This window comes from Rattus norvegicus, chromosome 17 (genome assembly GCF_021556685.1).
Source record: "Rattus norvegicus strain SHRSP/BbbUtx chromosome 17, alternate assembly SHRSP_T2T, whole genome shotgun sequence".
Lineage (NCBI taxonomy): Eukaryota > Metazoa > Chordata > Mammalia > Rodentia > Muridae > Rattus > Rattus norvegicus.
The window spans coordinates 59,630,212-59,702,016 of record NC_141550.1 but is presented as its reverse complement, the minus strand read 5'-3'; the positions used below and the strand labels follow the sequence as shown (position 1 = coordinate 59,702,016).

General features: G+C 43.4%; 2 protein-coding genes and 1 long non-coding RNA gene across 13 annotated transcripts in view; 1 reads left to right on the top strand and 2 right to left on the bottom strand.

The window, feature by feature from the left end:
• The window catches only part of Map3k8 (mitogen-activated protein kinase kinase kinase 8), a 20,260-nt gene extending 12,222 nt beyond the window's left edge, over positions 1 to 8,038 (bottom strand). For 2 of the 5 annotated variants that reach the window (NM_001439739.1, XM_087589662.1), the window contains 2 exon segments: positions 3,686 to 4,044; positions 7,424 to 7,525. In NM_001439739.1, the coding sequence (NP_001426668.1) occupies positions 3,686 to 4,021 (336 nt within the window). In that variant the 5' untranslated portion in view covers positions 4,022 to 4,044; positions 7,424 to 7,525. 5 annotated transcript variants of the gene reach the window in all.
• A 42,126-nt stretch (positions 8,039 to 50,164) lies between these two features.
• LOC134482858 (uncharacterized) lies at positions 50,165 to 51,180 on the bottom strand. The gene is made up of 2 exons (XR_015641296.1): positions 51,033 to 51,180; positions 50,165 to 50,790 (listed from the first exon to the last, which is right to left on the bottom strand). It is a non-coding gene; the product is annotated as an uncharacterized LOC134482858 (long non-coding RNA).
• Mtpap (mitochondrial poly(A) polymerase) lies at positions 50,537 to 71,314 on the top strand. 7 transcript variants are annotated; one of them, XM_087590738.1, is made up of 10 exons: positions 50,537 to 50,719; positions 52,455 to 52,573; positions 54,451 to 54,623; positions 55,341 to 55,574; positions 56,845 to 57,069; positions 59,641 to 59,852; positions 60,382 to 60,608; positions 68,903 to 68,995; positions 69,268 to 69,341; positions 70,029 to 71,314. In XM_087590738.1, exons 5-10 carry the CDS (start codon positions 57,025 to 57,027, stop codon positions 70,386 to 70,388), a joined length of 1,011 nt encoding a protein of 336 aa, XP_087446864.1. In that variant the 5' UTR covers positions 50,537 to 50,719; positions 52,455 to 52,573; positions 54,451 to 54,623; positions 55,341 to 55,574; positions 56,845 to 57,024; the 3' UTR covers positions 70,389 to 71,314.
• Positions 71,315 to 71,805: the final 491 nt, after the last annotated feature.

Genomic DNA, 71,805 nt, shown 5'->3' with positions numbered 1-71,805 from the left:
CTACGGCCAGCCTGAGCTAGGTTCTAATTTTTCTTTCCATTGCATAGCTGAGGCTGGCTCCAAGGCGTGAAGCAACTTTCCGATTGGTGCCAGGATTAGGTTTTGCACTTGGTTCTGCCTTACCCCACAGCCAGAGTGCTCACATTTTGTGTAAGAGCCTTTAGAGTTCCAGATGGCTGTAATTAAAGCCACGCTAGAGTGCAGACTCAGTTCTTCAAAGCCGTCCAAACTCACCCATCGAGGCCAAGTCCCAGCCAGTGACCGAGTCACAGCATTCCTGCCTCTCTCCTTAGCTCCAGGCCTTTCCTGATTGGGTTTGCCATGGATTTTGACCTTTCCTAGGGCTCCAAACAACCTCGAGGGACCCTGTGCCTTTATTTCTGCCTGTTCTCCAATGTACCAAAGTCACTTTCCAGGACAGACACTTGACTTATGCCATCTAGTCTCTCATCCAGACACTCATTTCTATATTAAACCACACAGGGCGGTACCTGAGAACATGTCTTGGGTATTTTATTGAGTGAGCTGTGTGTCTCAGTCTCTTTGAAGTAGGAGTGGGCTTGGCTAAATCCATCGAGACACATTAGCTGAAACAAAGGCGAGGCTACATCTCTGCTACCCTCCTGGGGACATGGAGGAGGACATATATTCAGACCCTCGTTAGTAAGACAGGGAGTGAGAATTTCTGAGGTTTATCAAATATACTTAGAGAGGATGGGAACGGGGCACGGAGTAGAATCTAAGGTGTGTGTGGGGGGCGGGGGGAGGTCAGAGATGTATTTGGTTATACATTAAAACAGACTTTCTTATGGTCAGAACTTGACAAATGTGTCACTGAGTGTGGTAGGTGATGGTTCTTCCCAGTGGGTCTGGAAGAACAAACCAGAATATTCCACCAGAGCTGTGAACGACCTGGTTCAAGCACCAAGTGGAGGGTTGAACTCTTCAACTCCAAGAGGACCATCATTCCGAATGCCACACCAGTAACCCTGAGTGAATGAATCCAGGGGGAGGTGTGTTTTGTGGGGTGCGGAGGGGGTGTCCACATACAATCCCCAGGGTCGAATGCCTGGGGACTCATTTTTATTTGCCTCCAGATCACATGGGAACTGGTTGTAAATAACTTGGCACTCTGACACAGAGCAGTTCCTAGGCTTTTCCCCTGGCTTCGTCGTGCAATCGTTAACATATGTTATTTTAAGGGAAGTAGCACGCATGTAAACACACACCTGGGGAGAACCAGCCAACATACCCATGCTTTGGGTTATTGTTTTAATCTGTAGTTCTCCATCCTGTCTAATTAACTTTGCAGTACTCTGTGTGCTGGCAGCCGGAACACGCAGGTCTCTATGCCTGTGAGCCTTTGCACATGCTGTTCCTTCACAGAAAACTCTTTACTTCATTTAGCTGGCTCCAACGTGATGTTTACACCTTGGCATGGGTGCCAGTTCTTCTTGCAAGCCTGTGCCGACATCCTCTTTTTTCCTTCCCCTGTGAGAAATCTTGTCTAAGCATTCCCACGGCTGTCAGAAAACAGGTACGCTGTGGCCAAGTGTGCTGTTATATTACCTGTTCACTTGGCTATTGCAGCACAAGGCAGTGAGCTCCCCGGGGCACAGACTACCAGAACTCTGTCTAGCAGGTATGTCTACCAAATGAACAAGTAGGTAAAGAAAGGTTTCTATCCCTATGTAGGAAGTTTTTACAGACGCATTTCACTATGGACCCAACCTAGGTGGCAGCTGATTCTCTAATGCAGAGAGATAAGGAACAGCCAAGCTAGCCCAAAGCACACAGCTCTGCTAAGCCTGTAGATGAAGGATGAAAAAAGAAAGCTCTTGACTAGACGATAGACGGCTCCACAGAAGGTGCCAGGCCACGCCTATGGCTATTATGCCAGACCAGCTCTTACCAGAGACCACTTATGAGGCACACAGCTGTGACAGATTGCCACCACCTACAGGGAACAGTTTCGTTTTTAATGCCAGTATCAGGAAAGTCAAACACAGTCCCGAGAGGCCTGGAGACAGACAGCTCCACTTGCCCATGAGCGATACTGCTTCCTATCATCCCATTCTTTCTGGTCTTCTTGTCTTATATTTTATATTCTCCAGCATGAAAAGAAAATACAAGTGCTTTTTAACATTATCAAGCACTCTGCCTTCACGGTATCTTTGATTTGTAATTTTCTTTTTAGTTTGGATCTGCTCATATATTGAGCATGGGCTCCTTAGCAGGAAATGACAACTGTTCCTTCGCACCTTTGCTGGTCAAGTTTGTCTGTCCTCCTAATGACCGGTTTCTGGCCCATTCTGCATTCGCTCTTCTGATTCTACCCCAAAGAGACGCAAGAAACCATGTTCTGGGAATCTCTAAAGTATCCCAGTATTCCTTGTGTACACGGACCATGGTCCATCTCTCCTCAGTGAGGGTGAGCACACCCAAGTCTCTATGTATTTACAAGCAAGGACGATTAGTTAATTCCGCTTGTCCTCATTTATCAAATACTTAAGGAAATGGAAGAAGTGCGTGCACACTGCACTTGTCATGGACCGCTTGTGCTATCTTGACGCACACTCCTCTAGCTTTACCCTGGCTGGGAAAACCAGAGATGGCTACTGCTTCAAATAATGAATTCCCATTTGTAGAATGAAGTCATATCCTACAGACAAAGCATTTAGTCCACTGTTAAGCGGTAGACCCACACCAAAGGGAGTCACACCCCTATGCAGCACGCAAGCTTGCGTCTTACTGAGCCGAACACAGGTCACAAACAACTCCCTTCACAGCTGACCTAAATTACTGTGCTACTTTTCATTAAATAAACGAGACGGTTAAGATTATTATTACTGTTGCTATTGTTGCGATGTTCTTTGTCCCAACTCAGGCTCTTTGGGAAGACCCCCAGCATGGGCCATGCTACGCACCAAGCAACAGAGAGCCATCTCTACCAACAGGCACGTTTGTGACTCTCTACCTACTCCTTTGCAAACTGTCCTTTTTACAAAATTAGATCACCTTCTAACCATCGCCCACGTATTCACCTCTGACACAATAAGGACCTGACAGAATGCCAGACACACCTAAACACTCCACCTGACCGACAACTGTGGCAACAAAGACTTGTCACAATATTTTTGGAGTATCTGCATACTTGCGATGACTAAGCACCTCCATCACCGTGGGTCATGGCCACTTAAAGGGAGTGAATCTGCGGGTAGCTATTTGCCAGCTGTAAGCTGCAGTTCTACAAGAACCAAATTTAACCGAAGGTGAGAAGGGAATAATTCCACTTTCAAAACTATTAAGCCAGAAGTCATTTGTCTCCTGGCCGATGAACTCTAATTAAGACCCTCTCTTTCGTGTATATAGCAAATGAGCCTTTAAGTGAATTGTCAAAACAAATCTGGAAGGTTGAAGTACAGTTAGGATAAAATGCTTACCTTCCACGCCCACTAATAAACAAAGCATATTCCTAATTGCTTCTTTGTAAGATCACTACTAAATCACAGGCTCCTATAGTGGAACTTGCGTGGAGATTCCCTTCCCATTTTAAGAGGCGAGAGTCTTACCAGTAACTACATTCTTTAAGACTTGCATCTGGCAGCCATTCTAAGCCAAGTTCAGTGCCATCAATGGACACAAAGCTGAACACACAGCACTCAACTGATGAGAAGAAACATACCATATTTAATAAAATCCCAGATTCTTGGGGCCGACATCCGTAAAAATGCTTTGTCGTATTCGAGATATGGTTTGCAAATGCAAGCAGATCCTCCACAGTCCCATATCTGACAGACGACAACCAGGGCACCTCCTGGCCACTCCGAAGCAGCGACTCTGAATGTTCCTTGTTTTGATTGCTGTCTGGACACATGGTCATCAGACTGGGCTCATACACTGCAGGCTCTTCACTTGCATAAAGGTTCTCCATGATGTCCAGGACTTCCGACACGTTTAAATGGTTAATTAATAAATCAATCTCTTCTTTCTCGTCGCTTCCGGTGCTCATGTACTCCATCACTGTGGTGCCTGCTGGGGAGTCTACAGAAGGAAACACAAACACTTCTTTCACTCTAAGGTGTTTGTATTGGAGACCACAATGCCTGGGGATCGGCTCCTCTGTGCCTCTGTTCATAACGTGGGTTCTTCTTTGCTCACACATGGGAATTCGAGTGGACAGTGCCAAGTTCAAAGGGACCTTAGTTAGTCTTTAGCCCAGGTCGCTTTGTAGGGGAAACTTGAGATGCTGCGGCCTGGGAGCCACTCACTCTGGCATCCGCTTTAGCCACTGAAAACAAACTTTCACTTCACACAAACACAGCAGAGAGCAGTAAGGGTCTCTCTGCAGACTGAGGTTCCTGCCTTTTATAATCACTGACCTCGAACAACTTCATTGCCTGCCCCCAGCCCAAGCTCAGTGTGGCTTTAAAGAAAAAGCGACTTGAAAGAGAAAGAACCACTTGACTAAAATTCAGGAACTAACTTGGCAAACAAGCTCAGTCCCAAAGAGAAGGAAGCATGTGAAACAGAGTTTAAGCAGAGCACATGAAATGGTAAGAAGTTAAGTTTGTGGGAAAAACCTGGTGGGAAGAAATTAAACAGCTGTGTAGAAAGGGGCAGGAGCTGGGATCCTAGATGTGCCAAAGATAAACAACCTATCAGCAAGGTGACTCGTTGACCTGTGAGTCACAGCTCCCTCCAAATACCACAAAGCAAAGCACACATCTTCAGGGTCCCAGAAAGCTAATTTAATACCTAGATCAACTGACCTGGAGAGGCTTTCGTAGGAGAAAGAGCCCAGGAAAATCAAACCTGCTCTAAGCAAGCCACGGTGCAGTTCAACTGACTTCACCAGGCAAAGTGACACTTCAGTCCCACATGGTCAGGTGCTATACTTAGGAAATGTAAGTGACAAAAGTCAAGCAAGCTGATTTAAAAAAAAAAAAAAGTGACAATGAAAAGTGATGCTGTCCCTCTGGGTCCCAAGATAACTCCACTCCACAACAAATGAGAAAAAAATAAGAGCACCTACGAGAATTAAGCAAACTTAAACCTGTCTGACTTCAGCCTCTCTGGAAGATATGTCAGGTTTGTAAAAGCTCGGGTACTTGGCAAGTTCTGTAGTGTTGGGAGTGTGGAGGCAGGCGGCCCCTGAGCTAGCAACTCCAACTGGGCCCATGAGCTCTAGGCTTAATGAAGGATCTCCCTCAAAAAGTAAGCTGAGAAAGACAGCCAATGTTGACTTCGTACAGCTTCCGCATGTACCAGCACACACATGTACTATGCATGTATACCTGTATGATACACACACACACACACACACACACACACACACAAGGATGTACACGTGCATACAGTATACTAATACTCACATACAAAGTAACAAAGTATTACTCCACCAAAGCCAGGCACCTGTATCAACTTGGAGCTTCAGCTCAAAGTTCCTGGAAATTTCCACCAGGGGCATCTGCACACGTGATCAAGTCATGTGCTTCTGATGTACAAATGGTGACTGAAGAAGGCATCTAGCATCCATCCCACACTAAAATACTCCTGTCCTTATGCCTGAATCTCACCACCTCTCTGCCTATGAGATGGTTGGGCACGTCTCTCATTCTCTCTGTGCCGCGATTTCCCTCAGCTTCAAGGTGTGAGATGATAACAGCACCTACCATCCAATTAAAGAGGCTCCGTGCAAAAAGCTAATTGGTGTCTGGCGTGCAGTAAGTTACACTGTGCCAAGCACTAGGATACAGACCTAGGTCAGCGGACACCATGCTGGGCCCCCTTTCTCATCTGCCAGTCCCTTTTGACTCCCTATTCCTCCAGACTGGTAAGTTTTTAAAGATCATGTCTACGCTGAAACACAGAGGGAAAGCAAGCCCAGACCTCAAAGTCCACCAGTATTGGTTCTCACCACACTTAAATCGAGACTATGGTCCACACGATCCCTTCCCAGATGTCTTAGACATCGCTGAGGAAGATTGTGATTCAAGTCCCCTAAGTGTCAAGCTACACAGGAAGTCTTGTAAGCTGATAGGAGAGAGAACCTTTAACCTCAGTTTCATACAACCATTAGTTGCAGTTTCTTCAACTGTAGAATTTACTAAGAAAACAGAAGTTAAAAATCATTTGGCATTAAGGCCCCCTGGGTAAAGACTCTAAACTGAACTGGCAAATAAACGAACAGAGAAAGCAATAAAGTGTGTGACTTGAGAAAAATGGGGGAGGGGGTTCAAACAATTCCAAGTTATGGCACTGTTCTGGAAAGGAGACCAGTTTGGGTTTTTAAGCCTGCAGAAAGGCTTGAACAAAATGTGTGCTTTTATAGGCCTTCCTCAAAGCCCAAGACATCAGACACACACATATATACATAAACACCAAATGGACACACACACACAGGACTAAAATGGGGACAAGACTGGGGCGGAGGAGGACAGGGAGATGGAGGGGTATTTAACTCTGAAACTTTCTATAGAGCTTGCTCAGTTCCTGAGAGGCTCTTGTCACAAAGATCTGATGCCCCGATGCCCCAACATCGTGAAAAGGTGCCTCTGGAACATAAAAAGGCCCTGCACCCTCCTGGCTCAACTAAGCAGACCACAGACTAGCTAATGGTTTCTGAGTTACACAAGACCAGCACCTCTTTCCGTGCATGGTGAAGCCACCTCAGTTTAGTGACAAACAAGCTCAGCTTAAAGTGCCTGATCCCGGAGTCAGGTAAAAATCCTCACCAAAACCCAAATGGCCATCAGGACGGAGTTAGTGCAGTTTTAGAGATCGGTATTTCAAATGCAGAGACTTGCTTTTTGGTAATTAAATTTCAAAACATTAACTAGAAATTAACTTAGCATTATTTCAGAAAGCAACTGTAAAAACCCAAAGCAGGAATGTAAGGCTCTGGGCTGTTAGCATCTTGACATTCTGCCTTACAATAGGGGGTGATGCTTGTGTTAGTTCCCGTTTTAAAGAGGGGTTTTCCCCCACTGAAACAACCCATTGCTCCTTAGGACATAATCTCTTAATATATTTTTCTTTTGAAAAAGTCCCAGAAACATGCTTTCTGGCCTTGCAGAATCAAATTCACTCTGGTACAAAACTTCAAGATGCCTCAAGTCTCCTGACCCTATTCTCCTAGGATAAAGTCTTTAAGGACCAAAACACACAAGCCTCAATCCATCAAAGTCGGGTGCCTCAACAGAAGCCTTATAATGCTAAGCAAGTTTGGCTTTACTCGCCCCCCTCCCACCTCCATTTTATCAAAAAACTTATTTTGTTTTTCTTCTGGTCCCAAATATGTTTCCTACAACTCCTTCTCGACCCACTTGGCCCCTTCAGATAAGCAAATTTTGCTTATGGTAAAAGAAGCCCAGCGATGAACAACCATAGTGGGATCCTTCAGCCTCCAAATTGCACTCACCCAGGCTCAGCAACCAGAACGCAGCCGTCCAGGCAGCGTCCCCCGCAGGAGACGCGGTGAGTGCGTGTGCTCCCGTCCACCACCTCAGCCCAGACCGACACTGACTGGTCACCCGGAATCCGGGAAGAAGGAGGAAGGGGGAGGAGCCGCGAGTCCACACCTCCCGCGGCCCGGAGCAAGGTGCTTTCCAGCTGTACCTGCGTGCAGCGGGCCACCCCAGTGTCCCCTGGTGGGAGGCACGCTCCGTTTCAGAGTGGGAACCCCCAGGCATCCAGGTGGAACGCCCCCGAAACACACTCAGGGTACCCCAAGCCCTGTTACCTGAGTGTTCCGTGTGCCCGCCCGGAGCTCGGGCTTGGTGGGCAGCGGGTGGCTTGCCAGCGGGAGCCAGACGTACGGGCGTCCGGACGACCGGCGGCCGACCAAAGGCCGGGCGATCCGCAGCGGGAGGAGCGGTACGCTGCAGCCCCGGACTCTCGGCGTCTGAACTGGCCCCGGGGCGGCGTAGCCGACGCCAGCGTCCTCCCCGCCTTTTCCATTTCCCCTTTCTCTCCGTAAACAGAAAGGGCCTGCCGGCTGGCCCAGGACACCCGAGCCCCCGCGATGGGAAATTCCGTCCTCCCACCCTCGGGCCCCGGGGCGCGGGGTGGAGATGAAGGCGGAACTGGGCGGCGCGGCCGTGCGGATCCACCCCGCCCTGAGCTTGTGTTCCCAGTCTGTGTATGGAGCGCGACCTCGCACCCGGAGTTTGCGGTTCCAGATCCTCCCCAGGACCTGCCCGGAAGACCCGCTCTCCTAGTCTCTGCGGGAGTCTTTTGAGCAGCTAGGATTGGTCTCGCCCTGATTCAATTCAGGTGCACTGGCTGTGCTTAAAAGTTTCGGCCAAAGTCGCCTGCGGTAGTCTCTGCTAGCACTAGTTTTGATCTTTAGTCTCCTGGAACCAGTTGTTCAATGGCACAGTTCCACTATTAGAGCTGCCTACTAGGATCCCTCTGGCCCCTTAGCTCCAGGTAATAATTTAGGGGTTTGCTCCTTTGTTAGAAAATTTACTGAAGGAAAGCGCCTTCAAGAAACTCCAGTCACCGCTTTTCCTGCTCCTCCTTTCAAATACCCGCCCCCCACCCACCCATCAACGAAGACCTACTAGCAGCCAGGTACTTTGCAAGATCCCAGAGAACAAGAGAGTGATCTAATTGATCTAATATGCATCCCACTGATGATTCCTGTGAGACCATGGCTAAGGTGTGAAGCCAGCACTCCCTTGACTGAGGTATTCAGTCTGACCTTTACAGTCTCCAGGCTCATGGTCTTCACCAGGTTCAACCCCTTATGATGACCTTTCTATGATCCCTCTGCAAAATGAGTTGCCCTTAAAAAAACATCCTAAGAAAATTTCTGGCAGAAGTAGGACAGAAAGCTGGGGTGAGGAACTGCACCCACGTTATAGAACCTTAAGGTACATACAAGCAAGACTAGATTTACTTGGCGAGGAAAGTTGCCTGGCCCGTCTGCAATTACTTTGAATGTGAGAGCATTGTGTGACTTGACATACTTTGATGGTTACAGGAATCTCTGTAGCTCCCCTTCTGGACAACATGACCTTTCTCTTCTCACAGAGAGCTAGCTAGCATAGCCTGCACCAAACAAGCAGCCCAGGAATTTGCAAAAGCATCCTGCACCAGCCAGAGAGCTGATCGGTCCAGTCTCTGTGGAAACTAAAGTACCCTTTAGATTTTCTGCAGAACCCCAGATTAGAAATGAGTTTGCCGCTACTGCTGTGTGAGATTCGTCTCTCTCTTGTCTGCTGACTTAGGCAATAAAGGATGGGTTTATAAACACTTCAAAAATAGAATCTTGAAACCACGCCCCGCCCCGCCCCGCCCGCCCCGCCCCGTTGGATGAGCTCATTACACCCTGCATGTTTTGGGAAGTGAGTTTCTGAGTTCCCTGCAGAAGGCTCCCCAGTACAGCTGTACTTTAATGGCTGCTTAGGGCAAAAGTAGCCACGGACTTTATGTTGTGGGGTGAATTAGAAAACTTACTTTCAGACATTTTATATTTTGTCTTTTTGAGACAGGGTTTTTCTCTGCAACCCTGGCTGGGCTTGGAACTTACTCTGAAGCATAGGCCAGCCACGAACTAAGAAACCTGCTTCCGGAGTGCTAGGGTTAAAAGTACATATAAACTACTCCTGGCAACTTTCAGACTTTTAAATTTTATTTATTTACATTTCAAATGTTATCTCCTTTCCCAGTTACCCCTCCACAAACCCCTTATTCCATCCCTCCTTCCCCTGCTTCTGTGAGGGTGCTCCACACCCCCCCCCCCAAGTCCCACCTAAGGACACTGGCATTCCCCTACAATGGGGCATCTAACCTTCATAGGACCTAGGGCCTGTCTTCCCATTGATGCTAGATAAGGCCATCCTCTGCTACATATGCAGCTGAAACCGTGGGTCCCTCCATGTGTACTCTTTGGTTGGTGGTTTAGTCCCTGGGAGCTCTGGGAGGTCTGGTTGGTTGATATTGTTGTTCTTCCTATGGGGTTGCAAACCCCTTCAGCTCCTTCAGTCCTTTCCCTAACTCCTCCACTGGGGTCACTGAGCTCAGTCCAAAGGTTGGCTGCAAGCATTCACTTCTGTATTTGTCAGGCTCTGGCAGAGCCTCTCAGGAGACAGCTATATCAGACTCCTGTCAGCAAGCACTTCTTGGCATCCGAAATATTGTCTGGGTTTTGGTGTCTACATATGGGATGAATCCTTAAGTGGGGCAGTCTCTGGATGGCCTTTCCTTCAGTCTCTGCTCCACACTTTGTCTCCTTATTTCCTTTAAACGGGAGCAGTTCTGGGTTAAAAATTTGGAGATAAGTAGGTGGCCCCATCATCCAACTGGGGCCCTTGCCTAACCTCTGGATATGGTGTCTACAGGTTCTCCCTCTCAGCTGTTGGGCATTTCAGCTAGTCTCATTCCCACTGGGCCCTGGGAATCTCTTGCTTTTCTGGCATCTGGGACTTTCTGGAAATCAGGGTCTCCCCATCCCTGATTGCAACACATCTCTGTTCAATTTCCTAACTCTTTATACTTCTCACTGTCTCCTCCCATACCTGATCCTGTCCCCTTCTTCCCCCTCCCACTTCCTCTCACCCTCTACATCCTGTGAGTATTTTGTTCCCCCTTCTAAGACTAAAGCATCTGAACTTTGGTCATCCTTCTTGAGCTTCATATGGTTTGTGAGTTGGATCGTGGATATTGTGAAGTTTTTGCCTAATATCCACGTAACAATGACTACATACCGTGTTTATTCTTTTGTGACTGGGTTACCTCACTCAGGATGATAGTCTCTAGTTCCCTCCATTTGCCTAAGAATTTCATAAAGTCATTGTTTTCAATAGCTGGTAGTCCATTGTGTAAATGTACAACATTTTATATGTCTGTTCCTCTGTTGAAGGACATCTGGGTTCTTTCCAGCTTCTGGCTATTATAAATGAGGCTTGTGAATATAGTGGTACATGTGTCTTTGTTATATGTTTTGGGTATATGCCCAGGAGTGATACAGCTGGGTCCACAGGTAGTTCTATGCCCAATTGTCTGAGGAACTGCTAGACTGATTTCCACAGTGGTTTGACCAGCTTGCAATCCCACCAACAATGGAAGAGTGTTCCTCTTTCTCCACATCCTCACCAGCATCTGCTGTCACCTGAGTTTTTGATCTTAGCCATTCTCACTGGTGTGAAGTGGAATCTCAGGGTTGTTTTGATTTACATTTCCTTGATGACTAAGGATGTTGAACAACATGAATACTTCTTGGCCATTATATATTCCTCAGTTGAAAATTCTTCGTTTAGTGCTGAACCCCATTTTTATAGGGTTATTTGGTTCTCTGGACTCTAACTTCTTGAGCTCGTCATATATATTGGATATTGCCCTCTATCTGATATAGGACTGGTAAAGATCTTTTCCCAACCAGTTGGCTGTCGTTTTGTCCTATTGACAGTGTCCTTTGCCTTATAGAAAGAAGCTTTGCAATTTTATGAGGTCCCATTTGTCAATTGTAGATCTTAGAACATAAGTTATTGGTGTTCTGTTCAAGAAAACTTCCCCTGTATCTGTGTTTGAGGCTCTTCTCCACTTTCTCTTCTATTAATTTCAGTGTATCTGGTTCTATGTGGAGGTCCTTGATCCACTTGGACTTGAGCTGTTTACAAATCCATAATGAATGGATCAATTTGCATTCTTCTACATGCTGACCTCCAGTTGAATAAGCACCATTTGTTGAAAATGCTATCTTTTTTCCACTGGGTGGTTTTAGCTCCTTTGGTGGACATAGGTGTGTGGGTTCATTTCTGGGTCTTCAGTTCTATTCCATTGATCTACCTGCCTGTCTCTGTACTAATACCATGCAGTTTTTATCACTATTGCTCTGTAATACGGCTTGAGGTCAGGGATGGTGATTCCCCCCAGAAGTCCTTTTATTGCTGAGCATAGTTTTCCCGATCTTGGGTTTTTGGTTATTCTAAATGAATTAGCAATTTGCTCTTTCTAACTCTATGAAAAATTGAGTTAGAATTTTGATGGGATTGCATTGAATCTGTGGATTGCTTTCGGCAGATGGCCATTTTTATGATATTAATTCTGCCTGTCCATGAGCATGAAAGGTCTTTCCATCTTCTGAGATCTTTGATTTCTTTCTTCAGAGACTCAACTTTCTTGTCATAAAGGTCTTTAACTTGCTTGGTTAGAGTCACACCAAGATATTTTATATTATTTATTACTATTGTGAAGGGTGCCGTTTCCCGAATTTCTTTCTCAGCCTGTTTTTCTGTTGAGTAGAGGAAGGCTACTGATTTGTTTGAGTTAATTTTATATCCAGCCACTTTGCTGAAGTTATTTATCAGGTTTAGGAGTTCCCTGGAGAATTTTTGGGGTCACTTAAGTATATTATCATATCATCTGCAAAATGTGATATTTTGACTTCTTCCTTTCTAATTTGTATCCCTTTGACCTCCTTTCACTCTCTGATTGCTCTGGCTAGGACTTCGAGCACTATATTGAATAAGTAGGGAGAGAGAGGGCAGCCTTGTCTAGTCCCTGATTTTAGTGGGATTGCTTCAAGTTTCTCTCCATTTAGTTTAAAGTTAGCTACTGGTTTGCTGTATATGGCTTTTACTATGTTTAGGTATGGGGCTTGAATTCCTGATCTTTCCAAGACTTTTAACATGAAACGGTGCTAAATTTTGTCAAATGCTTTCTCGGCATCTAATGAGATGATCATGTGAGTTATGTTTTTTTAAAGTTTGTTTATATAGTGGATTGCATTGATGGATTTCTGTATATCGAACCATCCCTGCATCCCTGGCATGAAGCCTACATGATTGTGGTGGACGATGGTTTCGATGTGTTCTTGGATTCAGTTTGCAAGAATATTACTGAGTATTTTTGCACTGATATTCGTAAGAGAAATTGGTCTGAAGTTCGGTTTCTTTGTTGGGTCTTTGTGTGGTTTATGTATAAGTGTAATTATGGCTTCATAGAACGAATTGGGTAGTGTTCCTTCTGTGGAATAGTTTGAAGAATATTGGTATTAGGTCTTCTTTGAAGATCTGATAGAATTCTGCACTAAACACATCTGGTCCTGGACCTTTTTTGGTTGGAAGCTTTTTAGTGACTGCTTCTATTTCTTTAGAGATTATGGGAGTGTTTAGATGCCTTTTGTGATCCTGATTTAACTTTAGTACCTGGTATCTGTCTAGAAATTTTCCATGTCATCCAGATTTTCCACTTTTGTTGAGTATAGGTTTTTGTAATAGGATCTGATGTTTTTTGGACTTCCTTAGTTTCTGTTATGTCTCCCTTTTCATTTCTGATTTTGTTGATTTGGATACATTCTCTGTGCCCTCTAGCTATTCTGGCTAAGGTTTATCTATCTTGTTGATTTCCTCAAAGAACCAGCTCCTGGTTTTGTTGATTCTTTGTATAGTTCTTTTTGTTTCCACTTGGTTGTTTTCAGCCCTGAGTTTGATTATTTCCTGCCTTCTACTCCTCTTGGCTGTATTTGCTTCTTTTTGTTCTAGAGCTTTCAGGTGTGTTGTCAAGGTGCTAGTGTATGCTCTCTCCAGTTTCTTTTTGGAGCCACTCAGAGCTATTATGGGTTTTCCTCTTAACACTGCTTTCATTGTGTCCTATAAGTTTAGGTATGTATTCATGTTCATTAAATTCTAAAAAGTCTTTCATTTCTTTCTTTATTTCTTCCTTGACCAAGTTATCATTGAGTAGAGCATTGTTCAGCTTCCATGGCTATGTGGGCTTTCTGTTATTTTTGTTGTTATTGAAGACCATCCTTAGTCCATGGTGATCTAATGGGATGCATGAAATTATTTTGACCTTCTTGTATTTGTTGAGGCTGTTTTGTGACCGAGTATATGGTCAATTTTGGAGAAGGCACCATGAGGTGCTGAGAAGAAGATATATTCTTTTGTTTTAGGGTGAAATGTTCTGGAGATGTCTGTTAAATCCATTTGGTTCATAACTTCTGTTAGTTTCACTGTGTCTCTGTTTAGTTTCTTTTCCATGGTCTGTCCATTGATGAGAGTAGGGTGTTGAAGTCTCCCACTATTATCGTGTGTGATGCAATGTGTGCTTTGAGCTTTAGTAAGGTTTTTCTTTATGAATGTGGGTGCCTTTGCATTTGGACCACAGATGTTCAGAATTGAGAGTTCAACTTGGAAGATTTTTCCTTTTTGAGTATGAGGTGTCCTTCCTTATCTTTTTTGATAATTTTTGGGTGAAAGTTGATTTTATTCCATATTAGAATGGCTACAGCCGTTTGTTTCTTAGGCCATTTGCTTGGAAAACTGTTTTCCAGCCTTTTTCTCTGAGGTAGTGTCTGTCTTTGTCACTGAGGTGCATTTCCTTTATGCAGCAAAATGCTGGGTCCTGTTTAGGTACCCAGTCTGTTAGTCTAGGTCTTTTTACTGAGAATTGAGTCCATTGATGTTAAGAGATATTAAGGAATAGTGATTGATGCTTCCTGTTATATTTGTTGTTAGAGGTGTAATTATGTTTCTCTTCTTTTGGGTTTGTTGAAAGAAGATTACTTTCTTGCTTTTGCTAGGATGTAGTTTCCTTCCTTGTGTTGGAGTTTTCCATCTATTATCCTTTGTAGGTCTGGATTTGTGAAAGATATTGTGTAAATTTGCTTTTATTGTGGAATATTTTGCTTTCTCTATCTATACTAATTGAGAGTTTTGCTGGATATAGTAGCCTGGGCTGGCATTTGTGTTCTCTTAGGGTCTGTATGACATCTGTCCAGGATCTTCTGGCTTTCATAGTCTCTGGTGAGAAATCTGGTTTAATTCTGATAGGTCTGCCTTTATATGTTACTTGACCTTTTCCCCTTACTGCTTTTAATATTCTTTCTTTGTTTTGTGTATTTGGTGTTTTGATTATTATGTAACAAGAAGAATTTATTTTCTGGTTCAATCTATTTGGGGTCCTGTAAGCTTCTTGTTTGTTTATGGGCATCTCTTTCTTTAGGTTAGGGAAGTTTTCTTCTATAATTTTGTTGAAGAAATTTACTGACCCTTTGAGTTGGGAATGTTTGTTCTATTCTATACCTGTTTTCCTTAGGTTTGATCTCATTGTGTCCTGGATTTCCTGGATGTTTTGGGTTAGGAGCTTTTTGCATTTTGCATTTTCTTTGATGGTTGTGTCAATGTTTTCTATGGTATCTTCTGCCCCTGAGATCCTCTCTTCTATCTCTTGTATTCTGTTGGTGATGCTTGCATCTATGGCTCCTAATCCCTTTCCTCTAGAGTTGTCTCCTTCTGTGATTTCTTTATTGTTTCTATTTCCACTTTTATATCCTGGATGGTTTTGTTCAATTCCTTCACCTGTTTGGTTGTGTTTTCCTGTATTTCTTTAAGGGATTTAAGTGTTTCCTCTTTAAGGGCTTCTACCTGTTTACCTGTGTTCTCTTGTATTTCTTTAAGGGAGTTATTTATGTCCTTCTTAAAGTCCTGCATCATCATCATGAGATGTGATTTTAAATCAGAATCTTGCCTTTCAGTTGTGTTGGGATACCCAGGGCTTGCTGTGGTGGGAGAATTGGGTTCTGATGATGCCAAGTTACTTAGGTTTCTGTTACTTAGGTTCTACTGCTTGCCTCTTGTCATCTTGTTATCTTGCTGTCTCTCACTGTAGCCTGTCCCTCCTGTGACCTTGTGAGCCTGTGATCTTAGGTATGTCAGCATCCTGGGAGGCCACCTCTCTCCTGGCTGGATTTGGGTGTGGAGAGCTGTGTCACAGGGTTATCTCTGAGGCACTGATGGGAACTGGAAGGATCCTGTCCCCAGCTGCTCTGAGGTTCCTTTGCCTTGTAGGCTCTTCGTGGGTCCCTCTTGGGCCAACTATTGGAGCAATAGTGGTCTCATTCCTGGGAGACCAGCTCTCTCAGGGCAAGATTTGGGTACTCAGACATTTTTCTAAGTCTAAAAAAACAATGAAATTAGCTACCTCGAATGGACTGAAAAGAGAATATGACCTCAAATAAGGAAGCTTGCTTGTTCTTCCTCTTCAGATCCATGCTTGCAAAATTGTTCGTGTGTGTGTGTGTGTGTGTGTGTGTGTGTGTGTACCTGTCGTGGTAGTTGTGTAGCTGGGTCTATATGTGTGCACAACCACCCAAGGTTAAATGACTTTTAAATTTTCCAGATGTGTGGAGGATCACTGGCTGAGGCTCAGAGGAGTCTGTTTCATTTTATGCATGTATGTACATATGCATGTATGTGTTGAGACCATGGCTCATTCTGTAGCCAAGCTAGCCTGTAACTAGCTATTGCAGCTCAGGCTGGCATTGGATTCCTTCGGGATACTTCCATTTCCACTGCCCAAGCGCTGGGATTACAGCTCTTGTGAAGGTCTCTACAGTGAACAAACTTACAAACCAGGCCGCAGACAGTTGCTGCAGTTACCAGGAGGAGACTTTTCCTCGGGTTGGGACTTTGCAGTTAGAAAATCTGAATTTGTTTCCTTATTTACTCATTCAAGAGAGAAAACGATCAACAACTAACCTGCCAGTCCACTAATCTATGTAATAAAAAATGTATCTGATTTGTAGTATATTTATTTTGAGGCACTGCTTTCCAGTCTTCTCCATATGTACAAACTATAGCCAGGCATAAGACACCAAGTTAGGGTTTTATTGCTAAGAAGAGATACCATTACCTAGCAACTCTTATAAAAAAAAAACAATCATTTAAATGGGGCTGGCTTAAAATGCAGAGGTTCAGTCCATTATCACCATGTCAGGAAGCATGGCAGCCTGCAGGCAGACATTGTGCTGGAGAAGGAGCTGAGAGTTCTATACCTTGATTCAAAGGCAGCCAAAAGGAGACTGTCTTCTCAAGGCAGCCAGGAGGAGGCTTTCCTCTGCACTGGGCAAAGCTTGAGTGTAGGACCTCACAGCCTAGCCCAACAGTGACACACTTCCTCCACTAAGGCCACAGCTATTTTATTAAGGACACACCCACTAATAGTGTCATTCCCTGTGGGCCAAGCATTCGAACACATGAGTCTATGAGGGCCAACCCTATTTAAACCACTACAGGTGGTAAGGATCTGTAATCCTGGCATGGGGAGGATGAGGCAGGAAAAATCAAAAGTTCAATGTCAAGGGCAAGAGGCATAGATTACCAGTTAAGAACTGTTACTGCTCTTGCAGGGGACTTAGTTTGATTCCCAGCATCCACATTGGGTGGCTTACAATCATTTTCAGGATGAACCACGCCCTCTCCAGGCCTCTATAGGCATTTCACCTGTATACACAACAAACGTGTGTGTGCGTGGATGCACGTGCACGTGCACACACACACACACACAGAAAGAGAGAGAGAGAGAGAGACAGACAGACAGACACACAGAGAGAAAGACAGAGACAGAGGCCAACACATATACATAATTAAAATTAAAAAAATCATTTTTAAATGCTCAATACCATCCTCAGTTATATAGCCATATCCCGTCTCAAAAGGGCAAAACCAAAACAAAATATAGACATTTGTGAAAAAAATAAACTAGGACAAGTAGGAAGATGATTATATGCATTCTGGTAGGAAGCAATGATTCAAAATTCTGTTTAGGACTATAACAAAAACACAAGATATTGAAGGAAACGTAACAAATATAAAACCATTACCTTGTTAAAATTGTTTAAACAGTTTTACCTGCATTTTAAAAATCCTATAGTCTTTCTTTTTCTTCTGTTAACGCGTGTACATTTCTTGTGACGATGTGTGGATTTAAGCTATGATTAAACTCTATCTTTAGTGTTTCAACATAGTAAAGCTCTTGCATGCAGAACACATAAATTCTGTCAGAGCCTGGGACACCCTTAAAAGGCACAACAATCCCAAGGGTGGGATATCCTGTGGGCACCAGCTAAGAGTCAAGGCTTTCTGTTCTGTATCCCACCCCTGGTTTTTGCCCTATTCTTCTGGCACTAAATATATTAACTTTTCCCCTAGCACACACTGTGCACCTGTCCATCACGTAAGAAGTGTGTTCCTCAGCTTCTGGTTGGTAAAGCATCTATTCAGTCATGGTCTGCAATCGGGGTGCCCAGCAGACTCACAGGACCACAAGGTACATCATTAGGTTCTGCTCTGCCCCTGCAGCTCAGTAAGACTACAGATAGCACTGGAAGCTAGAGCTTGGGCTCCCCCATGCCCATCTTTGGGGATGAGAGAATGGTCCATTTGGGAATGTATGTCATACCCCCCTTTTCCTCACCCCCTCAGCTCTGCCCTGGGACTGAGCATAGCAGAGAGCAGACACTTTTGCCCTTTCCTCCATGAGCCTGTCAGCTTTTACTGTCAGTGTGCAGAGCAGGGAGACGTACTGGAAAGGGGGCTCAGGGCCCAGCAGAGATGAGTCTTGAGGTTACAAGGGAAGTCCTGAGGGACAACTGCAGGGGAAGGGAAGGGGTGTGCCCCTGAATGTGTTCAGCTGTGGCTGCCGTCGGCCTATGAACTAGGCTGTGGGTGTGTAGAGACCACCAGTTGGCTGCTAAAACTAAAACTTAGGCTTTTTACATTTTAATTTGACTGTCGAGACATCCCCAAATTTGAGCTCCTTGTGCCACACTTGGAAAACAGAAACGATTGCTGTGGACTTTTTCATTCAACCTCTCAACTGCAAACTTCTTACTCGTGGCCTTCTAAAATGACCACAGAGGACAGGCTACTCCCCATGACTGAGGAGGGCTCATCCTCAGACTCAGATTCAGCTTTCACAGAGGGAGAAAACATGGGTGGTGGCCCTCCTAACCTCTGTCTTCCCACACAGCCTGGGGCTGGGTGTCATAAAGCAGCCCCCTCCTGGATTTGTGCAGGTTCTGTACCTTCAGCCATGTGCTTCTTTCCCTACACTTCCACACAACCTTCTCTGCCCACATGCGTACAGCACCTGAGGCACTGAGGCACACTGAGAACGGTGTTCGCCATGGAAAGGACCTGCTGTCCGTGTTTGGATTGGGTATGGGGAAGAACTGTTTAAGAAAAGACTGTACAAGTTGATCCTACTTCTGTTCATGCAAGCATAAATGGTCAGTGAAGGGGAAAAACACTAACAACGACTTGATTCTGCCCTTCAAAAACAATGGGATGTGAAACCTCCATCAAACTGGCATTCTTTATGTGCAACCCAAGAATCAAGCTTCGAGACTCTCTCAACAGATGCAGAGTTTGGTTTGGTTAGCCTTTTAAGTTTTGGGTTTTGGTGTTGTCTTTTTAAGAAAGTTATGTATGGGGTGTTTTGCCTACATGTATGTTTGTGCACCATGTATGTATAGTACCTAGGGAGGCCAACAGAAGTCACCAGGGTCCTGGAACTGGGGTTACACATGGTTACAAGAAGCACTGTGGATTCTGAGAATCAAATCCAGGTCCTCTGGAGGAACACCCTGTTCTCTTAACCACTGAGCCATCTCTCCAGCCCTAGGTGCTTTGTTTTAACTCAAGAGAGTGAGTTGTTGTTTTTTTTTTTTTTAAATTGATAGGTTATTTTTCCACTGGTGAAATAAACCAATTCAAGCCAGGTTAGATTATATTAAAGGCAAGTTATTGGGAAACTGCTCTCAGGGCACAGTCACTGGCCCTGGATTAGGGTATGCCAGGAAGGGACTGAGGGATGCTGGGAGAACCTGGAGGCCAGGTCTACTTTGATATGTAAACTATGCACTTCAGTCCCTTGTTCCAGAGTTCTGTCATCCCTTCCCTATGCCATTTACATTTTGTTCTGTTCCATCACAAAGAGTGGGTAATTTGTTACATCCTCACAGTTGACTGTTGAGTGGCTGAAGATGTAGGTTCTGTGCCTGCTGAGGGTGTGGTGTGGGTACTGTGCCTGCTGAGGGTGTGGAGTGGGTACTATGCCTGCTGAGGGTCTGGTGTGGGTACTGTGCCTGCTGAGGGTCTGGTGTGGGTACTGTGCCTGCTGAGGGTCTGGAGTGGGTACTGTGCCTGCTGAGGGTGTGGTGTGGGTACTGTGCCTGCTGAGGGTCTGGAGTGGGTACTGTGCCTGCTGAGGGTGTGGTGTGGGTACTGTGCCTGCTGAGGGTCTGGTGTGGGTACTGTGCCTGCTGAGGGTCTGGAGTGGGTACTGTGCCTGCTGAGGGTGTGGTGTGGGTACTATGCCTGCTGAGGGTCTGGTGTGGGTACTATGCCTGCTGAGGGTCTGGTGTGGGTACTATGCCTGCTGAGGGTGTGGTGTGGGTACTATGCCTGCTGAGGGTCTGGAGTGGGTACTGTGCCTGCTGAGGGTGTGGTGTGGGTACTATGCCTGCTGAGGGTCTGGTGTGGGTACTATGCCTGCTGAGGGTCTGGTGTGGGTACTATGCCTGCTGAGGGTGTGGTGTGGGTACTGTGCCTGCTGAGGGTCTGGAGTGGGTACTGTGCCTGCTGAGGGTCTGGAGTGGGTACTGTGCCTGCTGAGGGTCTGGTGTGGGTACTGTGCCTGCTGAGGGTGTGGTGTGGGTACTGTGCCTGCTGAGGGTGTGGTGTGGGTACTGTGCCTGCTGAGGGTCTGGAGTGGGTACTGTGCCTGCTGAGGGTCTGGTGTGGGTACTGTGCCTGCTGAGGGTGTGGTGTGGGTACTGTGCCTGCTGAGGGTGTGGTGTGGGTACTGTGCCTGCTGAGGGTGTGGTGTGGGTACTGTGCCTGCTGAGGGTGTGGTGTGGGTACTGTGCCTGCTGAGGGTCTGGAGTGGGTACTGTGCCTGCTGAGGGTCTGGAGTGGGTACTGTGCCTGCTGAGGGTCTGGAGTGGGTACTGTGCCTGCTGAGGGTCTGGAGTGGGTACTATGCCTGCTGAGGGTGTGGTGTGGGTACTATGCCTGCTGAGGGTGTGGTGTGGGTACTATGCCTGCTGAGGGTGTGGTGTGGGTACTATGCCTGCTGAGGGTGTGGAGTGGGTACTGTGCCTGCTGAGGGTCTGGAGTGGGTACTGTGCCTGCTGAGGGTCTGGAGTGGGTACTGTGCCTGCTGAGGGTCTGGAGTGGGTACTGTGCCTGCTGAGGGTGTGGTGTGGGTACTGTGCCTGCTGAGGGTGTGGTGTGGGTACTGTGCCTGCTGAGGGTGTGGTGTGGGTACTGTGCCTGCTGAGGGTCTGGAGTGGGTACTGTGCCTGCTGAGGGTGTGGTGTGGGTACTGTGCCTGCTGAGGGTGTGGTGTGGGTACTGTGCCTGCTGAGGGTCTGGAGTGGGTACTGTGCCTGCTGAGGGTGTGGTGTGGGTACTATGCCTGCTGAGGGTGTGGTGTGGGTACTGTGCCTGCTGAGGGTCTGGTATCCGCTTCCATGATAGCAAGATGGGTCCCTGCCACCCAGCCTGTCAGCCTAACTTCAATCTCTGGGGTTCACAAAGAGAAAACAAGTTCCCAGAAGCTGTCTTCCAACTCCACAGGCCCACTGTGGTATATGCACATTCACAAATGAACTAAATGAACTTGGAGCCTTCTTACTGCTGAATAGAGCTAAGGCTGTGGGGAAGGAAGAGAGGCCAGCAGGCCAAACACTGCATGGTGCCTCTCCATCACATTTGTAAAGCCTTGTGAGGAACCCTCATGGCTTCCCTTTACAAAGGTCACCCCTAGAGAGTGATGCTGGTGACTAAAACAAAGCAAGCCTGGCAGGTAAGAGAAACTAGTTGGGGTCCAGCAAGATGGCTCAATGGGTAAAGGCACTTGCCTTGTAGCACAAGCTGAAGACCTGACTTCAATCCCTGGGCTGAACATGGTAGAAGAGAACAGATTCCCTCAAGTGTTCTCTGACTTCTAAACCTTGCCATGATACCTGTGTGCACATATACACAATAATAATGACAAAAAATCATTTAAATTAAAAATAAAAATAAAAACAGCTAGCTGGCTAGTGAAGAGGAAGACTGGAAACCTTACACACACACACACACACACACACACATGCCCTCGTATAACCAAGCATGGGAGAAAGGCACAAAGAGCCAAGGCTGTGATACTGGGAAACAGACACCTGAAATCCTTGCTGCTGGGGAGAGGGTTCAGTGCAGTGCTTCTCAACCTGTGGGTGGGGACCACTCTGGGGATCGAATGGCCCTTTCACAGGTGTCACTTGAGTCCCATCAGAAAACACAAATATTTACATTATGATTCATAACAGCAAAATTGCAGTTATGAAGTAGCAATAAAAATAATTTCATGGTTGGTTGTCACCACAACATGAGGGTCTGTCCTAAAGGGTGGAAGGTTGAGAGCCACTGATTTAGTGGGAAAGAAGATTTGCTGTATGTGTTTGTTACTTTTCTATTCCTCTAACAAAATACCATGATCAAGACAACTTATAAAAGAAACTGTTTAATGTGGGGCTTGTTGCAGGATATTTAATCACGCTGTGAACCCTGGTGTTGTGGGTTAACAGGAAAAGCCTGTTTTTAGTTGTGTGGCCCAGCCTTAGCGTGCACCTTTAATACAAGAGCTTTCTGCTTGAATATTATAAACAGGATTAAATAAAATCAACCATAGGTTAAAAGGCAGAGCAAGCAGCCAGTTGACAGGGAGTGAACATAGAATTATTAATAAAAACAACAGAGAGTGAGAGGGAGTCAGGAGGATGCACAGGAAGTAGAGGGAGGGGCATTCAGTTTGATGGAGGTTTGAAGGGCCTTCTTTCTGTGACGTCCGCTGAGGAGGAGGAAGTGGTTTCTCTGCCTCTCTGAACTAACAGACTTTCACCTCAGCATCTGACTCCGGAGTCTTCATTGGTAAAAATCTAATCATTGATATTTTGTTTCAAAACAACAACAACAACAACAACAAAACAACAAACCAGGAGCTGACAGCTTCAGAGGGTCAGAGTCTGTGTGGCAGGGAGCATGGCAGCAGGCAGACAGGCAGGCACTGGAGCAGTAGCGGAGAGCTCACAACCTAGGGCACAACCAAGAGGCAGAGAGGGACACACACTGGCATTGGCACTAATGTTTTGAAACCTCAAAGCCCTCCCCTTGGGACTCACCTCTCCCAACAAGCCTACACCTCTTGATCCTTCTCAAACAGTTCGGCCAATTGGGGACCAAATATTCAAGCAAGTGAGCTCATGGAAGCCATCCTCATTCAAACCACATTGTACAAAACCTAAAGACCTGAGTTCAAACAACCAATACCCATGTGAAAACCCAGGTATGGCCACACCTGCTTAGAACCTCAGAGCACCTTATTCACTGAGGCAGGGTCTCTCAATCAAACCCAGAGCTTGCTAGTCTTGCTAGTTTGTTTGTTCTGGGGGTCTTAGAGACTGAAATTAGAGGTGGACCACCATGCCCACCTGGCATTTACGTAGATTTAGAAAGATCCAAAATCGGGTCCTTACACTTGAGTGGCAAGTTTTTAAACCAATAAATTTTTTTAAAAATAAATTTTATTGTTTAATGTTCAGCAGAACATTTTTCCCAGTTAGAACAGAAAAGCTTCAGTTTACCTGTTTCATAGTTATGAGGTGTCTTTACAGACACCAACAGATAAAAATAGCATTCAGAAGTGTGGTAGCTCGTGCCTATAGTCCCCGCACTTGGGAGGCAGAAATAGGATTATGAATGAGAGGACAGGTGAGCCACAGAGCAAATGATAAATCTCCTGGGCTGAAAATCAAGACCCTTTCTCAACAAACAGTAGAGTAACATTAGATTTGAACTGGACTACATTTTGAATAGTTGACCACCCCAGTCACTCTCCTGAGCAGTTTAGACAGAATATCTTGCCTCCTCGGAGCTTTCAATAATCCTGAGGTGTCAACTGTCATCTCTACTTTCCTTTTAATAGAATTTAAAGAAGAATCCAAAGGAAACTACCATGTACATCTGGCCTTAAAGTCAAACAAAAAACTTCCTGCATCCACAGACACATGGGACAAAGCACCAATGCACAGCTGGTGTTTACCATCTGTGGGAGGAACACAGGGCTGCCCTGCAATGCTTGGGGGACTCTCCAAGGCTCTGAGCCTCTTCGTGCTAAGGCTCCTCTGATCCTCTTGCCTCTACCTCTCATGGCTTTCAGTCATGTGCCCTAGCTAAGAAGAAATATTCTGAAGGAACATTGGTTCCTGAGTGTCTTTGAGGAGGAGGAGACATGCTTTTCTTTTTCTGGGCCTGTATGAAGAGAAAGGACAATCTGAGGTACTGTGGAACTTTTAGGAGGGGTGCACAGCTGGACCACTGGCGACAGGTCTTCAGGGATTGCAGCCTAGCCCCACTCCCACCCCAGCACATGCTCTGTACCTGATCCATCAAGATGTGAAGGAGCTGTATCAAAAGACACCTGCCATCACCAACCTAGCAGCTCCAGTCTCCATGGCCTTCCTGCTGTAATAGACTCTACCCGGTGAGCTAAAGTAGACCTGATCATTCTTCAGCTGGTCGACAGATAACTAATTCTGTTTCAGCAAGAAAGTGATGAATCAAGTCAATTTGCTTTGGCTTGCCTCCTAACCAAAACATGTTGAGGTATAACTTTAAAAAAGGTTTCTTTTATCTCACACTAGTGCTGGCACCATAGCGCCCCATGGCATCTGTGGGATATTTTCATCTTAGTCAACAAAGCATCTCACCCATTAAACTCCGTCCCATCTCACACTGCCGATGGCTACTTTCTGAGCCTGGCAGCAATTTCTCTCCCCATCTAATTCCCAAGGCAGGTTGCTACCATGCCAGACATATATACCCCAACTCCGTGACAGCCCAGTGTGTCCCACCACCACACACTCTCTTGAATTCAATTAAATTATCACATGAAAGAATACACTTCACAATAACCTCTGATCCAATTGATAAGCTATAATTGCCCATCTAAAGAACACAAAATCGTGTACACATCCATCCCTTAAGAATAGTCATGGCAACCTATAAATGTGCAGACAGAAATCTTAACATCTGTCTCCACATTTTATTGACTGTAATCCTCCTCTCTCTCTGGTCTTCTCCTCTCCATAATTCTTTTCCCACCCATCCCTCCTTCTCATCCAATAACAGGCCTCGTTTTCTCCTCTGCCTGCCTTTACCTGTATAATGACATCAACCTATAAAAAAAGCTTTGGGTTCGGGACTCAAGAAAGATACACTGAGATATGCTGTCCTTTAGGGCAAGGTACAACCCTAAGGATAATAGGTATAGAAGAGAGCAAAGATTCCCAACTTAAAGGGCCAGTAAATATCTTAAAAAAATTATAGGAGAAAATTTCCTAACCTAAAGAAAGAGATGTTCATAAACAGACAAGAAGCCTACAGAACTCCAAGTAGATTGGACCAGAAAAGAAATTCCTCCCATCACATAATAATCAAAATACCAAATGCACAAAACAAAGAAAAAATGTTAAAAGCAGTAAGAGAAAAATGTCAAATAACATATAAAGGCAGACCTATCACAATTACACCAGACTTCTTGCCAGAGACAATAAAAGCCAGAAGATCTTGGGCAGATGTCATAAAGACCCTAAGAGAACAAAAAAAGCCAGCCCAGGCTACTATATCCAGCAAAACTCTCAATTAACATAGATTGAGAAATCAATATATTCCAGGAGGGAAACTATACCCTAGAAAAAGCAAGAAAGTAATCTAATTTCAATAACCTAAAAGAACGTAGCCACACCAACATAATTCCACCTTTAACAGCAAATATAACAGGAAATAACAATCATTGGTTCTTAATGCCTCTCAACATCAATGGACTCAATTCCCTAGTAAAAAGACATAGACTAACAGACTGGATACATAAAGAGGTCCCAGCATTTTGCTGCATAGAAGAAACACACCTCAGTGACAAAGACAGACACTACCTCAGAGGAAAAGACTGGTAAACAATTTTCCAAGCAAATGGCCCCAAGAAACAAGCTGGAGTAGCTATTCTAATATCAAGTAAAATCTACATTCAACCAAAAGCTATCAAAAAAGACAAGGAAGGACATCGCATATTCAGCAAAGGAAAAATCCAACAAGATGAACTCTCAATCCTGAATATCTATGCTCCAAATGCAAGGGCACCCACATTTGTAAAAGAAATCTTATTGAAGCTCAAAATACACATTGCACCTCAAGTAATAATAGTGAGAGACTTCAATACCCCACTTTCAACAATGGACAGATCAAGGAAACAGAAACTAAACAGAAACACAGTGAAACTAACAGATGTTGTGAACCAAATGGATTTAACAGATATCTACAGAACATGTTATCCTAAAATCAAAGAATCTACCTTCTTCTCAGCATCTCATGGTACCTTCTAAAAAACTGACCATATCATAGGACAAAAACCAGCCTCAACAAATACAAGAAGATCAAAATAATCTTATGCATCCTATCAGATCACCATGGACAAAGGCTGGTCTTCAATAACAACAAACACAACAGAAAGTCCACATACTCATGGAAGCTGAACAATGTTCTACTCAATGATAACTTGATCAAAGAGAGAATAAAGAAAGAAATTAAAGACATTTTAGAATTTAATGAACATGAAGGCACAACATACCCAAACTTATGGGACAAAATGAAAGCAGTACTAAGAGGATAATTCATAGCTCTCAGTGCCTACAAAAAGAAACTAGAGAAAGCACACACTATCAGTTTGACAGCACACCTAAAGTCACTAGAACAAAAGAAGCAAATACACCCAAGAGGAGTAGGCTGCAGGAAATAATCAAACTCAGGACTGAAATCAACCAAGTAGAAACAAAAAGAACTATAGAAAGAATCAACAAAACCAGGAGCTGGTTCTTTGAGAAAATCAACAAGATAGATAAACCCTTAGCCAGACTAACCAGAGGGTACAGAGTGTATCCAAATTAACAAAATCAGAAATCAGAAATGAAAATGAAGACATAACAACAGAAACTGAGGAAATTAAAAAAAATCATCAGATCCTACTACAAAAGCCTATACAACAAAAGTGGAAAATCTGGATGAAATGGAAATTTTTCTAGACAGATACCAGGTACCAAAGTTAAACCAGGATCAGATAAAACATCTAAACAGTCCCATAACTCCTAAAGAAATAGAAGGAGCCATTAAAAGTCTCCCAATGAAAAAAACCCCAGGACCAGATGGATTTAGTACAGAATTCTATCAGACCTTCATAGAAGACCTAATACCAATACTGTCCAAACCATTTCACAAAATAGAAACAGAGTGAACTCTACTGAATTACTTCTATGAAGCCACAATTATACTTATACCTAAACTACACAAAGACCCATCAAAAAAGGGGGAACTTCAGAACAATTTCCCTTATATCGATGCAAAAATATTCCATAAAATTCTCAAAAACCGAATCCAAGAACACATCAAAACGATCATCCATCAAGATCAAGTAGGCTTCATCCCATAGATGCAGGGATGGTTCAATATACAGAAATCCATCAGGGTAATTAACTATAAAAAAAATTAAAGAAAAAAAAAACCACATGATCATCTCATTAGATGCTGAGAAAGTATTTGACCAAATTCAACACCCCTTCATGGTAAAAGTCTTGGAAGGATCAGAAATTCAAAGCCCATACTTAGACACAGTAAAAGCAATGTAAGCAAACCAGTAGCCAACATCAAACTTGCTGAAGAGAAACTTGAAGCAATCCCACTAAAATCAGGGACTAGACAAGGCTGCCCACTCAAGCACCTATTCAATATAGTGCTGAAGTCCTAGCTAGGGCAATTAGACAACAAAAGGAGGTCAAAGGGGTACAAATGGGAAAGGAAGAAGTCAAAATATCACTATTTGCAGATGATATGAGAGTATACTTAAGTGATCCCAAAAATTCCACCAAAGGACTCTTTCAACTGATAAACAACTTCAGCAAAGTGACTGGATATAAAATTAACTCCAACAAATCAGTAGCTTTCCTCTATTCTAAGGATAAACAGGCTGAGAAAGAAATTAGGGAAATAACACTCTTTACAATAGTTACAAATAATATAAAATACCTCAGTGTGATTGTAACCAAGCAAGTGAAAGATCTGTATGACAAGAACTTAAAGTCTCTGAAGAAAGAAATTGAAGAAGACCTTAGAAAACGGAAAGATCTCTCATGCTCATGGATGGGCAGGATTAACATTGTAAAAGTGGCCATCTTGCCAAAAGCAATCTACAGATTCAATGCAATACCTATAAAAATCCTAACTCGATTCTTCATAAAGTTAGAAAGAACAATTTGCAATTTCATTTGGAATAACAAAAAACCCAGGATAGGGAAAACTATTCTCAACAATAAAAGAACTTCTGGGGGAATCACCATCCCTGACTTCAAGCTTTATTACTGAGCAATAGTGGTAAAAACTGTGTGGTATTGGTACAGAGACAGGCAGGGAGATCAATAGAATAGAATTGAAGACCTAGAAATGAACCCACACACCTACAGTCACTTGATCTTTGACAAAGGAGCTAAAGTCATCAGTGGAAAAAAGATAGCATTTACAACCAATGGTGCTGTTTAAATGGTGGTCAGCATGTAGAAGAATGCAAATCAATCCATTCTTATTGCCCGGTACAAAGCTCAAATCCAAGTGGATTAGGATCTCCACATAATACCAGATACACTCAAACTAATAGAAGAAACCTGGGGAAGAGCCGTGAACACATGAGCACTGGGGAAATTTTCTTGAACAGAACACCAGTGGCTTATGCTCTAAGATCAAGAATCAGCAAATGGGATTTCATAAAATTGCAAAGTTTCTGTAAGGCAAAGGACACTGTCAATAGGACAAAATGGCAACCAACAGATTGGGAACAGATCTTTACCAATCCCACACCTGATAGAGGGCTATTAGCCAATATATACAAAGAACTCAAGAAGTTATACTCCAGAGAGCCAAATAATCCTATTAAAAAATGGGGTCCAGAGCTAAACATAGAATTTTCAACTGGGAATATCAAATGGCTGAGAAGCACCTAAAGAAATGCTCAACATCCTTAGTCATCAGGGAAATCCACCTCACACCAGTCAGAATGGCTAAGATAAAAAACTCAGGTGACAGCAGATGCTGGCAAGGATGTGGAGAAAGAGGAACGCTCCTCCATTGTTGGTGGGATTGCAAGCTGGTTCAACCACTCTGAAAATTAGTTTGGCAATTCCTCAGAAAATTGGACATAGTACTACCTAAGAACCCAGCTATACCGCTCCTGGGCATCATATACTCAAAAGATGCTCTAACATACAACAAGGACACATGCTCCACTATGTTCAGAGCAGCCTTATTTATAATAGCCAGAAGCTGGAAAGAACCCAGATGCCCTTCAAAAGAGTGATGTGCACAGAAAATGTGGTACATTTACACAATGGAGTACTACTCAGCTATAAAAAACAATGACTTCATGAAATTCATAGGCAAATGGATGGAACTAGAAAATATTATCCTGAGTGAGGTAACTCAGTCACAAAAACACACACATGGTATGCACTCACTGATGAGTGGATATTAGAGCAAAAGTTCAGATTATCCAAGATACAATCCACAGACCATATGAAGCTCAAGAAGGAGGACAACCAAAGTGTAGATGCTTCAGTCCTTTTTAGAAGGGGGAACAAAAATATTCATAGGAGGAAATATGAAGACAAATTTGGAGCAGAGACTGAAGGAATGGCCATTCACAGCCTGCCCCACCTGGAGATCCAGCCCATATACACACAGCCACCAAACCCAGACAACATTGCTAATGCCAAGAATTGCATACTGACAGGGGCCTGATAATAGCTTTCTCCTGAGAGGCTCTGCCAGAGCATGACAGATATAAAGGCAAATGCTCACAGTCAACCATTGAACTAAAAACTGGGTCCCCATTGGAGGAGTTAGAGAAAGGATTGAAGGGGCTGAAGATGTTTACAACCCTATAGGAAGAACAACAATATCAACCAACCAGAGCTCCCAGGAACTAAACCACCATCCAAAGAGTACACACGGACACCCAGGGCTCCAACTGCATGCATAGCAGAGCATGGCCTTGTTGTGCAATAATGGGAGGAGCTGCCCTTTGTGCTGCCAAGTGTAGAGGAATGTCAGGGTGGGGAGGCGATGCATGGGGGAACACCCTCATAGAAGAAGGAGGGGATGTGATAGGGGGTTTATGGACAGGAAACTGGGAAAGGGGATAACATTTGAAATGTAAATAAATAAAAAGATATCCAATAAAAAAATCAAAAAAAGGAAGAATACTTAATAAGGGAATAGACAGACAGACAGTATCATAACAGGAGCTGTGATGAGATTTGCAGCACAGGAGGAAGAGTCTGGAACTCCTTTCTTAATTGGTCTCAGAGGAAGGGTGTGGGTTTCACTGGAGGAACCACTTTATGCTGTCTCTGATTTCCAGGCTTCTGGGAAAGCAAAGGGATTTCTGGGGAAGGAACATGTAACACACATCTAATTGAGGGGTACCCATAATAGGGTTGGGATGAGATGCGGGGTGAGAGGGTGTGTTGCAACCAGCAGCCTTTGATACTTGGGGAGTCTGTTTATGGACTTGGCAGGCTCCCGTAGGGTGTCTGTCTCTCATGAGCAACAGCGATCCCAGAATTAAGGACTGAGAATGGAGCTGGAGACCTTGCAGATGGACAGGACTTGAGCAGTGGCTGCTCTGGAATTTCGACAATAATTATCAAGGTGTAGGGTTGCGATCATGAAACAAGAGTTCTACAAAGGGTGAGGGGCCTGCACCTAGAAACTTCTCTCCAAGAGAAGGAATTTGTTCAAGCTACATCAGTGCGCCTGTTTTCCTGGCCCCATAATCTGGTCAAATTACGTAATCTCACCAGACCTTGCGTTCTTTCTTTCTTTCTTTCTTTCTTTCTTTCTTTCTTTCTTTCTTTCTTTCTTTCTTTCTTTCTTTTTTTTCTTTCATCTTTATTAACTTGGGTATTTCTTATTCACATTTCGATTGTTAGGGCCAACATCACCCTAACCGCTCCCCTTCACTTTCTCTATGGGTGTTCTCCTTCCCATCCTCCCGCCATTACCACCCTCCCCCCAACAATCACGTTCACTGGGGGTTCAGTCTTGGCAGGACCAAGGGCTTCCCCTTCCACTGGTGCTCTTACTAGGCTATTCATTGCTACCTATGAGGTCAGAATCCAGGGTCAGTCCATGTATAGTCTTTGGGTAGTGGCTTAGTCCCTGGAAGCTCTGGTTGATTGGCATTGTTGTTCATATGGGGTCTCAAGCCCCTTCCTTCAAGCTCTTCCAGTCCTTTCTTTGATTCCTTCAACAGGGGTCCCGTTCTCAGTTCAGTGGTTTGCTGCTGGCATTCACCTATGTATTTGTCGTATTCTGGCTGTGTCTCTCAGGAGAGATCTACATCCGGTTCCTGTCAGCCTGCACTTCTTTGCTTCATCCATCTTATCTAATTTGGTGGCTGTATGTGTATGGGCCACATGTGGGGCAGGCTCTGAATGGGTGTTCCTTCTGCCTCTGTTCTAAACTTTGCCTCCCTATTCCCTCCCAAAGGTATTCTTATTCCCCTTTCAAAGAAGGAGTGAAGCATTCACATTTTGGTCATCATTCTTGAGTTTCATGTGTTCTGTGCATCTAGGGTAATTCAAGCATTTGGGCTGATTGGGTTATCTCACTCAGGATGATATTTTTCAGTTCTGTCCATTGGCCTATGAATTTCATAAAGCCATTGTTTTTGATAGCTGAGTAATATTCCATTGTGTAGATGTACCACATTTTCTGTATCCATTCCTCTGTTGAAGGGAATATGGGTTCTTTCCAGCTTCTGGCTATTATAAATAAGGCTGCTATGAACATAGTGGAGCATGTGTCTTTGTTATATGTTGGGGCATCTTTTGGGTATATGCCCAAGAGAGGAATAACTGGGTCCTCAGGTAGTTTAATGTCCAATTTTCTGAGGAACCTCCAGACTGATTTCCAGAATGGTTGTAGCAGTCTGCAATCCCACCAACAATGGAGGAGCACTCCTTTTTCTCCACATCCTCACCAGCATTTGCTGTCACCTGAGTTTTTGATCTTAGCCATTCTCACTGGTGTGAGGTGAAATCTCAGGGTTGTTTTGATTTGCATTTCCCTTATGACTAAAGATGTTGAACATTTCTTTAGATGTTTCTCAGCCATTCGGCATTCCTCAGCTGTGAATTCTTTGTTTAGCTCTGGACCCCATTTCTTACTATTTGTCTCCCTGCAGTCTAACTTCTTGAGTTCTTTGTATATTTTGGATGTAAGCCCTCTATCTGTTGTAGGATTGGTAAAGATCTTTTCCCAATCTGTTGGTTGCCGTTTTGTCCTAAGAACAGTGTTCTTTGCCTTACAGAAGCTTTGCAGTTTTATGAGATCCCACTTGTTGATTCTTGATCTCAGAGCATAAGCCATTGGTGTTTTGTTCAGGAATTTTTTTCCAGTGCCCAAGTGTTCAAGATGCTTCCCCACTTTTTCTTCTATAAGGTTGAGTGTATCCGGTTTGATGTGGAGGTCCTTGTCCACTTGGACTTAAGCTTTGTACAGGGTGATAAGCATGGATCGATCTGCATTCTTCTACATGCTGACCTCCAGTTGAACCAGCACCATTTTCTGAAAATGCTATCTTTTTTCCATTGGATGGTTTTGGCTCCTTTGTCAAAAATCAAGTGACCATAGGTGTGTGGGTTCATTTCTGGGTCTTCAATTCTGTTCCATCGGTCTATCTGTCTGTCCCTGTACCAATACCATGCAGTTTTTTTTATCATTATTGCTCTGTAATACTGCTTGAGTTCAGGGATAGTGATTCCCCCAGGAGTCCTTTTATTTTTGAGGATAGTTTCAGCTATCCTGGGTTTTTTCTTTTCTTTTTTTCTTTTTTTTTCTTTTGGAGCTGGGGACTGAACCCAGGGCCTTGTGCTTGCTAGGCAAGCACTCTACCACTGAGCTAAATCCCCAACCCTGCTATCCTGGGTTTTTTGTTATTCCAGATGAATTTGCAAATTGTTCTATCTAACTCTCTGAAGAATTGGATTGGCATTTTGATGGGGATTGCATTGAATCTGTAGATCGCTTTTGATAAAATGGCCATTTTTACTATATTAATCCTGCCAATCCATGAGCATGGGAGATCTTTCCATCTTCTGAGATCTTCTTCAATTTCTTTCTTCAGAGGCTTGAAGTTCTTATCATACAGATCTTTCACTTGCTTGGTTCAAGTCACACCGAGGTATTTTATATTATTTGGGACTATTATGACCTTGCTTTCTTTGTTTACATTAAAGGGAGAAAGAAAAGTGATTTTGTTTTCTTTTTTCTGTTTCTAATATCAGTTCTAACAGCAGGAGGAAAGTGAAATCAATGTACACATTCATAGGGAGCTTTTGAAAAGTAAATCACTTTCACTTACTGGTTAGTTATTAATAATCACATAATTAGGTATTAATAATATAATAATGCACTGACCCTGGTTTATCTTTGAGTAGTTAGACATTTAGCAGTAGTAAGTGTCTGAGTGTCTCAGATAACACGCAAAGCCAAAGTTCTAACCCCTGTTTACTGACCTCAAAATGATGAAGCCACTAAAATCAAACTTGGACTCCAGCAGGTGTGAGGCCCCTGGGCTTTGATTCAGGGCCAAGAGTCACCAGTGACTACAGCAGCACAGGAAGGCACCCTTGCTCTCCCTCCCCACATCTGAGCACATCCCTGCTGTCAGTCACAGCAGGCCATCCTCCCTGTCCTGCTGCTTGAACCCTTGCTGGGTAAATCAGCTGTTGGTCTGTTCCTCCCAGCACCAACCTCCTGGCCAAGATTCCCTGAGCACAGTTACAGGGCACAGATGTTTGGGCAGGGCTGAAGAAGATGCATCTTCCTGGCTCCAGCTAATTAAAGGTGAGGAAATTTCTGAGGTTCCCCCCTCACTCCCAGATGCTGATTCATCATTTCCCTCTGAAGTTCAGTTTTGTTTTGAATTGATTTGGACAGGTCCTCAACGTAAGCAAAGGTCTTTGAGGTGACTTAACACACTACTTTATAAATACTGAAAATGAGGGGAGCGCCTCATTAAGTTAGGGAGCCCACCATAAGTTCATGCTCCTTTTCTTGGAAATATAAATCTGATTACAAAACGGTTCGTGGTTATTTAGACATTCTGGAAAATTAAGACGATAATGCTGACTTACTCCCAGCCCTTATGCTGTGGTCAGCAAAACCTGCCCTTACTGTTTTCATTAACTTCGCTGTGATTTTCTTTACGATGCACAAACATTAGCATTTTACTATCTGCAATCCTAGTTATAGCTTCTAAAATTACCCTTGCTGGGCTGGCAGGATAGCTCAGCAGATAGAGGTACTCGCCACCAGTCCTGGAGACCTGAGTTCAGTCCCTGGGACCCACATAGAAGAAGGGGAGAGCAGACCACTGAACATTTTTCTCTATTTTTGGTCACCAGAGAGTGCTATGGCATGCGTGTATGCACACAAACGTAAACACACACACACACAAATAAATGTAATAAAAGTATTAAAATAAAATTAATGATGCAAGTAAGAATTACAAGTGTGTTATTTAATTTAATTTAATTTAATTTTGTTTTATTTTGAGACAGGGTCTAGGGCTGGAGAATTGGCTCAGGGGTTAAGAGCACTGGGTACTTTTCCAGAGCACTGGAGTTCAGTTCCCAGAAACTACATGGCAGCTAATAACTGACTTTGACTCCTGTCCCAGGGAAACAAACACCTTCTTCAAGCACCAGCAAACATGGTACACAGGTATACATGAAGGCAAAATATCCACACACAAGTAGAAAAGATCCCCAGAGACCAAGACAGAGAGATGGGGTCTGGACATGTAGCTCTGCCTTACCTAGACTTCAATATGGAGAACAGACTGCTTTCAAACTCCCGATCCTGTTTCTCTCTGCCTCTCAAATAGAGAAATTGTGCTTGAACCCAGCTCCCACTGGGCCACTTTCAAAGCAACTTGCTCATTTATTCAGGTGTGCAATGAGGAGTAGCGTGTAAACTGTAAGCTTGTCACCATGTCCATTCCTGGGGACAGCAGTGCACAAAACTCAACTGCCTACAGCTGGACCAGGGACAGAGAGAGACTGGACAGATAAGGAGAGTGTATAAGACTACAACATGAGACGCATGTCCTGTGAGACACATGTCCTGGAGATGTGGACTTGAAGAAAGAGAAGGGTGGAGATCGATGTGCTTCTGCTTCCTGGGTCATGGGAACTTTTGAGATGCCCTCACACAGAGGCATGTTTGAAGATGTCAAAGACTTAAGTCAAAGGTCACTGCATCAAGAGGGCGGTCAGTTCCATTACTAGTTGATGTAGGGAGAACCCCACAGGCTGCAAAGGCCTAGAGATGACTTAATTCAGTAACTTCATTTTATACATGATTAAACTGAGCCTGGGGGTGGGAGTAGGAATAGGGGTGGGGGGTTACGAACAGCTAGATTGGAGCTGGAATGATGACTCGATGGGTCATGTGTGTGGTGAGCATGAGAACCTGAGTTCAGAGTTCCAGAACTCATACAAAATCTGCACAAGGTGGTACGTGCTTGTAAATCCTAGGGCTACGGAGAGCATGGGTAGATCTTGGGGGCTGAACAGACAGTCAGTCTAGACAAGACAGCACTTCAGGTACAATGATAGTCCCTATCTCATAGAGTACAGTGGAGAGCCATAAAGAAAGACACGTGGTGTCAATTGGTGGCCACTACACATGCATGCACACACATAGGCACACATGTGCAGAGAAAGAGAGAAAGAGGAGTGAAGAAAAGAAAGGGGGAGAGACTAAGGAGAGAGAAGGGAGAGAGAGGGAGAAAGAGGGAGGGAGTGAGGTAAGAAGGGAGAGAGGGAGAGAGAGAAAGAGAGAGAGGATGAGTGAATGAATGAATGAATGAATCAGAGAACAGTAGAAGTCAGCCTTTGGGACGCAGGAATCCCACCAGTCTAACAGAATGGTATACTAAGATGTTCCCCTATGGAATTCCCACTAACATGCTGGAAAAAGTCCAGCCAAAGATCTAGCCTGCCTGATACCCCAACCCCACCCCCACCCCATCCTGTTGAAGCCCACACACAGGGATGTGGATACTTGCTTGCCTTGCACTAGCTGTGTGCTCTGGGAAAGTAAAGTGATTTCTCCTTCTGGCTCTAGACACTTCACAGGCATGCTTGGTGTTTCAGTGTTAAATATTTTAAAAGTAGATTTTATAGTTTTAAAATGTCACACTGAGAAGCCATTCAACCTCTCCAATGCAGAAACACAATAGGTTGATGGTGGTTGGTTTTCCTTTCAACACATCAGGGCAAGAGTTACTAATAGAAACCCCAGCTCTGTGCGTGGAGAAACTGGGTCAGCAATTCAGCAGGCCAAAGCTGTATCAGTGTGGTTTTTCTCTTTAAGATACCCAATCTTCCGGTTCCCTTCAGAGCCACTTTTATTACATTCTCCTTATTACATCACGAGGTCTGTGGGGTTTCAGTTTTACCATGTGAAGTGGATTATCCCATTGCAAATCTCCCTTGAGTTCTTGGAAAAATATGTGAGATTGATAAACAGCAGGACATTTTAAAGGAAATACCCAAATAAGAAATGTTCAGCGTTTGACATCGTTTGCTGAGGTATTGGTGACTTCCTAAAAGGTCAGTTTAAGATCCTGTGTCTCAAGAACCTCCAGAGGGTGATTACTGTTTCACACCATGGAATAACTAAGGGAAAAAACAATATCTTTGGGCTTCTTAAGCAGATACCATACAGCCAAGAGAAGTAGCTGAACTTAAATGAGTATACTTAACATGGCTGGGTTAAAACTGTGAGCTAGAGACTGGTGAGTGGCTCAGCCAGTGAAGTGATTGTGGTACAAGCATAAGGACCCTGAGTTTGGGCCCCAGCACTGCTCTGTGCAATTACATGTATGTGCGCATGGGTCACAAAACCAGAAAGGGGATGTGGTTGGAGAGAAGGAGGTCTTCAGGGAGGAGGGAAGTAGGGTAATGAAATGCATGTGATGAGAAAGCAGATCATTTAATCTACAGGATTAACTAAGGAAGAAAGGGAACAGACAGAGGAGCACACACTGGGGAGGGAGCACACTGGGGAGGGAGCACACTGGGGAGGGAGCACACTGGGGAGGGAGCACACTGGGGAGGGAGCACACACTGAGGAGGGAACACACACTGGGGAGGGAGCACACTGGGGAGGGAGCACACTGGGGAGGGAACACATACTGGTGAAGGAACACACTGGGGAGGAAACACATTGGGGAGGGAACACACTGGGGAGGGAGCACACACTTGGGAGGGAACACACTGGGGAGGGAACACACTGGGGAGGGAACACACTGGGGAGGGAACACACTGGGGAGGGAGCACATACTGGTGAAGGAACACACTGGGGAGGAAACACATCGGGGAGGGAACACACTTGGGAGGGAGCACACACTGGGGAGGGAACACACTGGGGAGGGAACACACTGGGGAGGGAACACACTGGGGAGGGAGCACACACTGGGGAGGGAACACACTGGGGAGGGGACACACTGGGGGGGGACACACTGGGGAGGGAGCACACACTGGGGAGGGAATACACTGGGGAGGGAGCACACACTGGGGAAGGAGCACACACTGGGGAGGGAAATGGAGGAGACTAAAGTATGATGAAAAGACCATGATACAACTCATTGCTTTGCACACAAGCTTAAAGAAATACATTGTAAAAAAAGAAAAGACACTACAAAATATCAACGTGGCAAGGACGTGATGAGTACTTCCTTACCAGTGGCTATGTGTCAATTTCACAGACTTGGCAGTGTAAGTTCCAACTCTCATGATTTTAAGTCAGCTTCCCACTAAAGGCCAGAATGCTTAGCGTGTACCTGGGCTCATCACCAGTACCTCGCAAAGTAGAACTCTGTCAGCACAAAATGTCCAGAGGGGTGAAGGAAACACAGAGACAATGAGGCAGCCTCTCAGGTGAGCGCTCTCATCGGACCTTTCCTCTGGTCCTTGGAGGAGCAGTTGTCAGGACCTGAGAACTCCATCCAACAGCTTTTTACATTAGACAAGTTATGTGATCTTCAGTGCTTTAATTTTCTCATTGAGAGAATAAATGACGGGCTGGGGATTTAGCTCAGTGGTAGAGCGCTTGCCTAGGAAGCGCAAGGCCCTGGGTTCGGTCCCCAGCTCCCGGGGGGGGGGGGGGGGGGAAGAACCAAAAAAAAAAAGAGAGAATAAATGACAATATGATTATTATTTCAGATATTTACAATTTCAAGGTCTGAATTTGAATTCCCAACACTCATGCAAGAGATATGCTGTGTGAGCCTGTAACCCCAGAGCTGGGGGGTTGGGGCGGGTGAAGGGCAGAGACAGGCAGATCTTTGGAGCTCACGGGCCAGTCAGCTGAGCTGAAACAGTGACCTTCAGAGTCAGTGAGAGAGCCCACCCCATTTCAGGGGAATTAGGAGGAAGACGCCCTCCTCTGGCTTCCACATGTGGGTGCTCATCGATGTGTGCAACACCTCCCCCTTGCACGCGCGCATGCACACACACACACACACACACACACACACACACACACACACACACACACCATGCACACACACACACAGAGTTTCTTTTAAAGCTTTTGTGTGTATCTCTGTGTACTTTTGTGATGGTTTGAAAGAGAAATGTCCCTCCAAGCTCTGGTATTTAAATGTGACCCCCCAATTGGTGGGACTGTTTGGGGCCTGTGGGACCTCTCTTATGGAAGCCTTGCTGAAGGAAGCACATTGTAGGGGACAGGCTTGGGGGTTATAGCCTTACCTCACTCCCAATTTGCTCTCTATTTCCTGTATGTGGCTGAGAAGCAATCTCTCAGCTTCCTATTCCTGCCCCCGTGCCTCCTCAGCACTGCAAACATCTATCCTCTGGAACTGTCATTCAAGACGGACTGTCTTCCTTAAGTTGTTTTTGCTCCGTATTTTATCACAGCGAGGGAAAGTAACTAATATAGCTTGTTGTTGTGTGTGTACTACCTGCTTGCAGGTCCACTTGAAGACCACAAGAGGGCACCAGGACCCCAATAGCTGAACTTTGGCAGGGTTGTAAGCACCTTTTGTGAGCACTTGGAACCAAATGCCCATCTTGTGCAAGAGCATCAAGATTTCTTTATAACTGAGCCATCTCTCCAGCCCCACACTGTTCCTAATCAGCAACGTGGTTTTTCCTTAGATACCTGCCATGTTGGAGGTTGAACCTGAGACCTCATGCATGGCGGACATGTACTTCACCTGAATTATGCCCCGCCAATAATTTTCTGAACCCTAGTTGTTCAGAAAATACAAAAAAGGGTATCAAGTAATGTTGATACCATAGATAGATGAAACGTGATACTGTTTGGGGACCTGTTAACTGAACGGCAAAACAAAATGCTTAGATCTGTGATCTACTAGTATAATTAGTTACTTACTAAGTGTAATGTGTGCTCTGGTTTGTCGCCAGACTGTTTTCTACTGGAAAGAACTCGAGTGCATGAATCTTTAACTGGGTGAGTTTCTAAAGGTGTTACTGGAGCATGAACATTCTGAAGGCATAGTTGTCACAAACTCAGTCAACCCTGGTTTTTAGAACACTCACTTTAACCTTGACTGTTTTACTTAATCTTTTCCAATTTTGGTTTCCATAAAATGGGGCGCATAATTACATATGAAGGCACAGTTAATCACAGTACAGGACTGTCAATGATAAAATCAGAGGAAAAATAAATTATCTTTATCAGGATAGCCAAAGCCTCAAAACTTTGGACGGGCACACACGGGACAAGTGTCAACAGTGACCCCGTGTGGCCCTATCAGAAATCGGTATGTGTTACCAGAAGTGATCAGAGTTTTCACCCGGTCTCTTGGTTTAAGGGGATGTCTATTGAGATAGCAGAAGCTTGAGATCCATAGATAATTTGACATACCCAGACCTTGAGAAATGGAAAATGAGTCCTGAAAACTCGCATAAGGAGGTCTAATCCACTGCTTTAAATGGTAAGGGCAGCAGTGTCACTTGGATATGTATATATAAATAATAAACTTGGCAGACAGACACGCAGACACACAGACAGAGAATAGATAGATAGATAGACATATAGACAGACAGACAGAGACAGACAGATAGATAGAGACAGGCAGACAGATAGATAGAGACAGGTAGACAGACAGATAGATAGCAACAGGCAGACAGACAGAGACAGGCAGACAGATAGATACAGACAGACAGGCACACAATAGTCCCTCTTTGTCCGTGATTTCACTTTCTTTTGTTCCAGTGGCCCATAGTCAATCTCAGCCTGGAAATATTAAATGGAAAGTTCTAGGAGCAGAGAACTCATTAATTTAAACTCATGTGTTACTTGGAAATTGCATTCCATTCTGCGCCACCCATCATTATCTTCTCTGGACACGAACCATCTGTTTTTCTGGAGTCTCCAGGCTCTGTTCTCCACCCCATTAGTCACTCAGGACTCTCTCGAGATCGGGCTTTTTAAAAGTTAATTTTTAAGATTACAATTGCATCATTTTCCCTTCCCCTCTCTCCCTCTCAACATTCTCTTTCAAATTCATGGCCTCTTTTCTCATTAATCGTTATTTCATGATTATATCTATTTTCACATTTGGAGAGCTTGCATATATGAGATATTTAAGGAGACCAAAATCTAAGTGTAAAATTCATTCTGTTTTCTGTATATCCCATGCAAACAGTCTGAGAGTTCTTTCACACAGTATGTTCAGTGCCTCTGCGTCTTGACTGTGCCTCATCCTGTGAGGTCAGATGTGGAACTCTGGGGCTCTTCCACATCCACTGGCAAACCACTTGCTCCACGTGTTCATGGTGCTCAATGAGCTTGCATCAAGTCCACCACAACAGCCTGGACCTCCTGACTCCAGCAGCAGCTCAAGCCACAGGAACTCTCTAGAATGACATCCTGCATTTTGCGATGCCCATTGCAATCACACACCAAAGTTCCACATCTGACTCCCCATTTGTGGTGTAAGAGTACCTCAGCAACCTTTTTCTCCTGTAGTAATTATCATCTCCAGAGGCTCACTGCCTTCATCTGATAACCTAGGCCTAGGCCTGGAAGCTTCTAGACTTGGTTAAATCTAATCTAGGCCTAGAATGTTTTCAGCCCCCGAGACTTACTGCTGAATAAGCTCACCCTCTCTAGCTCTTTCTGAGCTCAGGATGGCTGGTTCAAGTCAACTGTCCTGGCTCAAAGTCCTCTCCTAGCTGACCAATTCTCTCTGAATTGCTCTGCTAGGCTCCAAACCAACTTTGGCAATCTGTTCTAATTTTCTGACTCCTTCTCCTTCTCTGGCTCTTTCTGTCTTCACCTATGTTTAGCTTGTTCTCTCTTCAATCTGTCTCTGTAAAACTCTCTCAGTAAAACTGCCTCCTTCCTCTTTCTCTCTGCACTACTCTCTTAAATAGTTTCCCTTTCCTCTCTCTCCTCATGAGTGTTGGGCATATCCTCCCCTGCCAACACTTTCTCTGATTTGTAACTTTGCCACTCAGTTAGACATCACTTTCAAATATGGTGCTTCCTTCTACAAATTAACTTTACCTTCGTTGTTTTGGATTAATGATGTGTACTAAGGGTGCATGTGTCCGCATTCCAGCCAGAGGGGTTAAAGGTATATGCTAAGGGCTGAACCACAGCACAACTAGAAACAGGTTTCTTCAGTAAATAACAGTCTTGGGATTCACAGTGTGATCAAATATCCGGCAATAACACCAAAGGCCAGAAAGTTTTATATGTAGACTATTTCACAATTCAGATTTTTTGGATTCGGTTGCTCAACCTGTCCATGGATACCTAAAACTAATAACTTCAAGTGGAAGTTTAAAAAAAATCAGGAGAAAAATCCATAACCACAACGTTAGAATAACGAAGCAACCTAAATGCATAATAAAAAAGCTTCCGTGATTTCAAAATGTAGTTTGAACACATTATTTATTTGTTTATTTGCCTGCTTACGTTCTTAGTGTGACATTGAACCCAGAGTACCACACAGGATAAGCATGTGTTGCTCGAACATTAAGCTGTATCCCGAGCCTGTGAATATGAGTTCACAGCACTAGGAACATGTAAAAGCTGACAGTGCTCACACATCTGTAATCTCTGTGCTTCTATGGGAAGATGAGGGGCAGAGAGAGAATTCTGTGAACATGTGGGTCAGGCTTCCCCTCTCCCTCCTCTCTCTGTCTCTCTCTGTCTCTGTCTCTGTCTCTGTCTCTGTCTCTCTCTCTCTTCCTCACTCCCTCCCTCTCTCCCTTCCTCCCTCTCTCCCTATTTCTCTCTCTTTCTCCATCTCCTACTCTCCCCCTTTCCCCCTACGTGTCCCCAGCTGCCTCTTCCCTTCTTTCTCTCTTCCTCTTTCCTCTCCTTCTGTCCTTCTCTATCCCGCTCTCTCTGCCTCTACCCTCTTGTCCAGATCCCAGTAAACTTCCACCCAGGTGCTCCTTTCCCTCACACCACTGCTGCCATTCTATGAAACACAACAGTGGTAGATGACGTGAGATTCCCATCTCACGCAGGTGGAAAAGGAGACTGTTGCAGTAAAATTATAAAGCCCCAGGACCTGGTTCCCACCAGTTCCTCTCTGCATAGATCTGCGTCCTCTAGCTGTTTCTCTTTTAGTGCTTTCATACACTGTCCCCTAGGCAGGTTGTTACCACACCTGATACACACATCAAGTTCCGCGCCATCATGCTAGCGTGGCCCCACACCATGCTAGCCCCAAGCATTCTCTAGCCTTGCATGGCTTCCTGTCACAGACTCTGTTCACACTCCCAACAATCCAGTAAAGACATAATCAACAGACTGTAACCCAGCAACCATATTTATATGTTAAAAGCTCAATGTACAGTACATCCACATAATTAACTTACAACCAATTGGTAAGGATATAAACTACCCACTTAGATACAGTTTGCTTATCTAGACACACAAAATCCTGTACATATCCATCCCTAAAGAATATTCATAACTACCCGTGTCTATGTAAAGACACCATGAGCATCGGTTACGTCTGCCTCCATGCTGCTCCTCCTGTTGCTCTCCCCGACTCTGGTCTCCTCTCCTCTCTCTCTCTCTCCCGCCCACCCTTCCTTCTCATCCAGTGATAGGCCTCGTTCTATCCTGTACCTGCATTCACCTGCGTAATGACATCAACCTACACTTCATCCTTCCTAATTAAAACAACACTTTCGGGTCCTGCTAAGACTGAACCCCCAGTGAACTAGACTATGCGGGGAGGGTGGCAATGGGGGGAGGTTTGGGAGGGGAACACCCATAAGGAAGGGGAGGGGGGAGGGTGATGTTTGTCCGGAAACCGGGAAAGGGAATAACACTTGAAATGTATATAAGAAATACTCAAGTTAATAAAAAAAAAAAAAAGAAAAATTAAAAAAAAAAAAAAGAACTTCAAGCCTCTGAAGAAAGAAATTGAAGAAGACCTCAGAAGATGGAAAGATGTTTCATGCTCATGGATTGGCAGGATTAACGTAGTAAAAATGGCCATGTTACCAAAAGTGATCTACAGATTCAATGGATTCACCATCAAAATACCAATCTAATTCTTCAGAGAGTTAGCAGAACAATTTGCAAATTCATCTGGAATAACAAAAAACCCAGGAGAGCAAAAACTATCCTCAGCAATAAAAAGACTTCTGAGGGAATCACTATCCCTGAACTCAAGCAGTAGTACAGAGAAATAGTGATAAAAACTGCATGGTATTGCTACAGAGACAGACAGATAGATCAGTGTAATAGAATTGAAGACTCAGAAATGAACCCACACACCTATGGTCACTTGATTTTTGACAAAGGAGCCAAAACCATCCAATGGAAAAAAGAAAGCATTTTCAGCAAATGGTGCTGGTTCAACTGGAGTTCAGCATGTGGAAGAATGCAGATTGATCCATGCTTATCACACTGTCTAAAGTTTAAGTCCAAGTGGATCAAGGATGTCTACATTAAACCAGATATACTCAAACTAATAGAAGAAAAAGTGGGGAAACAGCTTGAACTCATGGGCACTGGAGAAAATTTCCTGAAGAAAAAAAAAAAACACCAATGGCTTATGCTCTAAAATCAAGAATTGACAAATGGTATCCCTTAAAACTTCAAAGCTTCTGTAAGGCAAAGGACACTGTTGTGAGAATAGCACCTGACAGATTGGGCAAAGATCTTTACCAATCCTACAACAGATAGAGGGCTTATATCCAAAATATACAAAGAACTCAAGAAGTTAGACTGCAGGGAGACAAATAACCCTATTAAAAATGGGGTTCAGGGCTGGGGATTTAGCTCAGTGGTAGAGCGCTTGCCTAGGAAGCGCAAGGCCCTGGGTTCGGTCCCCAGCTCTGAAAAAAAAAAAAGAACCAAAAAAAAAATGGGGTTCAGAGCTAAACAAAGAATTCACAGCTGAGGAATGCCAAATGGCTGAGAAACACCTAAAGAAATGTTCAACATCTTTAGTCAACATTTAGGGAAATGCAAATCGAAACAACCCTGAGATTTCACCTCACACCAGTGAGAATGGCTAAGATCAAAAACTATGGCAACAGAAGATCCTGGTGAGGATGTGGAGAAAGAGGAACACTCCTCCATTATTGGTGGTGTTGCAGACTGGTACAACAATTCTGGATATCAGTCTGCAGGTTCCTCAGAAAATTGGACATTGAACTACCTGAGGAGCCAGCTATACCTCTCTTCGGCATATACCCAAAAGATTCCCCAACATACAAAAAAGACACATGCTCCACTATGTTCATAGCAGCCTTATTTATAATAGCCAGAAGCTGGAAAGAACCCAGATGCCCTTCAACAGAGGAATGGAAACAGAAAATGTTGTACATCTACACAATGAAATATTACTCAGTTACCAAAAACAGTGACTTTAGGAAATTCAAAGGTAAATGAATGGAACTGGAAAATATCATCCTGAGTGAGGTAACCAAATCACAGAAAAACAGACATGGTATGCACTTATTGGTAAGTGGATATTAGCCCAAATGCTCGAATTACCCTAGATCCACAGAACACATGAAAGTCAAGAAGGATGACCAAAATGGAAATGCTTCACTCCTTCTTTAAAAGGGGAACAAGAATACCCTTGGGAGGAATTAGGGATGCAATGTTTAGAACAGAGGCAGAAGGAACACCCATTCAGAGCCTGCCTCACATGTGGCCCATAAATATACAGCCACCAAACTAGATAAGATGGATGAAGCAAAGGAGTGCAGACTGATTGGAACCGGATGTGGATCTCTCCTGAGAGACATAGCCAGAATATGGCAATTAAATAGGGGAATGCCAGGAGCAAACTACTTCACTGAGTACAGGACCCCCTTGAAGGAATCAGAGAAAGGACAGAAAGAGCTTGAAGCATTTTCAGACCCCATATGATCAACAATGCCAGCCAACCAGAGCTTCCAGGGCCTAAGCCACTTCCCAAAGATTATATGTCGACCAAACCTGGGCTCCAACCTCATAAGTAGCAATGAATAGCCTAGTAAGAGCACCAGTTGAAGGGGAATCCCTTAGTCCTGCCAAGACTGAATCCTCAGTGGACATGATTGTTGCGGGAAGAGCGGTAATGAGGGGACGATGGGGAGGGGAACATCCATAGAGAAGGGGAGGGGTGGTGTTGGGGGATGTTAGCCTGGAAACCTGGAAAGGGAAGAACAATCGAAATGTAAATAAGAAACACCCAAGTTAATAAAGGTGAAAAAAGAAAAAAGAAGAACAAAGCAGTCTTGGACAACGAAAAAAATGAACTATTACTTTCATTGTATCCTGTCACATGGTCTCAAAAGTGTAATATGTTACATGTGTCCCAAACTATTTACAAGTATTGTAAAACCATGCTCCCAATTCATGGAACAGAGTTTAATTTTACTCCATCTTTTTAACTCTTGTATTTATTCTTTCTTTTAATAAATGGCTTTCACACCATTGAAAAAAAAAACAACACTTTCTCTCAAATATAAGCCGAACACAACTATTATGTTTGTAATTTAAAAACATAAAATATAGCTAACACCCAGCCCAACATTTATCAGCTAGACAGAACGTTTAGTTATCCATTCCAGCTTAAGAAAGGCTTAAAATCTATGTTATATCCTGGCTAGCTCGTATACTATCTGATAACTATCTAATTAAATATGCATTTTCAAAGTTAAACAGCCTGATAGGCTATGAGATTATAATTAGTTTTCAACCCTGTCAGAAATCTGAGAATGACCAAATATCTATACACATAGGAAGCCTAACACGGCTTCCAGAACTGAGAGGTTGTAGAGACAAATCTCCACTAGTACAGTCCTCTATTAGCAACATGTGAGTGCAAGTCTTCAGCCTTCTGGCCCAGGATCAACTGACAGACTCTTGAAATGTAGAAATCTTGAAGGGCTGATAATTCTGGCTCGGCACAGATTATCAGTCGACTATTCTGCATAAAGTGTCCCCTTTTGGACAGTATTAGTCTGTAGGTGAAATGGGCAGCTTCTGCCCATTGACTGGGAAGCCACAAAGTATTACCTCACCTGGAGGTAGAGATGTTCAAATTCTTCGTTAAATCCACCAAAGGGGAACTGTTAGGAGCAGATATGTCTCAACAAAAGACAAATAACTTTAAATGCCATTTTTGGGGATTTCTGACATTTTTGAAAACCATCTATCTATATAAGGTAATCTGTACTATTGTCTGTTAACTATTCCCAGCTGTTTCTGACGAGAATATTTTAAAAACACTCTAATGATGAACTAGGAACCATCAATTTGTTATTTGGTCCCTAATTCCTATGTTTAATCAACTCAGAAGTTTGTAATGGCATCAATAGAAGGACTGGGTCCAAACCTTGTACTTTTAAAATTTTGTAACAGGAGACTGTCACCCACAGGTGTCCTGACTTCCACATGGGTGCTATAAACATAACGCCACATACAGAGAAAGCTATATGGGAGATCTATGGTGTTTAAAGGAACTTATTCTGTGTGTGTGTGTGTGTGTGTGTGTGTGTGTGTGTGTGTGTGTGTGTGCGCGCGCGCGCGCGCATGCGCTTTAGAACACTGTCTTCTGTGACTACTCCAAGAGACCCTAAGATTAGGACTATTGACATCTCTCATAGAGGATGGGGTTTGGAAGTGTTATTAGACACTCCCCTGAGATTCCAGCTACCTCTTTCTATCCCTTCCTCCCAGTTATATATAATATTGCCTGTGCTGCATGTGGCCTCGAGTCTAGAAAGTTCTAGAGTGTGTAATGTGTTAAGACTGGATGAAGAGGGACTGTGGAGAACTCATCATCTATTCTAACATGAGGCTTCTGAGTGATGTGACTGCTTTAGGGTCACCTGTGTTCCTTGTAAGTGACTCTTCACCCATCTCTGTAAGTCACAATAAACTCACTGGGTCACTAAGTCAGACTTAGATTAAATGGACCTTCAGTCTGTTGGTGTCCTACCTAGCAGGAATACATTGTTTCTTCACATCTGCCTTGGGAAAGCCCAGTCTAGTGTGTCTGTCTGTCTGTCCATCCACCTATCCACCCACCCATGCATCTGTCTGTCGGTCAGTCTGTCTGTCTGTCTGTCTATAACAAGCAGGAGAATCCCATGGTGCAGATTCCACAAAATCATATTCGTGATGAGTGAGAGTCACCCATGTACCTGGTCTCCTAATATTCAGGGATACGGTTGTAAACTTTCTCCCAGGAAGGATGGAAATGCCTGGGCCCATCTTTTAAGATTTTATACGGGGTGTGATATTGGAGAATTGCACCAATCTGGTCATTAGGAAAGCAAAAATGAAAGCTACATGTAGTACTTACCTTTAATCCCAGCACTTGAGAAGCAGAGGCAGGTGGATCTCTGTGAGTTCTAGGCCAGACTGATCTACAGAGTGAGTTCCAGGACAGCCAGGGCTGCATAGTGAGACCCAGTCTCAAAACCAAACCAAACCAACAACCAAAATTAAATTAAAATAAATTAAATTATAAAACCAGCAAAATCAGGAGGTAGGTAAGAGAGCTTTGTGGGTAAAGGCACTTGCTGTCAAGCCTGGTGATCTGAGTTCAATCCTTGGTACCCACACGGTGGAAGAAAAGAACAGACTCCTGCAAACTGCCCTCTAACTTCCACATGTACACCCCCAACCCGTGTAATGAATTGCTTTTTGAGTGAAAACAACCTCAGAATGAAATCAAATATTTGCAAATCAAATATAAGAGTCTCATGTCCAGAACAAGAGTCTTTTACTAGGAATGCTTCAGGGGCTGAATGTCCAGTTCAATGTGGAGAACTTGCCTAATGTGGAAATTCTTGGATTCCTGATCTTCACGGGAAAATATTCTAACTCTTAAAAGCAAAGGGTCAACCCCTACCCCATCCCACAAAAACATTCCACTCTATAATGAAAGATAAAACATGTTTTTGTTTGTGTGTTTTGAATTTATTTTTAGAATAAAGCATGGAAATTATCCTTTCCCCAGAGAGAATTCATGAAGGCTGATAACTACATTAAAAGGTGCTCAGCCTCCATCAGGAAAATGCAAACCCAAAACCCAAGACACTGCCTCACATGCACTAGGATGGGTGATATCAAAACGAAACAACAAACAAACCAAACCAACAACAACAAAAACAAAATATAGGTTTCTTATTGAGGATGTCGCCCTTAGGCTTAGATGTTTGAACCTTTGGTCCCAGTTGATGGAGCTGCTCTGGTATGTGTAGGGAGTGTGGCCCTGCAGGAGGAAGCATGTCTCTGGAGGTGGGCTTTGAGAGCTCGAAAGACTTGAGCCATTTACGGTGCTTTTTCTCTGCTTTGTGCTTGCAGTTTGAGATGTAAACTGTCAGCATCCTGCTCTAGGCACCATGCCTTTCCCCTTTGCTCTGCCATTGCCGGCTCTAACTATCTGAAGCTGTAAGCCCAAATAACTCTTTAAAAGTTATCTTGGTCACAATGTTTTATCACGGCAACAGATAGACATTAGTGCAATAAATCAAAAATTAGCAAATATTGTCAAGAATGTGCAAAACATCAAAACCTCATGCATTTCTTGTGACAAATGGAAAAAAGCACAGGAGCTCCACACAAGACGACAGCAGGGCCTGGAAAGACTTGCTGTTCTTGCAGAGGACTTTAGTTTAATTTCCAATATCCATCCTGGTTGGTTCACAATTGCTCATGATTTCAGTTCCCGGATAGCCAAGGCCCTCTCTGGTCCTTGTGGGCATCCACATCCATGTGTATATATACGCTCTGTCACACATAAATGCATAAATATCAAACTAAACATTATGTATTTTTAGTGTTAAAACAGGGGCTGGGGTAGTGGCTAAAGAGTTAAGAACACATACTGCTCTTGCAGAGAACACAAGTTTAGTTCATTTGCTCCAGGTGAGGAAAGGCAGAGACAGGTGGATCTCAGAGGCTCACTGGCTAGCCGGTCCAGACAAAACTGTGCGGCATGCTGTATCAAAAGATAAGGTAAAGAACTCTAGAGGAAGACACCTGATGTTGACCTCTGACCTCTAGATGCACACACTTGCATACAAAAATTACACATGAATGGTCACACATTTGGAACACCAATACTATCCAGGGTCTGGTCTGGAAAGACAGCTCAAGGGTTAGAGGACAAAAAAAAAAAAAAAAAAAAAAAAAAGAGTTAGAGGACACGGGCTGGAGAGATGGCTCAGTGGTTAAGAGCCCTGACTGCTCTTCCAGAGGTCCTGAGTTCAATTCCCAGCAACCACATGGTGGCTCACAACCATCTATAAAGAGATCTGATGCACTCTTCCGGTGCTACAGTGTACTTACATATAATAAATGAATAAATCTTTAAAAAAAAAAAAGAGTTAGAGGACACGTTGCTTTTGCAGAGGATCAGAGTTTGGTTCCCAGCACCCACGTGAGGTGGCTCACAGTTCCTGGCATCTCTGGCCTCAGGAGATCTCATGCCCTCTTGTGGCAATTTTGGGCATTGCACTCACATGTACAAATCTACATACAGGTACCGTACACATAATTTACAAATGAAGAAAAATGAATTTTCCCCTGTTGTGAGATGGAATGCAGGAATATAGTTCAATTAGTAAAATCTGCTTAGAAACAAATGGAGAAAATTAGGGGAAATTTAATTAAAATTTGAGTTAGTGAAAGGAACTCGATAGTGGTACAATCCCAATAAAGTTACTAGCACTTAGCACTTTAAAAAAAAAGATATTTATTTAGGTATTTGGTATTTTAAAAGTGCATATTTAGGGACAAAACAATAACTTTGGTCGTCTGACCTGAGTCTGACTTCTGAGGCTCATTCACCTTCCTTTTCAATAAGATGTGAATAAAACGTAAGAAGTTCAACTCTGTATAATGGAGTAGCAACACCTCACCAGAGTTCAGTGAGGCAACAGAAAGTTAAATTCAGAACACGTAAGTTTATGCAAATCTCAGCGATTTCCATTTTGACCTCCCCATTTTGCTTTCTACTCCACATTGCCTTCCTAGTTTGACCCAACAGGCTTCCCGTTGTCGCAGTCTCTCGGCGCGCATGCTCGCACAGAAGCCGGCTGACCTCTGGCGTTTACTTCCTGCTGCCGTGACAATGGCTGCTCGCGGCGTGGGGCTCCTGACCCGCTTGCCCCTGCGTTCCCAGAGAAGGAGCCGAGTCCCGCACTCTATTTCCAGGCACCTCAGTTGTCCAGGAACCAGAGTCGCGAGCGTCGGGAGCGAAGAACAGCCTTCGGGGGGTGCGGAAACAGGTGACCGGGCTGGCAGAGACGGGCGGTGGGCGAGCGGCTACCGGCCTCAGGGCCTGGTCTCCCGCCTGTTACTGTGGAGGACGACAGCCGTATAAAACCGTGAAATTGTTTAGACAGGGACAGTTGTTCAACACAAAAAAACGTTCGCGGTGGTTATAATAGTAATCAGTATTGCTACCCAGTGTGTTTGCTCCATCCCTGACCTCAGTCTTTTATAATCTACCTTGGTTAGGCTTACTAGCGCTTTGATGAAAGACCATGACCAAAATCAACCAGGGACGGAAAGAATTTGAGTTAACATATTTCGACTCACCGTTCACTGAGGGAAGCCAAGGCAGGAACTCAAACTGGTCAGGAGTCTGGGGCAGAACCTGATGCAGAGACCATGGAGGTTTGCTGCATACCGGCTTGCACCTCGTGGCTTGCTTAATCTGCATTCTTATAACCGGAACCACCAGTCCAAGATGGTACCACCTACATCCCAGAGACACCAATCATTAAAGAAAACGCTTTACAGACTTACCTGCAGCGGAATCTTGATAGAGCCATTTTCTCAGTTGAGGTTTTCTTGCTTCGAATGACTCTATAAAACTAGCCGGTGCAATATCCCGCAAGATGTCCCCAAAGGCTGAATACACTAGAGCCCAATGAACAGCCAATTTTCCTGGTTCTTAGAACCCTCTGCCTAGGAAATGTCTGTATTATTTTGGAGTTTTCAGCACAACCCTTTTGGTAAAAGAATTGCATCCGTTGTTTCAACAGGTACCTTAAAAATGTATACACTTTGTCTGTTGAGATTCCACTCTCATTGAACAGTCCTTGTATCTTAGTAACCTGTGGATAGTTTTCAGAATTCTACAACAGCCTTGCAAGACATCTGATGTATGTTGAAGTGACTGAATTGGACTTAGCAGAAGCAGCTTCTGTTGAGAATTCTTTAAGTAACCCTGCAAATCCAAATAAGGATTGTGCTAGACACTATTGTAATTTAGCATTTGTGTGGTGGCTTAAGTTTGCGAACATTTTCATATGCTCTTTGGGACATAAAAGAAAAGCTGTGGAGTAGAACAGAAGGCATTATTGCCCCATTACCGTTTAAGTTTTATCTATTTTCGGTGTGCACATGCATGTGTTGTGCGTGTGGGTATGGTTGCATATGTGTGGGCATGTGTGGAAGTGCAAGTGTATGTAGGCACGAGTGTGTGGCTGATTCAGAGACTTATCAGCACTGCTCTTCCAACCTGGTCATGGAGGCAGGATCTCTCAATCCAGCCCAGAGCCTGAAGGAGTGACTAGTGTCAGTCGTTGCTCTGGGAACCTCTAGCTATTGCAGTGGGCCTTTGCCTACCTGGCATTTACCTGGGTTTTAGGGATCCGAATTCTGGTCTTCAAAATTGACAGTCACTTTAACCAGCGAGCCATCTCCTCAGCCCTGTGACTCCATTTTGTAGATGAGAAGGAAAAAAGTAAGTGTACCTTCCAAGCTTTGTGCAGAAAGCATCAGTGAAACTCCGCTGACTGTGAGGCCTTCCTCTTTTCCAGCAGATTACGTTCCACATTCGTATCATTAGGATATGTGGTGAGGGGGGCCAGGCTGAGCCTTTGCATGAAAAGAGAAGGCTAAGGTCAAATTGACAGGAAGCAAAGTAGTCTCTGTCCTTAACGTGAAGAAGATAGTCTTCCATACTGCTAAGTAAGTAAACATAACAATTCTGTGGATTGTACTCCTTCCTAGATACCGAAGTGAAGTACTGCAGAGCTGGAAGACAGTCTACTGTGGTGTGCCTGAACTCTTCACACACCTAAGCAAAATTTGAAGGCTGAATGCAAGTTGGCCAGATAGAAAGCGAGCAGGTGGGCATTTCAACAGGGGGATGGAGGCAAGAAAGTTGTTAGTATGTAGTGTGTGGCAGGTATGTAATGTGTTATACCGTGCCATGTGTGGCAGGTGTATAAGGTGTGTACAGTGCCATGCGTGGCAGGTGTGAGGGCAGAAGTGGACAACGAAAGGCACGTGGTGCCAGCAACCTACGCTGTGGCATTTAGACTTCAGTGTACAGGTAGAAGGGTCACGTTGGCGGGAGTGTGGAGCATTGATTAAGGGAAAAAAACATGATGGGACAAAAAGGAGTGCCTGAGTCAGGCCTGAGATGAATGATGAAGGTTGATGTGGAGTGGATAGTAGGGCATGTAAAAGTGTCTTCAGCATTAGAACAGAAGAGGGGGGCACATGTAAGTGTGTCTTCAGCAACTAGGACAGGAGGGAGAAGATCGGTGTTTCTGCTTGTTTACTCACTTGCTACAGTGCTAAGCAGCCAAGGCCCAGAGTTCTCTGCTGTGCCCTAAGAGACCTGGCTTTGAACGGTTGCTGATGAGGACAGTTGAGGGTCCAGCAGCTTGCACTGTCATAAACCCAAGTCTCCCTCTTCCCCATGAAGTTAGTCTTGCAGTTTGCTAAAGTCAAGATAGGGCATTTAGAGTACTTTCTTGGTTGGTCTCAAAGCTTTTGATTTTCATGTGTTACAACTCCCATTCTATTCAGTCTCTGGAATTTTGTTGGGTGTGCTGGTATCAAAGTTAGTGCTTCTTAATTTATAGAGTCTGTCCTTTCAGACTTAGAAAATGCACTTCAAACTCTCCATCGAAAGTTAAGTATTTCGAGGGGAAAGTGAGTTGTTCATTTTCTTTTTTGTGGCTAATGTATCTAACTTGTCCTCATCCCTCTCTGTAAAACTCCTTGTCTTTAGGAAGGTTCAAAGATTTTCATTTCTGGATGGTCTTGCATTTCATTGCAGAAGGTGACCTGGAGCACGGGACTTTCCTGTCTATCTTCTGATTGGTGGGGTTACAGACATGTACTTTTCACACTCAATTTTATGTTGTATTGAGGATTGAACTCAGGGCCTTTGTATGCTAGGCAAGTACTATCTCTAGCTTTAGATTTTAATTTTATTTCCTTGCGATAGAATGCCTACTCGATAGCAAATGGGTATCAATTGTTTGAGATGGAGAAAATCTTTATAGTAACTTACAGCATGTTAAATGTCTTGACCATTGTTTGATTATACGTAGACTTGTATTAATTTCCTTTAGGCTTTTCAGTATTATAGATTGTACAGGTTTTGTATGTGTGTATTTGCGGAAGTGTTGAGTGAGTGGTTTTACTTTCTAATTTTTGCAGACTGTTTCCAGCATTGGTCTCAGGTATTCCAAATCACAAGTTTAATCAGAGTCACAGAGACTGTAAGATAGGCCAAGGGTGGTGCACACACCATTAGTACCAGCACTTGGGAGGCAGAGGCAGGAGGATCTCTGAGTTTAAGTCTAGCCTGGTCTACATAGTGAGTTTCAGGCCAACCAGAGCTACAGAATGAGACTTTGTCAAAAGGAAAATAAACTAAAATATGTACACATTAAGATGAGTATTAAAAGACCAGGACGCAGACTGTGCAGGTATGCTGTGCTTATGGCCAAGCTTGATCACCTGAATTTGGTCCCTAGAAGCTACATAGTGGAAGAAGAGAACTTACTCCCAAAAGTTTTCTCTGACCTCCATATATGTACCAATGCACAGCCGCATATGGGCTCACAACAAATAAATAAATAAAATTTAAAAATAATTGATTAGGATGAAATCATTTTAATTATATACTTAATCTTCATAAACTTTATTAATATATGTTTTAAATTGTATGTGTGTATTATTAGAAATGTTTTTGTCTCATTTGTAGGCACTGAAGACAAGACCCTCCAAAAGAAATTCTCTGAGGTGCAGAAAGAGAGAAGAGAACAGGCCCAGCGGACTGTTTTGATACATTGTCCAAATAATATCAATGAGAAAAAGTTTCTCAAGTATCTGTCCCAGCATGGATCCATCAGTAATCATTTCTTCTACGAGAGCTTTGTATGTATCCAAACTCTTCCCTAGCTTGGTGGATCTGCTGTGGGAGTAGGCTGGTGCTTTGTCATATGTGAGCGAAGGTCTCTGGCCTGTTTACCCATTCCTTCATTTCTTTAATGAGGCTTGTCTGCCTTGGGTGTGAGAAAAGAAACCCTTATTGCAGTGTTTCAGGATTATAGTTGGGGTATAGCTCAGTCATTATCTAGCACACTGAAGACCCTGGGTTCAATCCTCAGCATTGCAGAAAGAAGAGGAGTTGTCAGGACCTTATAATGGAGTGACCCTATAATCTGAAAATCTTAGAGCAGTGGTTCTCAACCTGGTGGCTTCAATTCCATTTGCAAACCTCTGTCTCCAAAAATATTTACATTGTGATCCATAACATTAGCAAAATCACGGTTATGAAGTAGCAACAAAAATATTTCTGTGGTTGGGGTCACCACAGAATTAAGAACATCGAGAACCACTAACTTAGTCTGTGCTGTTGATGTTGGCAGAAAGAGGGATCTGAGCTGTCCTGTTACACTGATCTTTTCAGGGCACTGTGATGTTCTTTTCCTAATTTACTTGTAATGAGTTGTGTTAGAATGGCATCATTTGTAAAATTGAAAATGCAGTATTTTGTAATGGTTATTTTGAGGATGCTATGTTAATGTGTTGAAAATTCATTGTGAAGCATAGTTTGTTTGGTCTCTTTCTTTTCTTGCACTTTTCATGTAGGGTCTCTATGCTGTTGTAGAATTTTGCCAAAAAGACAGTATAAACTCTCTGCAGAATGGAACACATACTCCAACCCAGAGCACAGAGGCTGCAATTCCATTTAAGTCACGTTTCCTGAACTTAAAGCTGAAGAATCCATCTAACCAAGTATCTGGACAATCGTTTGTACAAGCAGACAGCCAGTCACCTCCTTCAAGCAAGAAACTCTTTGAATTGCTGAGTTACGCAGAAAGCGTAAGTTTGCATGTGTATGTTTGTGCATTACAAGCGTTCTGGCACTCTGCTCCATTACTGTTTAGTGGGTACAGGGTTTTATAAGATGTGAAGAGTTAAGATGTATGTGTAGCAATGTCTGCTAAGAATTGATAGATGTGGTCTCTTGGGTAGATTGTGGGATAAGTATGTGAGGTTATCTTGATAATTGGTATATGACCTCAAAATTACTATATGGTTTCCTCCTCATATCTTTTAGAGCAGTGAATTGCAGTCATAAATGCCTTCATGGCAAGGCATTCTTGTATCCATTGAATCCATCAAGGTGTACTTTTTAAGTGTGTATTTGCTTGACTCATTTTCTTTTACAACTCAGATTTTTTTAGTGAATGGAACTGGTTTAAGAAATTCTACTTGGGGGCTGCAAAGATTGCTCAGTGGTCCTGATTCTACTTGGGGGCTGCTTGAATTCTGTGTTTCTTCCCTTTGACACTGGGCTCCCTTTCTGCTCTGACCTTTGTGCTTGTTGTGACCTCTTGTCAGATGCTTCCTTCCTTCCTTTTTGCTGAAACAAAACTTTCTACTTACTGCTTACAAAGTTGTTTTTATTCTAACCAAGTTTTATTTTGCTAGTGTTTTTAATAGTAGTATTAAGAATCAACTTTGGCCAGTTGATGGTGGTACTTGCCTTTATTCTTGGTACTCAGGAGGCAAAGGCATGGGGATCTTGGAGTTTGAAGCCACCAGCCTGGTCTACGGAGATGGCTCAGTGGAAAAACTGCTTACTGTGTGAATTCGAGGACCCATGTTTAGATCCTTAGCATCCACATAAAAGCAGAGCCGTCAAGGCATGAGCCTGTAGTCCCTGCTCTGGGATGGTAGTACAGAGACAGGTAGCTCTCCACAGCTCCCTGCCCAGCACGTCTAGCTTAAACAGTGATCTCTGGTTTCAACAAGAGACCCCATCTCAAAAAATAAGGTAGACAGCATTTGTGGAAGAAACCCAGTCTTAATCTACATAAATACTGAACTGAAAGCTCTTGCGTACACTAGTATATCACAGGAGCGTGTGTGTGTGTGTGTGTGTGTGTGTGTGTGTGTGTGCATGTGTATGTGTGCATGCGTATGTGTATGCACAGGTGTGAGTACATATGCAAATACATTTTTAAATCTTCTTTTAAGGCTGAAGAAAACAATTGTATCTTTAAGGTAAATTTTGTTAGAGTGAAAATGACATTACTTTACAGAACTTAAACCTCTGTGTATTCTGTCCCTTTCTTTGGCCAGCTAGATAGACGCCCAGCTGACCGCTCTTCTGAAGGCCTTCCAGCTCACGGAGGAGAATGTCAGGCTCCGCCATCTCACCTGCTCTCTGATCGAGGACATCGCCGCTGCCTATTTTCCCAGCTGTGTCGTCTGGCCCTTTGGCTCCTCAGTGAACACGTTTGGCAAATTAGGATGTGATTTGGACATGTTTTTAGATTTAGACGAAACTGGAAATCTCAGTGATCACAAGGTAACAAGTATCTCTTTGCACCACTATAAAATATTAGAAAAGGGAAGTCTTTGGATCTAATAAAATTATAGCTGTTGACTTTTAATTTTAGTGGCCATTAAAGAATGCAGTCCATCTGCCAGTGATTACTTGGAGTTGTGAAGTCTTTCTTTGTGTTGGTCTGGTGTGGGGTCACTTACTGTGCTGCTTCTCCGTCTGCAGAAAAGTTGGCTTCCTCAGGGTTTCGGGGCACTGATGTTCATGTTGAAGTGCGTAGGTATGGTGGATATCAGTGGGTTTTAATTGTCCCAGCTGTTCATCCTCTTTTACTTGGTTTACTTGGTTTTGCTTAGTAGTCACATGGTCTCTTACCTACTTTCAAACAGACTTTGAACCATCCTGTTTTCTACTTTTTTATGTGACACTTGGTATTCTAGCTCTCAGCCTTTCTGGAGGTTATCTTAGAGTGCGGTCTAGTTTTCTCGAAATCTTAGAAATGCATTTCCTGTTCTAGAATGGTTTTTGTTAGCACAGCCTTGAAAAGATTTGTCTCTAAGAGTTAAGGCCTACTTCTGTCTCAGCCTTCTTGAAGCTGTCCTTTCTTTTCTCCCCACCCTGCTTAAAATAAATCACCCCATCATTATTTTTGTACCTTTTGGATACTTCAGTCTTTTGGGTCTCTTCCTTCCATGTCTAGCAAGTGACTGGCCTGACCGTCTCCCCTGTGTCCTAAGCTGAGCAGGGCAGGTCTGTGTCTGTGGTTTACCTCCACTTAACTGATATCAGCAAAGAATGGAATGACATCAGAGTTAAATGTGTCAGATTTAGCAAGATTAACATGTGTTGGAAATTGGTTTTCTCCAGTTTTGCTGTTTTGATAGAAAGTCTTATGTGTTTCAAGATTTAGGCAATAAAAGTAAAAATAGTAACTATGCCCCAAGTAGTGTATCCTGTTGTCTGAATGACTGGTCTGGTCTGTGTGCTTAGTTTCTGGGGTTTTTTTGTTGTTGTTGTTGTTGGTTTTTTTTGTTTTCCTTTTTTGGTTTATTTTTTTTCCTCATTAGATTTTCTTCCACGTGTAGTACTATAGGAACAGCAAATATGAGAACCACTCTTAGAGTTAGCTGTTTCTCAGTTTTTCTGTGTATATAATGTATGTGTGTACATACACATGTGTGTGCTTGATAGAGGTCATGGTTCAACATGGGTGGTCACCTGGATATGCACACACATGAATGTAATTGTCTGTAGAGGCCAGGGTTCAACATGGGGTGTCTTCTTACCTCTCTGAGACGTCATCTCTTAGTGGATTCAGCACTCTGATTGACTACATAAGCTGTCCAGTAGCACTGTTGTATGCAGACACTTGTCCATGGAGCTGTTTCTTAGCCCTATTTGTCAAAGTTTTGTTTATTTGGTGGGCAAACATTGGTGTATTTTTTATCATATGAGTCATATAGTTACATTGTTTTATTAAGGTGCAGGGTTTATTGGTCTGATTAGCCTACATCTTCTCTTGCTTTTTTATATCATTCATTCTAAGCTCCATTATGCTTTGGTGACAGTCGGTGTCCTAGATCTCAGTGGCCTTCCTCATGGACTATCTTACTGAGGCTGAATCCAGAGCAGCTTAGCATCAGCTCTCTGGCCATCCCTTTCTTTCTGGCAGCCAGGCTGACTCATGTGTCTCTGCCTGTGTCCTTCCTACCAGTGAAAATGCTATGGCTTGTTCTGATCCTACCTAAGAATGATCTAGGAAGCCTCTGCTCACATACAAAGCCACACCCACCTGGGCACAGGGTAGCTCAGCACTATACATTCATGTACAGGGCAACTTCACTGGCTGTCCTTGGCCTGGCCATACTTCCCAACTCTTTTCTCTGCCTCTCAGTCCACTGCTAAGAATTGGAGAGAGAGAGAGAGAGAGAGAGAGAGAGAGAGTGTGTGTGTGTGTGTGTGTGTGTGTGTGTGTGTGTGTGTGTATGAGTGTGTTGTTACCTGCACCTCTTCCATATCTTTACTTATGAGAGAGCAAGTCTACAAGTCTAGCCTCACTCCTTTACTCTCTGCTCTGCAGATTAGAACCTTTTTTAAAAGCCATCTTGGGATGAGTTAATTTCAAATACATTTGTTACTATTTGTTTGAAATGGATGATCTTTTTCTTTGTTCACTTTTCTGTTGACCTCTACATAAGGAAGCCTTCGTTCTTTGATTTCTCTTGCGGATCTGTCATTCTTCTGCCTGTATCCTCCCACCTTTGTGAGTAATGTGTCCATTGGGGTGTTGACTGGCTAAGTGAAAAGGGCAGGCGTATGTTCAGAGTATTAGTTCTTCATGTACATACTCAACTGCAACACATGTGTTAGTCTTAAGTCAGTGCTTTTGCAGGTTAGCCCTTGTATTTCACAAAACCCACAGACTACCAAACAGCTTTAAGTCTATTTTACTATGATCCCATATGTCTCAGTGCTGCTTTGTTTGGCTAAAAGTTACTTAGACTCTTAAATTCTAAATCATCCTTTCTCTAAAGTTTAAACAAAAATTTCTTTTCCTCCAAATCCCCTCATAATTATCAATGTTTTCATATTCAGAATACAGGGAATTTTTTAATGGAATTTCAAGTGAAAAACGTTCCCTCTGAAAGGGTTGCGACCCAGAAGATCTTATCTGTAATAGGAGAGTGCCTTGACAATTTTGGCCCTGGCTGTGTGGGTGTTCAGAAGATACTCAATGCTCGCTGTCCACTGGTGAGATTCTCCCATCAGGGCTCTGGATTCCAGTGTGACCTGACTGCCAACAATAGGTATGACTGGTAAATGACTCGCGTGGATGTGGCTGCTGAGGCCTTAGCTTAGCTCGGGGCCCTTTACCCTTTACCCATCCTTGAGTACTGAGCAGTCTGTTTCCATATGAGCTCACCAAGTGCGGCGTGATGGCACATACCAGTGATCCCATCCTGGGAGTGTGAGTCAGGGGGCTGTAGTTGTCACTGGCAGTGACTGTGGTTGATATTTGAGCATTTACACTGAGTTGAATATTGGGAATGCATAGCTGGTCGGCTTTGAGCAGGCTTTGATGTAACTCAGGCTGGACTCCCGCTTGCTTTATAGCTGGGGCTGCTCTTCAGCTCCTTGTTGCCATGCCCCCGCCTCCCATGTGGCCTGAACTGCAGTGCTTGTCACCACGCCAGCCAGCATAATGCTTTGGTTTAATCACAGTTTTCAAAATGTAGGCAGAAACAGTGAGATCTGTTCCCAGATGTGTCTTTTATATGACCCATGTGTCTTAACTTGGGGTTTGAAGTTTTTATTTTTAACTTTTCTGTTTTGAAGTATTGCTTTGAAAAGTTCCGAGCTCCTTTATATATATGGCTCCCTGGATTCAAGAGTAAGAGCTTTGGTGTTCGGTGTGCGATGCTGGGCTCGGGCACATTCGTTAACAAGCAGTATTCCTGGTGCTTGGATTACAAACTTCTCCCTAACAATGATGGTCATCTTTTTCCTCCAGAGAAGATCACCCCCCATTCTCCCAACTCTGGATTCTCTAAAGTCCATGGCAGGTAAGACTAGAAGTGGCCTTCTTTCTTTTTGACACTGGCTAGACATTTACCCTGTAGAGTCAAAGCGCATGTATTTGTAAGTCATGTCATTTATGCTTTTATTTTTAAATCTAAAAATACAAGGGTGTAAATTTTAATTCTGATTACAAATTTTAAGTGGTGTGTGTGTGTGTGTGTGTGTGTGTGTGAGTGTGTGTGAGTGTGTGTGAGTGTGTGTGTTCACCATCATTCATAGGAGCTGGTGTTGTCAAGCTCGGCCTTTGGAACTGGGAGTTGTGCTTTATTTGTGTCCATCAACAACTTGTTTATCCTAACCCTCCAACAGCGGAGCCTCTCACTTGGCTGGCCTAGTCTGAGGTGATGTTGAAAATGGACATTGGTCCAGCCGTGGACCTGATCATAGTTCCCAGGCTTTCCAGATTGCACTGTGGTGTCTGAAACTGTTTCCTGATGTTGTACAGATTCTCAATGTACTTAAGTTTGAGTTTAAAATTAGTCCTACATATATAGTGTTTTAAATTCAGCATGCTATTTATATTATGAATAAATTGAAATTTTGATAGCTTGCCAGAAGAGATGGAAAAGTATTCTAATCTGGAAAAGGAAGAGAGTTCAGGGTACATATGTACACACCTTTATAGTTGTCCCATTGTACATGTTGCTCTGAGGTAATTCTCAAGTGTATGTGGGTCTTCTCTTTTTAAAGTAACCCTGAAGGGACTTTATTCCTATGTAATGAGTCATGAACTGTGTGCTGGTGTTTAAAGCCATCTGCTGTCTAAGCGACAACGTCTTCTGCCATTCCTCCCTGTGTGCTCCCATACTCACCCACACTATGGTTGTTCTCATAATTTTTTTATCTGCTACTTTAGTCATAATTAAATTTTTGCCTGGAATGTGCTTTCTCTTCTCTCAGACTAAATTATCTCTCTCTGCTACCTTCCCTTAATTCAAATCAGAAGTTCTTGAAAACGCAGCAAATGTTAGTATAGCTCACAACTGAGCTAAAAAAAAAAGCTGAATAAGTGGGTTGCCAGAGGGTCAGCAGGGCGGGGTGGGACTTGGTCTCAAGTCCGAGCCTGAAACAGAAGGCAGCGGCCATGTCTGTGGCCCCTCTTCCCTGGAATCCTTCTTTCACAGAGTATTTAGTGACTGTGTCAGACAGACAGTTTCCAATAGCTGACAACCTGAAAAGGCAAGACAGAAGCAAAACGAAGGTGGATTCTCAGCAGCGAACAGCTTAGAAACAGCCTTCTTACTGTGCTGCTGGGTGCGCTGACGTTTAACACTGAGAAGTGAGCCTGTCATGAGCGCTTGGGATCTGGAGGCTGGAAAAACAACAACAGCAACATGGAGCGGACTACTGCTCTGCTCCAGTCTCAGTCTCCAGCCTGAGTCAGGCCTTCTCTGGCCTGCCCTGGCCCCTCCCCCAGCCTCAAGGACTCCCCTGGCATTGCTCCCACAGTTCTTTCCCTTCCCTCTGGCTCCTGAGTGCTCACAGAGATTGTTCATGATCAGGTATCTACTGGTCTCATTCTCTTTCTTGGAATTCTTCAATATCTTCCTGGTATCTACCAGAAATTTTAATTCGAGTATTGTTTATAAACAGACTAAAGTATGTGTGAGACATGGGCCTGTAGCTCAGGAGTCCAGCACTTGCCTAGCAGATACAGGGCTTGCAGTTCATTTCCCCCCTAGCCTCCTCCTCCAAAGTATTCATGCTAAGTCATTTAAACATGCCATAAGAGGTTATTTTAGGAACTCCTTAGTTTTCCACTTAAAGACATCCAGCCATTGATTTTTCAGACTTGATAAGCAGTTAGTTCTTTATAACACATTGTAGATATGGTTGTCAGTCAGTTCAAAGCAGAATTTATTTTTTGCTTACTTTTTAATTTTTGATTTTAAAATTGCCATGAAAGAACGTTTCTTAACATTCTTTACTTTAACATTACTTAGCGTCTGTTAAGTATGTGGTAGAAATCACTGAGGTGAACTTAGTTGGAATGTTTTTCCTGTTTACATATTTAGAGTTATGGCATTAGTACTTGCTGATTTCCATAAAGCTCATATTAGTGTTGATTAAAAAGTCTGTGGCTATGAGAAAAAACAATGTTAAACTCAAAAAATGTAAGACATCTTAGGAACTCTGTCATTAACTGCCTGAATGGCTTTCATATTTGATTTCTTCTGAACCTCAGAATAGGATATTCTTACCAGTTTGTTCTCTTTGAAGTGATTTTGTTTTCTTGCTTGTTTATTTAATTCCTGGAGTGCCCTTCAGAACCTCTAGATCTTTACAGACCACCGTTCAGAACCTAGGCTGAGGTGAAAGCCTGTATTCTCAGTATTGCATACCTGCCCTTTGTAACCTTCCTCTTGATTGTCACTTCCTCTTTTTCTCCTGGGACTCTTCTCTGGCTGGTCTCAGGTGATTGTGTCCTCTCTGTACCTGCTCCTTCACCTCTCCCCATCCGTGTGCTCTTGATCTGTCATACCACCATCCGTGGAGAACTGTCCTGCTGCAAGATGAGTCAGGACAGCAAGACAGACCCTGTGCTGCATGGCTCTCATTTGCCCTGCAAGAAATGGTGCTCCGTGTGCTCCCATGGGCTGGGTACAGGTCTACTTCAGCAGCACACTGTTGTAACCATGTAACGTACTACAGGAATCACAGCTTTGCTCTCTCTGGTACTACCCTGCCAGCTCTTAACGACATAGCTTGATTTTTACCTCTTTATTTCTTATGTAAAAGATATCATCACAGTATATATTCTCTTGGATCTGACTTTCCAGCATTATCTTTGGGAGCCACAATCATAATAGTATATTTGGAAATTACTCATTCCATTGAGGAGGACGGCATAGGTAAGATGAAAAGAAATATGTAGTGAGGAAATTGAAAAAATATAAACAAAGTCCTAGGGATTCTGTTGCATAGGTAATTTGGAGAAATGAGGTAGACGTCATTAACAAGAAGATAAATATAGAAAACATGGGAAGTAAACAATATGAGCTCTATGTGCTTGTGCATGTAGCCAGTTTGAATAGTATTTTCACCTTTACTCTACATTTGATGCCATCACATATCAGTTTGAATTAACTAAAAGTGGGAGGACAAAGACAATAATGAGAATTATTCATCATCCTCTTACTTTATTAATAAGGTTGTAAGATTGCCTCTGTCCAGATTACCTTGAAACATGTCAAGGTACCATCTGTAACTCTGTCGGGTTTCTGTGGGGAGGGGTACACACCTCTACTCCTCGAGCAAAGTCACACATTCCACTGACCTCTGCTGCCTTTATTTGTCCAAAGGAAAATATCCAGTTTCATCTTCTTTAATAGAGAAAGTAAGTGTGTCATCTCCAGTTCTCATCTTCATGCCTTCCCTTCAGTCTCAGAGGAAATGCTCTCTCTGGTATTTTCTGGGCTATTCCCTGTGTCTGTCTTGTTTGTGATTACAGTTTTTCCATATCAACTGTGTACCAAAATGTAGAACTACCTAAAGCCACATTCTGAAGTCCTCCCAGAGTGTCCTCAGCAGCTCTGCATCAGGGACTTGGGCTCTTTTCTACAAACATTGGGCTTGCTGACCTCACTTCCTGGAAGTCCCACTCATCCATAGGATTTGATTGGGGGTTTGCCCTTGAAGTTCAGTGAGTCTGAATAAATCAACTTTTTCCTTTGTAGATTATACTTTTGAATCTTTGTAAACTCTGCCTAACCCTAGGTAATAAAAATGTCCTTAAAGTTTCTTTGGTAAGTGTCATGTTTTACACTTAGTCCTGTTATCCATTTCAAGTTAGTTCTTTCTGGCCTCTGGATGTCCAGTTATTCTTAGCACTGTTTGCTTTTAAAGCAGGGTACACTTTCTCTGTCGAGTTCTTTTTGTACCCCCACCAAAACCCAGTGGCAGTAAATTGTCCATATTTGTGTGTGTCTATTTCTGTACCGGTGCGACTGTTCAGGTGGTGCCTGTCTCCCTCTTAGACTGTAATGCTTACTGTGGCATAATGTGATTGCTACAAGTTCATTCTGTTCAAACCTGCTGTGTCTGTCTACAGAGAATTCTGCTAGGTCCTCAGAAGGGTTGATGTCTTACTAGGGTTAGTCCAGTTATTTGTGTTCTTAATCAATTGAGTTGACAGTTTCATACATATATTTTGGTCACATGTGTCTTCTCCTCCACCTGTCCTCTCCCTTTTTCCCACCAGATCTTCACCCCACTTTCACATTAGTAGTCAAAGGTGACTGTCTATCATATCAGACAGACATTGTCCATGTTTGGGTGATACTTAAAGAAGGAAAAGACTAAAACACCAAACCATTTATGGTGCTTGAATGCAAAATGCTTGAATGTGGAAAAAACAAAGATGGTCTTACCTTAAATCAAATTGCCTTTGAGTTTCAATATTTTCTATGAAATCTTTTTAGTGAAAAGAACACCGTGCGGCTAGTTTTGTAGAGTTATCTGAAAGGAGGGGGGCCTTAATTGAAAAATGCCTCCATAAGATCTAGATATAATTAATCACTTAATCTTTATTTTTAGAGGTTTTTTTGGTCTCACAATGTCTGGGCATTTTTCTCCTTACAGAGCTTTTGCTTATATATTATGCTTCCCAATTTTGTTTCCATGTGTCTTCTGTATGTGCAAATATATGTGTCTCTGCATTTGTCTGTTTCTTGTGCTTTTTCTTCAGCTGTTTTTTCTATTTGTATGTTTTCACTTTATCTTACTTTTCTTAAGCTGCCTATTTGTATTCTGGGACAAAAAAGCTCCGGACATGGGTTGGTGGGGAAGTGGAGAGCACTGAGAGGAGTTGGGGAGGGAAAAACCATAATCAAAATATATTGTATGGAAAAAATGTTTCCAATTTAAAAAACTACTAACAGAAAAATAAGAGTCATATTACAAATACTTCTGTAAACACAGTCAATTAAAAACCCAGAGCCTTTCTCTACTGATGTATTTATCTTAGGTTTCCATTGCTGAGATGAAACACCATGACCAGAGCCCAGCTTATGTGTCCACACTGCTGGTCATCACTAAAGGAAGTCAGGACATTGAGTTTGTTAGCCATCTACTACTGGTGTGGTTGTGTACCCAATGAGACTCCATTGGAAAAATCTTTCCTTTCTGATTGATCGTCAATTGGAGATAGCTTCTGGTGGACTAGGATTGGGAACTTGTGTCTCATTTCCCTCAAACCTGGGTCCCCATCTAGTGTAGACCGGTGCAGGCCCTGTGCATGCTGCTACGGTCTCTGTGAGTCCTTATGGGATTCAGTCCTGTTTTGTCTGTAAGGCTTTGTCTCCTTGGTGTCTTTATCCTCTCTCTCTTAAGCTCTTTCTGCCTCCTCTTTGGTGGAGTTCCCTGATCCCTGAGGAGAGGGATTTGATAAAGACCTTCCATTTAGGACTGAGTGTTCCAAGGCCTCCCACTCTACACAGTTTTGAGTCTCTGTATTTGTTCCTATCCTTTCCTGGAGGAAGCTTCTCTGATGATGAACAATATATTGATCTATGAGTATAGCAAAATGTCATTTGAAATTATTTTATTGCTATGTTCTTTTAGCAGAACAGTGGTATTTGGTTTTCCCTTAGGTCCATGGCCTATCTAGTCAGGTTCTTGGCCACCCAGGCAGTGTTGGGCGTGAGTTTCATCTCATAGGAGTGGGCCTAACTCCAGTCAGATAGTGTGGTTGATTGTTCCCACAACTTCCATGCCACTGTTGCAGTAGTGTCATGCAGCCAGGTCACCATGGTAGATCGAAGAGTTTGTAGCTAGTTTGTTTGGTCTTTACTTTTCTCTTCTGGTGGTGTACAGAGTACGAATGCTACTCAATAGGAGTGAAGGTTCTAGGTGGGTACCAGCTTGGCTTCTGTGTGATTAGTGAGCTATGTAGATGATGTCTTCAGCAGTAGGTCTTACCGTCAGTTTGTAGCCAGTAGCCTTGGCAGTAGCTTGGGTTGCTTAGGGGTTTCCATGGGGCCCCTTTGTTTGTAATGTTATAAATCAGAGACACATTTCCTGGGGTGTGGGGTAGGGCACAGCTGCTAAAAGACAGTTAATATATTTGACTTGTGCTGTGTCACAAAAAATAGGAGCTATGCGTGGTGGCACATTCCATTAATCCCAGCACTTGGGAGGCAGAAGCAGATGGATCTCTGAATTCGAGGCCAGCCTAGTTTACAGAGTGAATTCTAAGACCGCCAGAGCTACACTGAGAAACCATGTCTCAGGATGGGGGATACACACACGCACATGTGCATGCGCGTATACACACACTCACACACACACACACAAACAAAATATATATATATGTAACATATATATATATATATAAAATCTGTTACTTGACTATTAATATATATATTTATATATGTTATTGTAAAAATATAAAAAATAAAAAAGTAGGGTTGTCTTTTACCTCGCTAGGTCCCGCACAGCGCAGTGCCCCAAGATATCTGCTGGATATCTTGCCAGAAGCACACATTCCAATTCCTTGGCAGCCCAGCCCAGTTGCCCCACACTCCATTACACTTAAATCTACACATGAAAGAACACACAACACAATAATCTTTGACCCAATTGGTGAGACATAATTGCCCACCTAAACATACAAAGCCCGGTATCATCCATCCATTAAGAACATTAATAACAACCTGTAAATACACAGAGAGGAATCTTAACATCACCTGCCATATTGTCCTGCCACGCACGGCTTCTCTCTCTTTCCCTCCCGTCTCTTCCTCCTTTCTGTCCCAGTCTCCTCCTCTTCCTTCAAACTTCTCTCCTGCCCATCCTTCCTCTCACCCAGTGACAGGCCTCCTTCTATCCTGTACCTGCCCCTCACCTGTACTTTACAAATTCAATGGAGAGGAGGTTCTGGTGAAGTCCCCTGAGTCCCGAGTCCGTGACTAGGCAGCTGACCTTGGGGCAGTGGAATTAGCATCAAAATACAGATAACTTCAGGGCAAACCACAACATACATACATACATACATACATACATACATACATACATACATACATACATACATTCATTTCAAAGAAGTAAAAGTTTTCCTAGCTGTGTGGTAATGTGTTGGCTTTGTGTTGTTAAAGCTTTGGGCATGTGGTAAGGCTGCACACTGTGGTGGAGGACACATGGGAATTTTATATATATTTGAGCAGAAGGGGAAAATGTAGATCCCTCCATTTCTTCCCTTCAAAGGCATGTATGTCCTCATTATGTGTTTACCACCTCCCAAAATTAACAAGCTGAGAATAAGTCTCTAACACATGGGCCTTTGGGGACACTTCAGATTCAGATTGAAACGGTAGAACACATAACACTGCAAGGGAAATAGCTCAGTAATGTAGATCTTAGTTTGTAAAAAATGTAAAATACATTAAATAAAGAGAGATTTTCTCTTTCTAGTTTTCCCCTGGGAATTATAGACATCCACAGTTGTTCAGGTTATAAAGTGTCTGCTATAAAATAGATATGGTTGTGGGTCACAGGAGAATGGTCTTTTTATTCCTAGAGTGGGGCAGTCTGGTGAGATCATGCCTGTAGTCAAATGCCGTTAAGGATGTTTCAGGAGAGGATGGCTTGTATTGGGAAATATTCTAACAGGAGCTGGTTGCTGATCAGCCTTGTGAGAGTGCACTTTGCTTTTGAGAAACATCATGTACACTGTATATCGGGACTCAGACTAGGGTTCCTGTGGATTTCATGGTATCTGTGGACTTAGCAAAAATAAGGAAAATGACTCCATCCAAAGATATAAATGCTAGTAGGAAAGTGAATGCCTGGTTTAATGTATTCTTACTTTGTTTTCTGTATTAATAAATTCTGATTGCTCAGGAGTTCTTTGTTTGATAAATTAACAGTTTTTAAACCCCTTTAAAACAACTAGTTTTAATCATTCGATAAAAACATAAAACAATGTTAAGGATGGAAAAGAAAATCAATCTCTGAGTGAGGATGTCCCGAAGTTTGTTTAGTAGAAGGAGGTAAAAACTGCCTGTTTTCATTCATTTATAACTAGAAAACTCATTACTTCAAAAGATGGGTTAAAGTCTTTGAGTTACTAGAAGCTAACTTTAGTGCAATGAAGGCAATGCAGCAATCGTTTCCACTGTTGTGAGATTGTTTCAAATCCTGTGTAAGTGGAGTTTGCAGATCTATGAACTAACTACAGACAGCATGACTAGTGATAGGACGTTGGTATTTAACTGGGTTAACTCATAGTCTGAAGGAGGAAATACTTTACAGAATGAAACTCTCTTTCTGTGTGTTTAAGATGCTGAAGACAGATGTATTCTAGAGGGAAACAATTGTACATTCATCCAGGACATAAATAAAATCAAACCTTCTGGAAACACAGAAACACTAGGTAAGTCTCTCTCTCTCTCTCTCTCTCTCTCTCTCTCTCTCTCTCTCTCTCTCTCTCTCCCTCCCCCTCCCTCCCCTCTCCCCTCTCTCTCTACTCTTCTCTCTTTTCTTCTCTCTTCTCTCTCTCCTCTCTCTTCTCTTTTCTCCTCTTCTCTCTCCCCTCTCTCTCCTTTCTCTTTCTCTTCTCCTCCTCTCTCCCCCCCTCCCCCTCCCCCCTTGTTCCTTTTCAGATTCTGGATTCTGACAGATTTTCTTCATCTTATTTTCTTGCAGAATTACTACTAAAGGAATTTTTTGAGTATTTTGGCAATTTTGCTTTCAATAAGAATTCCATAAACATCCGACAGGTAAAGACTGTGTCAGCATTTGTTGTAAGCTGGCTGTCTTTTGTACTAGTGTTCTCATTCCATTCACTTGTAAAGTACTTTAAAGACTGCTAGATCTGAGTAACAGTCATGAGGTAGAGCTGGGATGGGCTGTGGCACTTGACTGAGCTCAGCATCCAAGGAACTGCCAGAGCAGGAGGTAGCTCTGGCATCTGATGTTGTCGCAGTACCGCAGTACCGAGATTGCAGGCATGTGCTACCACCACCCTGATTCCTGGTCCCTAGGATAGATCTCTCTGCTTCCCTCAGCTTCAGTGGTTGAGGCTTAATTTAGTATTTTCTCTCTCTCTCTCTCCCTCCCTCTCTCCTTCCCTCCATTTCCCTTCCATCTCTTGATTCAGGCCATTCTCTTTTTAAGTAAAAGTTGTATTATGTAAAGAGGGTTTTTTTTTAATTAATGACCTTGTCCAGATACCTGTCACCTAAGGATTGACATCATTATTCATAGATCATAAATCTAAGTAATTGTCTTCAGAGAATACTAGTAAACTGTGTGGGAAAAGAACAGTCTGGCCACATCTGCACTCATGTAAATGCATCTGTACAAAGACCCCTGGGAAAGCAGTTCTGTACTCTGTCTTGGGCTGCTCTTGTGTGTTCCTGGGAGCTAAGTCCTTACATATGTGTCTTCTCTGTTGTGGTCTGCAGGGAAGGGAGCAAAACAAGCCTGATTCTTCTCCTCTGTACATCCAGAATCCTTTTGAAACATCTCTTAACATAAGCAAAAATGTGAGTCAGAACCAGCTACAAAAATTTGTGGAATTGGCCAGAGACAGTGCCTGGATTTTGGAACAGGAAAAAAAGGATCAGCCTTCTTCCAGTAGCCATCCCTGGGGGCTGGCTGCCCTCCTGCTGCCTCCTGGGGCAGGCCAGACATCTCTCTCTCGGAAAAAGAAGAAAAAGCCGATGAGTGAAAAAGTCAAAGGCTTGTTAGCATCCATAAAAAGTAACAGCCCTGACCGTTCTACAGATGCCAGTGGAAAGAGAGCCGTCAGTACACAGGCGTGATGGTAGCCCTTTGGACTTCTGGGAAGAACTGCCACCAAATGTTAGCAGGCCTTAACGTTTATATATCTGACGTCATCACCCTTTTACTTGGTCAGAAGTTCTGGATATTTTCTTCCAATCAGGTGGAGTTTATTAAAATATCAGTGGCAAAAAAAATTGCAAAAGACATATTTGAACTCTGCAAAGTGAATGATAAAATGAATTTTTATCATCAACTTGGTTGATAGTTCTGTCAGTTTCTAGTTGGAAATCATTTCAAACCCCTTTCAGTTATCATCATATATAGGTAATGAATGCAATAAAGCTTCAAAATTTGTATTTTTAGTATCTATTTTCAATCAAAGTTCTCTTAGGTGTTTTGTCTTCTGAATGAATAAATATATATATCATATATAGCCTGCTGGGGATATATCATATATATATATAAATAAAATAAAGCAGTGGGCTTGTGTCCCATCAGGTTCCTTAGGCAGACCTTGTCTTTGTTGATTTCCTGCTCTTCACACACCCCCTCCCACTTTTCTCCCCCACTAACCCTCAGTTGGATTTTGCTTCATGTATGAGTGACTGTTCTGCTACTCTGTCCCTTCCCCTCCCCATAAGGTCCTGCTCCCAAAGGTCCCCAGCGTTTTATGACCTGTACCTCATACATGCTTATGCTTCACGTAATATCAAACATGGACCCAAGGTTCACACTGGAGAGGAAAGGAACAGCTTTTTCCTCCTGGATCTGGTGGACTTCAAGCAAAGTTCCCCCATTCCCAGTTAAACAGGTTGGGTTGGATTTCCCAAACTGTGTCTCTAACACATAAAAATGCAGTCATTGTGTTCTGTGTTCCGGTCAGATATGTAGAATTGTGGATATATTGTACTTTCAACTCAAATTTTATTTTTGTTTTCAAGAATAAAACCCTGTTTCTACTGAATTGTGATAACAGTATTTCTAATATTTCTTCACTTTTGGTTTTGAGATCTCTCTGTAAGAAACGATACCTACACAGAGAAATAGATTTTACATTCTATTCTGTGCGAAGTAGCTTTCTTTGTGAGGTAGAGATGGTGCAGTTTAGAAGCCATCTCCTTGGTGGGTCACTGTTGGCTGCAGAATGGGGGTAGTAATAGCGCCCTCTGCTGTAGGATGTATAATGGCTAGCTGAGGTACAAGGAAGGTGCCCATCACACCGTGTTACAGGCTGACACAACTTTAGCTTTTGTATGTGTGCCTAATGACAAACCTTGGAGCAGGGCCAGGGACAAGCACCGCGTTCTCTCCTGTTCTTTAAGATCTGTGCACATGCAGCCTGCTGGGGATTTATCATTAGTGTTACTGTGTAACTGGGTCGAGATGTGCCATTTACACTCCTGAGGTCCATGTCAGCCCCTGGAGTCTAAGCACTTAGAGGGATGCTCAGCTTGC

Coding starts and splice junctions, on each gene's coding strand:
- Mtpap (XM_087590740.1), top strand. CDS start 57,025: ATGTTTTTAGATTTAGACGAAACTGGAAATCTCAGTGATCACAAG. Junction 59,853..60,381: donor GACCTGACTGCCAACAATAG/GTATGACTGGTA, acceptor TCTGTTTTGAAG/TATTGCTTTGAAAAGTTCCG. Junction 68,996..69,267: donor TGGAAACACAGAAACACTAG/GTAAGTCTCTCT, acceptor ATTTTCTTGCAG/AATTACTACTAAAGGAATTT.